Source organism: Ochotona curzoniae, unplaced genomic scaffold (genome assembly GCF_017591425.1).
Source record: "Ochotona curzoniae isolate NIBS_2020 unplaced genomic scaffold, NIBS_Ocur_1.0 contig_1274, whole genome shotgun sequence".
Lineage (NCBI taxonomy): Eukaryota > Metazoa > Chordata > Mammalia > Lagomorpha > Ochotonidae > Ochotona > Ochotona curzoniae.
This window is the reverse complement of record NW_024465023.1, coordinates 23,052,561-23,124,649: the sequence shown is the minus strand read 5'-3', so window position 1 is coordinate 23,124,649 and position 72,089 is coordinate 23,052,561.

The window sequence follows — 72,089 nt, the reverse complement described above, 5'->3', positions numbered from 1 at the left end:
TTATGGCTACAGCTCCCACCCATACCATCATATTTACCACAAAAGATCTGTGTATTTCTCTCTGTGCCCTGAGATACCCAGCCACCCACAGCACACCATTGTGTAGTCACAGGATTCCCATAGTCTTTGTGGACAAGACCCCCGTAGTCAGAGGGTCCTGAGGTTCTGCTCAGCCTCACAAGTGAGCCCAACTGCAGGGACAGCAGAGGCTTTCCCAGTGCCAGCCAGCTGTAATTGCTCTGCCCTGATAGTTTATATAGTGCCCCGGAGCCTGCAGAAGAGTAAGGATATGTGCACACCTCACAGCCCTAGATGAATTCACGAACCACTAACAGTCCACAGATCAAGACCAAGAAGTGTGGGCAACACGGATTTGACCTTTTGACGTTATCATTTGATTGCATCTACACAGGGCCATGCATGCACAACTGCTGCTGCAGCCATGACAACCTTTGCTAAGCTTACTCTGGTTGTCTCTGCTGGATGGCCCCTCCTGGATGGTGCAGGCCCCTTCAAAATTGCACCTTCTGCACACTGGTCTGGATGCTTTGTTGGGGGAAAGGAGGAAAGAAGTGTATTCCTTCCCTGCACTGATGCCACCAGAACCCTTCCCGCAACTCTGACTATAGTCTGTACCAAGATCAATGTGGTCTGCAAGATTCTGTGCCAAGCAAGGTGGCCGGTGACTCTGACTGCCACCATCTACACTCAATTTTTCTCTGGATTTGCCATCCTCTCCAGTCCTGGTAAGGTTGCTCTGCTTTGATTTTCAAAGGGACATGCTTTGATTTTCAGTGTGATAGATAAGCACATTTATATCTGTAATTTTATAAATTTGACCCCATGTGTACCCACCCTGTAAGTAAAATATAAAGCCTATAGCCAAATTCAAGATTGTGGAAAGCCAATTTAAACAACTGCATAGTTGTTTCCAGGTTTAAATTTTCAGTTTGTTTAGCTGAATAAATGTCAAATTTGATTTCACATCCAGATTCTTAATATTTAAGTTGACAGAAGTAATAAGACAAAGGAAAAGGCTTTAGGCTTCTGGGAGAGGCAAGCCATGGGAATGTTACAGTTTTAAGGGAAAATAATGGAATACAGTTTGTGCAGGTCTACCTTGGTGCCAACTTTCCATCATATTCATGGCTATAAGACTTCATGAGGAGAGGGGATTTATGACAGTCGTCATTTCTCAGAAGCTGTTCATCAGATAATGAAAGCTCCAGGAACTCTTCTTTGTGCATTGCTTAAATCTCAAATGGTGTTAGCAAAAATAATCCTAGTGCTAAAGCAGTGCAGTTTTGAGTGTTATCCTCTGGACCCCTTCTTCATCCAGACAAGACTGAATCCAGGAATGACCCTGAAGCACCTTGTCAAAGTTTTCTCCATAAGGAACAGAAATGTAGATCCAGTATATAGGTAAGGGCCCTAGCACATGCATGAAATTAAGGCCAGGTGCATATTGGCTGTCAAATTCAGTTAATTCTGGTCCTGGCACCGTAGCCTAGTGGCTGAAGTCCTTGCCTTGAATGTGCCAGGATCTCATTTGGGCACTGGTTTGTGTCCTGGCTGCCTCAGTCCCAATCCAGCTCCCTGCTTGTGGCCTAGGAAAGCTGTAGAGGATGGTCCTAAGCCTTGGGACCCTGCATCCATGTGGGAGAACCAAAAGAAGCTCCTCTCTCCTGGCTTTGGATTGATTCAGTTCCAGCTGTTTGGCTACTTGGGTAGTGAACCAGCAGATGGAAGATCTTTCTCTCTCTTTCTATAAATCTGACATTCCAATAAAAGTAAATAAATATTGTTAAATTCTTTTGGCATTAATTGTTCTAAATATTCCATATTATTTACCATTGTTGAAAGTCAGGCACTGAAGGCCAGTAAACCCAGGTTGTTTTGACATCCAGAGACATACCAGTAATTTCCAGTTTTCATTGAGTGATATTCTGCTCATAGTTGAAAATATCACAAAACAGTCAAAAAGCAGAAGTAACTCAGGTGTGTATTAACAGAGTGGATAGACTAACTGTGCTTTGTATAAGTAGGATAAATATTAGTCACCATTAAAAAGAGAGGGAATTCTTTTTTTTAAAACATTTTATTTTTATTGGAAAATCAGATATACAAAGACGAGGAGAGACAGAGAGGAAGATCTTCTGTCCAATGATTCATTCCCCAAGAGGCTGCAACAGCTGGAGCTCGGCCTATCCGAAACCAGGAACACGAAGCCTCTTCCAGGTCTCCCATGCACGTGCAGGGTCCCAAGGTTTTGTGCTGTCCTTGACTGCTTTCCCAGGCCACAAGCAAGGAGCCGGATGGGAGGCAGGGCTGCCGGGATTAGAATTGGTGCCCTTATGGGATCCTGGCATGTGTAAGGTGAGGACTAGCACTAGGCTACCATGCTGGGCCCATGGAATTCTAATACCTGCTGCAATATGGAAGAAATCTGTCCTTAAGGTTCATTATAGTTATTTAAATAAGCCAGGCACACACTGGCAAAAACTGCATTGGCTCTACTTAAATGGGTGGTCAGATTTACAGACTCAGAAAATAGTGTGGTGGTTGCTAGCTGTAAGTAATCAAGGGATAAGGGGTGATTATTTCAATAAGTATAGGTCTCAATTTTCCAAGATTTAAAAGATTTGGAGATTATTTAATAGTGCTATATGCTTAAATATGATTCTGTGGATACTTAAAATGATTAAGATACATTTTACTTTTAAAAATTAAGATTGTGGAGTTATAGGATGTTTATTTTGTCATGATTTTAACAAGTGTTACCAAAATGAAGTAACAAGAAAGCAATAACAAATATGTTCATATGTTACTTGGAGATACTTAAAAAGTGACAATTTCTAAATTATTTCTTTGAAATTTTTGAGGGAATAAAACTAATCATACATTTCCACATCTCAAGAAAGATCCCTTTAAATATATCATCTTTCTCTCTCCTCTGTGTCTCCTTCTCTCTGGAAAACTGCCCTTGCAATAAAAACAGATAAATTTTGAAACTTAATTAATTAATTAATTAATTAAAATAAATATATCATTTGTCACAATATCAGTTCTCTTCTTGATCGAGTGAGCTGGAAGAATATGTTTTAGTAAAAGTCTTAAATTCTTAGAAGGTTTATAAATAAATTGTTTCCAGTTTTTGGTCTTTTTTTTTTTTTTTTGTCCAAATGCGTGCATCAAAGATAGTGCTGGACAGAAAGGTGAACTCATGTTGAAATGAAAATCTGTTACCAAAAGTTTCAGGACTGAAAGAAATAGCCAAATTGATTTTAGATCGTGGAAAAATCTTAGAAACATCATTATTCATGCTTCAAATCTTATCAAACTTGTTTCCCATGTTACCATACTTTTTCTAAACGCATAATATTGCTTGTGTAGAAATGTGCTGAGAAGCAGCATTTATTAGAATGGAACTTATTCTTGAGGTTATTGTCAGTGCCTACCAACTAACATTTTATTTAATCAGATAATGTCACATCATGAGTTTCTAAATGTCACATTAAGAGAGAAAAACGCAAACACATTTAAAAACATTATACTTGCCTCAGAGCTACTAGTTGGCTTAACTCTGATGAGGTTAAAGTTTAGGCTGAAGGTAAGGGAAAGGCCAATCTAAGAAAATAATGTTTGAGAGAAGCAGAGCCATGGTAACATGTAATGTCCTGAGGTGAATTATGAATTTTAAAGGCAAAATGAAAAAAAATCACCCATCAGCACAAAAAAGCACCAACAACAAAATGATGTTGATATATTTACTTTGTTGTGGTTGAAAAAAAAGATTGGAATCCAAATATGATTTTAAATGAAATGTTTTTTATTACATTAAATTTTAAATACAATCAGAAAAATGAAATATGAATTTGTCCATAACAATGATACAGATTCCCAGGTTTTTTTTATTGATTACATTGCATTATGTGACACAGTTTCATAGGCTCTGGGATTCCCCCAACTCCTCCCCATGCCCTCCCCCCATGGTGGATTCCTCCCCCTTGTTGCTGTATTACAATTCAAATTCAGTCAAGATTCTTTCATTGCAAGCATAGAGTCCAGCATCTTATTGTCCAGATAAATTCAATGGTTTCTTGGGGAAACCATCTCTGGTCTGAAAGCAGAGCTGGCAGAATATCATCCCTATCAATTTAAAGCCACAACATAACATCATCAATTTACAACATTATGGAATTAATTGACATGGTATTGAGTAACAAAATATGTTAAAAAAAAATGCAAGTTCTTAGCCACATCCTGTGACTACTTCATTGACATTTCAATTTTAGTTTATACACAGAACCGGCTGCTATTCACCTTAAAATGGCTATTGGGTACTATTCAGCTGTCTCATGTCTATTTTCATTTTAGTAATTAGCAGTTTATAGTGTTGAAGCATAATTTTGCTGAACTTGGAAGATTTTAGGATAGTCTAAACTGGGTTATAACTCTAACAAGGCATATGTCAACAATTGAGGTGCAGAACAGTTTTAGGAGGGGTGTGCAGAGAAATCTTCAATACCTTAGTGAGGAGTAATTAATATTTGTGTCCTACCTAGAAAGGCATGTGTGAGTCCACACTGACCATTTCCTGTCTGGTTCCAAGCTTTCCTTGTTGTTCTCTATCTATTCCAATTTGTGTGCGTGTGTGTGTTTGTCTTGGGGGTGGGGGGCTCTGATGGTCATTGCAAGAGAGGGTGGGGGTCCAAAGTTGGAACTAAGTAAGGACCAGAGAAAGCTCCTCTCCCTAGTCCTGAAGGAAGTTTACTGTTCTGTTTCTGAGGACCGCTCAGGGCTCCTGCCTGTTGTTCCAATGACCTTGGATCCTGCAAGGAAGGGTTTGGGCTTCTTCCGTCCATTATGGGTGTACCAAATGGGGGTGGGTGACCTCAGAGTTCTTGGCCTCCGAAAGCATTCCAGTTCCCCGTGGTCTCCTTGGCAGTTGAGATTCCCAGGTTTTTTAATAAAATAATTTTATTAATGTATCTGAGTCCTATCCTTCATCCAGGTATAGAAAATCTTTTTTTTAAGTCTACATTGATTCTTTGATATATTCCAGATCCTTTGCAAGTAGTGAGAGCGGGGACGATAAGTGTGTTTATAAGATGCTGTTTATATAATAAGATGCTGTTGTCTATAATGATTTATATAAGGAAAGTGGTATCAAATGAAAAACAAATACTAACATTTATAAAGAGAGACATTATTAGGAAAAATACTTCAGTAGGGGGTTGCAAACTACACTAATACAGAGGAGACTCAGATCATAAGATCTTTAAACTTCTCCCAGGACAGAGCAGTATGATCTTTCTTTCTTTCCTTCTTTCTTTTCTTGTTTCTATCATTCGTTCTTTCTGTTTTTATTTGCAAGGCTTATTTTTATTGTAAAGTTTAATCATCTAATATAGATTGTATACCATATTCAAGGTTAACAGCATGATTTGATATACATAGATACTGTGCAGTGATGATCACAATTAATAACACATCTATAGACACTCATACTATTCTTGAAATATTTCAAATTTTTTATTCTTATGGCTGAAACCTCTTACCTAGGATAAATAGCTCCCTATTTTCCCTAACCCTTAGTTCCTGGCAAGCAAAGTTCTCTATTCCTCTTGTATAATATTAATATTATATTATATTTCCTGTTATATTCTGTACACTCATGTTCTTTGCATATATATTAGTTATGCATGTGTATATAAATGAAACCCTGAAATTTGTGAAATGTATGAAACCACAGTACATTGTGATAAGTTAAATAAAATCACATGAACAGAGAAATATTACATGATTTCATTTATGTGTACTCTCTGACTTATCTGCTTAGCATCTTCAGGCTCATAAGAGAGCATGAAACGTACTCAAGTCAATTACATAATTTTTATGAGGAGCACCTGAAAACTAAAGGAAATGCATTGTTGAAGCTAAAGTAGCTAATATTAAGTCATGCATGGGTCATATTTTTTAAGAGCAACTGCTTCATTGTATCATTCTGAAGGGAAGCATCAGTATTCCTTAGTTCAAACTCTATACTGCTGCTAGGAAGCCAAATCCATACTCTTGTGTACAACCAGTATTTGGGTTCAGAATTCTTACATAGTGACTGTGCAGGGAAACCTTTCTAGAACCATAAATTCTGACAGGACCAGTTTTATATATGCATTCATTTATGCAATTATCACATTTGCATTGTTTCTAAACAGAAAATCTATATATACAGGAGGAAAACAAGCATAGTGACTGGTTGGGGAAGAAATAGCAGTATTTTAAGTTTCACAGTGGGACCTCTCCACATATTGATTATGTAAAAAAAATTTTACATAGTATTTACAGAAAAACACATAGAAGGAAAAAGAACAGTGCCTTTAGAGATGAAAATATTGAAGGCTACGCTATAATTTAAAATGAGACTGACATAAAATTATGAAAGAAAAATTGTTTTCTCTACAGAATTACTGATATTTAAAAGTCAATAAGCTCAAAACCCTCTGAATACCATGAAAGTTTTTATTTCAGAGTAGTAATTATCATTTGGGTCTCTACCATCAGTGAACACCAATGTGCATTTTGAACTTATTTGTGGGGACCATAGTTCCTTGATGGAAAGGATTCATATACTAATAGGGGAGAGCTGGCTTTTCCTTCTTCAACTCATTGCAAAAAAAATGAGAAAGTATTTTTTGTACCTTACTGTGATTTTCTGTATACTCTGACCATTACAAAATGTATTAAAATGAATAAGAAGAAGAGTAGATGCCATCCAAACATTTCTCTTTGCTATCATGTACTCTTTCACTCAAGCAGCTGAAAATTTCTGGGAAAAATAAAATCCAAACAGCTTTTCTGACTATTCTCACTTTACATTCACAGTAAACATCCAAGAAAGGTCTGTAAACCCTCATGTATTTTCCCTTAAAATTTATTTTCCCCTCTTCCAAAATGGGCAGTTCATAGGCTTTCTCTATTCAGTATGCTTATCTCTTATCCGACTCATTCTCAGTTGCTAAGGTGGCCTACTACTTCATGCATGAAAGTAAAGCAATGACTTAGTTATCTCTGTCATGTTCCATGTTGTCCAACATTCTAAGAGCTTTACTCCTTTCATAAGGCAATGCTGTCTCTGACTCCATCAAAAGCCATCACCTCCAACTGAGCATCAAGTGATACCCTGTCTGTCTGTAAAAAGGCAAGTCTTCCACTTCTGCTGAGTCATCCCATCAATAGAAAATGTTCTTTAGAGGATAGGCATTTGGCACGACAATTAAAACACCGCTTTTAATACCCATATCTCTTTTTGGAGTGCCTAAATTCAAGTCCCAACTCCACTTTTTCCAGCTTCCACTCTTGCAAGTAGGTGATGACTCAGGTAGTTGTGTCCCTGCCATTCATGTGAAAAATCTGGATTCAGTTCCCAGCTCCCAGCTCCCAGCTCCCAGCTCCAGCATTCCCTAGCCATGCTGTCGCGCACATCTGGGTAATAAACCAGCAGTTGGGATTTCTCTCTCCCTCCCTTCCTCCCTCCCTCCATCCCTCCATCCCTCTCTCTCTCTCCTCCCTTCCCCCTCCCTCCCTGAAATAAATAAAATCTGAAAAAAAATGCACTTTTGTAGTCTTTGTTATAAAAGGAAGAATCCCCTCTTGTATATTTTCTTCCAACCATGCCCCTTTTATGTGCTCATCCTTACATAAGACTTTTGAAATCCACTATGTTTTGGAACTTCTCCTTTGTCACAATCCTTCCCACCAGTCATTTATTGCCTTACCCAAAACTATCGTTTTATTTGACTTTTTCACATTACTTTACGTTACAGTGAATTCTATTCATCCTAAAACAAGACTACCTTTCTTCAGCAATTTGCCACTGACCAGACCTACAATGTCATGACACACATAAATAGCAGAATGTTGGAATCATGACTGCAGCCAAAGGAGTATATTAGTGTAAAATACAGGGGGAATGTAAGGGGTGGTTAGGGAAGAAGGGGAAAGGAGGACAGGGAGGGATGGGGAAGCCATACACCTATAAAACTGTATGATGGATAATAATAATAAGTATTTCCCACTCTGGACTCTTTGTGTTTTGCTCTGTGCTCACTTCTCAGTCTCCTTTGGTAACCATCTGTTCTCCACTCTACATAATGAAATGACCCAGAGTCTAGTACTATCCATGCTCTCTTCATAAACTAATGGTTCTCAAGGCTGGTTGGCTGCGCTTTCAGATCACGAAGAATGTACTTTGTAAACATGAATACATAAACTAGCTTCTCAAACATTTTAATTTAATTGGTCTGGTACTGACCATGGGATTTCTATTGTTATAAAGCATTTTATAGTTTAAAACTTTATTCAACATTAAATAATATTGTTCTAGGACACATTCAGAGTTAGTGCTTTAAGTAGCAATTATGGATTGGTAATCTCAACTACATATCACCAGCAGGTTCTTTTCCCATTTGCATATTTATATGAACATTTTGATATCACATGTCCGAAAAGGAAACAAAGTGGAATTTGATGTCTTCCTCTTCTTCACTCCTGCTCAGCCAGTCTATCAAATATTATCGATTTCCTCTTAACATATCTGGAATGTATCCCTTTTTCTCATTTTCCACTATCACTTTCTACTTGAAGCTCTCTTGATTTCACTTTTAGAATGCAGAATTACTCTTCATCTAGTCTCTTTGCTGCCCTAGGTAATTTACCACTACTCTGCTTAAAACATGCGGTCTTTAGTGTAAATAAAAGCATCCCTCTTTTTAATGTCCTCAATTGTTTTTGCATTGTTCTTTTAAGAAGTGCAAACTCCTTGCCATTGTTTACAAGGCACTATATAATCTCTCCAATGTTTCTTCCCTGAGCAATTTTCTTATGACATTTTCAATTACTCACTATATTCCAAACATACTGCTTTCTGTTCCACAAACACATCCTGTTCTTTCTTGCCTCAAGGCTCTTGTACTTGCTGTTCCCTCTGCCAGTAGCTGGCCCTTCTCATACCTTGTGCTTCATCTGTCTGCTAGGAGGCTAAAAGTAATTTCCTCAAAAATAGCCAGTGGTTAAGACTGTTTCTGTGTCAGACTGCAAAGGTGCAAATCTCATCTTTGTTGTTTCTTAATAGTATGATCATGGAAGAACTAGGTAAATATATATTTACTCTTATCCATATATGTAAAGTTAATATAATAAAAATATCCACATTAAAAATATGCCAAAATAGCCTAATCAATCTACATGTGAAGGATAGAGGTTGTTGATGCATGTGTCCAGTAAACATTAATGATTATTTTAACTCCCTGGCTTTTGTCTATAATGCAAGGTATACGGCCTATACCCTTATTTTCATCTTTAAACATTTTTAAATTTTTTTATTTGCTTATTTAAATTAAATTTTAATTAATTTTATCTTCTGTCTTCTCAGGTCATACCCTTCACCACAACCCAGACTCTGATAGAATATAACTTCTGTGAGGGCAGGATCTTGTAGATCTTGTTCAGAACAGATTATTCGGAATATGGAATAGAACCTGTCATCGATTAGATGCTTAATAAATATGTAATAAACAAGTGGTGAATGATACAATTTTGAGCATATTTTTATGCATATTCTTTTTAATAGATTATGTAGGGTTAAATTCAGGAGATATCAATGAGTATAGACTTCCTGAAGATTAGTAGCTTTTTCTTGGACGTGAACCTGACTGTGTATCTTTCCAAAACAAAGCTTCCAAGTAGTCAGAAGTTAAAACAATGACATATTAACTCTATAGAAAAACAGTTTTTAACTTGCTGTGTAATTTCCACAGTTATGATAAATCACGTATATGCTTTTAACTGTATATATGTATATATATAAACACCATATACAAGTAAGTTCAATTTCTTACAGTCAAGAGTTAATGTTGTAAGGCATTATTATAATCTTAAAGATCAACTCACTTTTGGATGCAATTTTATCTCTGTGTTCAACCAGTCTAAAGTGAGCTCACTTTAAAAGGCAACATCACGACTTCTCTTCTTTACAATTTTAAGACAAATATAATCTTCAAATTCTTTGTAATGCATTTTAAAATGATGTGAATTTATCTTGATTCCTATACCTTCATCTTCTGAAACCATATTTTGTCTGCCTAGAAAAGAATATGAACAGAACAAGGCAAGTTCAAAGGCTCTCAGATGAATAGAGAATCAGTCATGCTGAAGGGACCTCACACTTCACAAATGAGTTTTCAAGAGACACCATATCCTTCATCATCTTCCACTGTTTAGTTTGAGTGGATTCTAAAATATCATATGGGAATTTCAAGGACAAGTGCACCTTTTATTACCTTGTAAAAACCCCATTGGTCCATTCCAAAACAAAATTCTATATTTTTATTGAACTTCAAAAATGAAGGTTTTTTTTTTCAAAAATGAAATGAAACAGCATAAAAATTTCTTTGTTGCAATGCTAATACTTAAAAATAGGGCTTATAGATTGTCACCATGGCTCAGTATTGAGCCCTAATGAATCTCTGCTCTCAAACATTCACTCTTTGTGTAACAGTGTTGAATGGACTAGTCTCAGATACTCATTTATTTGAATCACAATAGCTGCCTAAGAAAAATATTTTAAAAAGGTAAATTGATGATGGGTTTTCTGTTACTGTATTGTTTTCTTGGATTCCCAGTGCTCCCATGATTTTTATCAAGACGAAGACACACAAAGAGTTTGCATCACATTGCAGATTTAGTTTTACTCCAGGGACTTACCAACTCAATAAAAAGAATGCTGATCTAACTCAGCATTAATTCTGTATTTCTAATAAGTCTTGAAAGATGAGTTGTCTGTTATCTAATAAATTCATGTAATTTTTGTAAATTTGCTTTTAAGCACTTTTAGTAGCACCTACAATAACCAAAATTTACTGCATTGCATTGGTCAATTGGGAAGAGATTGGTTCCAACACTCATGATCCAATGTTATTTGGAGGGATTCCCATATTAGACTGACTTCAAGTGTGTTATTTTTTAAACACAGTTTTAAGAAGATAATAATGACTAAAACTTTAAAATTGTATAGAAAATATTTTCAGCAGAATCTATCCTTCACTTGATTCGAAAGAGTTAATTATCAGATCCCTTACCCAAAACTACTCCCATCTAGTGTTCAGTAAATGTATCCTGAATGTAAAGTATTAAGATGTAATAACATTTATTCATAGCTTGAGCAAATAAAGTAGAAAGATATAAAAAGAATAATCAAACATCAGTGCTTTTCCCCATTTTACCTCATCTGAAGCTCCAAAACTAGTCATCTCATTGGACACATCTCCAGAAGAATTTGTTTACACTGCCCCCTGAAATCACAAACATGAAATTTAACATGAGCACTTTTTTTTTCCAGATTACTCAGTAAATTAATCCAGACAGTATAAAAGAATAGAGAAGTTCCTGTTTTATTAGTCCTTTTGGGCTGCTATAATAAAATAATTATAAATTGAGTGGCTTACCAATGATAGGGAGTTATTTCTCATAGTTGTAGAGGATAGGAAATCCAAAGTCAATTTCCTGGGAGATCTGGCGTATTGGTGAGGGGCCAATTTCTAGATCCTCATGTGGCAGCTCAAGTGTGAGAGTTTTTTAATTGTAAGCTTAAATTGGCTCCTTTTGTGAGGGCCCTAATCTCACTCACACAAACTCCATTCTAATTACGTAAATATGTCCCAAAAGTAGCACCTGCAAATATCTCCTTGAAAGTTCAGATTTCATCACACTAATTTAAGAGGGGTACACACATTATTAGCGTGCATATGGAAAGCATGTCTGCTTGTGCCTGGCTCATTCACTGACTTTAAAATCCATGAAAGGAAAGCAGACAGGAATAGTCCAGACCATGCTAAGCTCTATTTGGAACGGTTTTTTGGAGCCTCTGCTGTGACCTAATTGGAGAGCTAATTGCTATACATGCAGTAGGAACAAAGGTGAGCCCAAGAAGCAAAAAAGAAAAAGTAGATGAGAAAACATTGGACAAGCGGAGGGAATAAAAGGAACCTAAAAATCTGTAGTAGTCTACAGAGGAGCGATTGAGTAGTATTTTGGGGCAACATTGAATTTCACCCACCCTCCCGATGAGTATCTGGCTATACATCTTTTGCTGAGGATATGAATTTTTTAGAGGAATAAAGCGATTAGAAAATTTGGGGTTTTTTTCATTTATTATTATTATTATCATTTTATGATACAGTTCCATAAGCTCCTGATATTTCTCTTATCCCCAACCCAATTTCCCCCCCCCACCTAGTTCCTCTATATTATTACTAATATATAGATCTTCATACACAGTCATATGTCCATCATTGTGGGCATGGACGATGGCACAGAGTCCAGAATCCTATTGTCAAGATATAGTAAACAGTTTCATTGGGAGTCCATCTTTGTTCTGGAAGTAGAAATGCATACCACACTGCATCCTCACATCTGGATATGTTGGTCTCCATTTCACAGCTACTGTACATCCCCACAAATGAAAAGTCATAACACAAAATCAACAATACAAAGAAAAACAGAAATGTATACTGCCATGAAGTTAAATAACATGTTACTAGATATGACAGTCTCCATTACACAGCTACTATACATCAACTTAAATGAAAAGCCATAAAACAAAATCAATATCAGGGAGAAAAAAATTAACAACACCATGAAGTTAAATAACATGCTACTAAATGACTAACGTGTAGCTGAAGAAATGAAAATCGAGAACCTTCTTGCAGAAAATGATGCTACTGTATTATCTATGAGTCATTGAAGAATTTAATCAGAAGAAAGTGTTTTGAAGAGATGAAACTAACAGAAAACATCAAAACCCATGCGATACAGTTTCTGCTGATTTTTGTTGGTGAAATGTGTCTCTTCTAGACAATAAACAGATGGGTTTTGTTTTTTAGTCCAATCTATTAATCTATGATGTTTGATTGAGCTTAAGCTATTTACATTCAGGGTTAATATGTATGGGTGGTACTTTGCTCCTGTCATTTTAGGAATGGGTTGTTCATTGATTTCTGTTGTCATTTTACTGGGAAGTTCTTCCTGTTTGCCTTTGGTTTTGTTTGGTGCTATTCCTCTTCTCTGTCAAGAGAACATCTTGAAGTATCATTTGTAGGGCAGGTTTGAAAGAGGCAAATTCTTTTAACTTTTCTTGACTGGAAGAAATTTATTTCATTTTCAAAGACGAAAGAAAGCTTTGCTGGGTATGTTATCCTAGGCCGACAATTTTTTTCTTTTAGAATCTGGAATGTGTCACTGCATTCTCTTCTTGCCTGTAGAGTTTCCTGTGAGAGATCTCCTGTGAGTTTAATTGGCATGCCTTTATATGTAAATTGTTTTTTTTTTCATGTGCACATTTAAGAATCTTTTCCTTATGTTGAATTGAAGAGAGCTTAATTATCATGTGTCTTGGTGAAGATCGCTTTTAATCAGGCCTGTTGGAAGTTCTGTGCCCCTCCTGGATGTTGTTTCCCAATTCTTTCTCTTGTTTAGGGAAAATTTCCTTTATTATTTCATTAAATACATTTGTAAAACCAGTTTCTATTTCTGCACCTTCTGGAGACTCCCATAACTCTTAAATTAGGCCTCTTAATAGTGTCTTTCAATTCTCGAATAAGTTTTATGGCCTGACCCAGCTCTGCTTCCAGCTTTTTGTTTGCTTCCCCTTGGTGACAGGAAATATCTTCCAAATCTGAGATTCTCTGTTCTGCCTCCTTCATTCTATTTTGGAGACTCTCCATTGTACTTTTAATTTGCTCTCCTGTGTTCTTAATTTCTGATATATCAACCTTGATTTGCTTTTTTGCTTCCTTAAATTCTTTGAACTCATGTATATGCTTCTCATTGTCCATCAGAAGCTTTAAAATGAGTTTTCTGAATTTTGTGTCCCCTATTTTCTCGATGTCTTCCTCAGTTAACTCTGAGGTTGGCATAGGGTTGTGCTCCTTGGCAGGGAAGTCTTCAGTAATATTCATTGTGCCTTTGTCTCTTCTTTTGCTCTTGGTCATTGAACTTCTGGTTAGCAGAGTCTTCTTGGGGCAGGTTTTTAAGCTCTGTAACCCACAGGTCTACAGTTTGATTTTACTTATTGCAATTGGTACACAACTCTTTGCTTGCAGCCACTTGTGCCACTCCCTTCAGCAAGTTCCAGATCTAGGTTCTTATGTTAGATTTCCACCAAGAACTCTGTAGCCCCAACTCCTGGTTCACCAGTCTCCACCTCCTGTGATACCATGCTGAGGCTGCACCATTGTCTGTATAACCTTTCTCCCACTTCTCAAATTCTAAGGCTAATATGTAATAGTGGAAGTAATTTTTGTAGGCTCCAAAAAAGAGGATCCCTACAGGAATATGACAAGAGTAAAATCTAAGAGGCAAGTGTTCGCCTTAACAGTTAACATGTTCTTTAAAATACCTATATCACATATGAGAGTACTTGGGTTCAGTTCCTGTCCCAGGTTCTTCATTCCTGGATCCTGCCCCTGCAAACTAGGGAAGCAGTGGTGATGACTCAAGTAATTGGGTTCTCACCAACATTGAGAGAGACTTAGATTATATTCTTGGCCCATGGTTCATCTTGGCCCAACCCCAGGTATTGCAAGCCTCTGCAAAGTGAACCAGAGAAAGGAAATCTGTCTACATTTTGTCTTTCAAGTAAATATTTTAGAGAGAGTTTTTGAAAGGTCAGGCTGATACATTTGAAGATATATAGTGGACTGCATATTATCACAGATGCTTTGTCTATAAGACCCAATAATATCTAGAACATCATTGTGTTTCCTACAATGGCTTAAAAATTGAATTACACTTCTGTTATGGGCTTAATTGTGTCCACTCATAAAAAGATACTTTGAATTTTGCAGTGCTGCTAAGTTGATCTTATATGGAAATAGGCCCATTGCATGCATAATTAGTTAATGTTCTACTGGAGTCTGGTTGGCTCCTAATCTCAGCAACTGATGTCCTTATTAGAAAACAGTCGTGTGAAGACAGAGACACATGATGAGAATTTCCTGCAACACCAAAGACAAAGGTTGAATTTGTACAGCTGCAAGACAAAGAATGTCAACAAATGCTGCTTGCCAGTGAAGCAGCAGAAGCTGAGAGGCAGAAAGCTGATCCCCTGATGGCTTCAGAGGAGCTTGGCACTACTGCCACACTAACTGCTCTTCTTTGCCTCCAGAACTGTGAGCGGATAAACTGTTATCATTTTAAAACACACCATTTGTGGTCTGTTGTTATGGCAGCCCTAGGGAAATACTACAGCCACTTATGCTAAAGAAGAGGCCTCCAGGTCCTCTGTTCCAAGAACCCAAGCCTTCCTGAAGCTTCCTGTTTGAGGCAATATACTGAATGGAAAACATACAGGAGTTATTTTCAAAAAGTCATCATTTTCTAGGTAAGCTTGCCAATTCTTCTGCTTTCTGAATTTAATCTAAAAATTCTTTCCTGTCTATTCCTAGATTCTGATCATGTGGTGTTCTTTCATACTTGATAATTATGTGTCTATTAAACTTTCAAAGTCAAGTGATTTTTTCATGCAATTGGGTCTCCCCTCCCAAATCCCATGTCCACCAGGTCATCTTCTAGTGATCATTATTGCTTCATATCATTTGTTCACCAAATAATGAGTACAATAAAAATTTATGAGACCTAGCCTTACCAGTGCAAATTTTCATTGTTGTGATGATATAATATAAAAATGCAATTAAAAATAGGTATTACATGTTGGAGAAAGAAAAAATAAGCATATGAAATTTCAAGTGACAATATTGACATGAATAACTAAGGATTAAAATAATTATAATTTTAATATTTATAATTCTGTATAATCATATTGAAAATCTAGAGGAATTGTATGATTTCTAATAGAATGCATAAAAGTTTAAATAAGTATCTTATTGTTAGCTCATTTAGAAATACTTAAAATTTACCATTTTAAGAAACATAAGTATATGTAGATTCACAATGTCAGAGGGATGGGGGGTAGAAGATTAATCTTCCATTTGCTGGTTCAACACCCAGATGCCTTCAAACACCGCTGTTATGTCAGAATGGAGCCAAGAGCCAGCAGTTCCATCCAGGTACCTAAGCACTTGGGCAACCTTGCTGCCTTTCCAGGTGCATTAGCAAGAAACTGGACTGAGGGCCCGGCGTGGTGGCGCAAGTGGTTAAAGTCCTCACCTTGCACGCCCAGGATCCCATATGGGCGCCGGTTCTATCCCGGCAGCCCCGCTTCCCTTCCAGCTCCCTGCCTGTGGCCTGGGAAAGCAGTCTAGGACGGCCCAAAGCTTTGGGACCCTGCACCCGCGTGGGAGACCCGGAAGAGGCTCCTGGCTTCGGATCGGCCATTGCTCTCACTTGGGGAGTGAATCATCGGACGGAAGATCCACCTCTCTGTATATCCGCCTTTCCAATAAAAAAAATAATAAAATAAACCTTAAAAAAAAAAAAGAAAAGAAAAGAAACTGGACTGGAAGCTCTGAGTAGCCAGACTCTAAACAGGAACTCACATGTGCGATTGGGATGTCACAAACAGTGGCCAGAGCCACTTGGCCACAGTGCTGATCCAAATAGAATCTTTTTTAAGGTTTATTTGTTTTTACTGGAAAGTCATATACAGAGAGAAGGAGAGACAGAGAGAAAGACCTTCCACCTGCTGGTTCACTCCCCAAATGGCTGCAGCTGCCAGAGCTGAGCCTATCCAAAGCCAGGAGCCAGGAGCTTCTTCTGGGTCTCTCTTATGGGTGCAGGTCTCAAGGCTTTAGGCCATCCTCCGCTGCTTCCCCAGGCCACAAGCAGGGAGCTGGATGGGAAGTGGAGTAGCCAGGACATGAACCAGAGCCCATGTGGGATCCCAGCACATGCAAGGCAAAGACATTAGCCACTAGGCTACTGCACCTGTCCCAAAAAACAGTCTTTTAAAAATGACACAGCAACAAAGAATTCACATGCCAAAATTGTAAAGAAAAGCATGATGTGTGGAATAAATCAGTCTATAAACTTAATCATATATTGTGGCTATGCAGAATCTTTTCCATGGACCTAATCATGCCGTATTACTACTTTGGTTATTATTGCTTCTGACTTAATAACTTAATATGATTTAATTTTCAAACAGGCAAAATTCATCCCCTTACATTCTTTCCTAAAAATACCTTTGATTACTCATAAACCTTTACGCTTCCATAAAAAATTGAAATCAGTTTATTGCTTTTCTTCAAATTTTCTACTGTATTTTGAATGGTATTTGATAAAATATAACTGCTAATTCATGCTTTACAATGCTGTTTTTATTTTTCAGTCTAGTATGTCTGCTCATTTATTCTTGGTTGCTTTCATGCTTTATTTATAGATGTCTAAAATTTCCTCTATAAATATCCTGTGCATTCTTGGTTAGATCAATTGCTAGTTAAATTTTCAGATCTTGTTGCTGATACAAACCAGAATTGATGTGTTTTCTAGTTGATGTTACTCATTTACATGAATACTTTATCAATATTAATGTTCTTGCTCCCTCTCCTCTTCTCTCTCCATCTTTAGTTTTGATGTATTGCATTGGCCAGAAACCCTAGATTAAAGTAAGCACACTATGTGGTGTCCTTTTCTTAATGACTACTATAGGGAGAATGGATCTTATCTTTTTCCATGAGTGTAAAATCAGCTGTGTGTCTGGGGGTAACTGTCCATTAGCTATTATCAAGTTTGGAAATACTCTTTAATTTCTTACTTTCTGGTTTTTAAATAAAAATACACTGAACTTACCAAATTTTCTGCCTATATATATTGAAAATAACTTTTTTTCCTTTAGTTCAAAAACTATTAAATTTCTTTGAAAGCATTTTTGATATTGAACCATCTCTTTGTGAAGAAAACAACCGCACTTAACCATGATGTATTTTTAAAATCATTGTTAGATGCAAGTGCCAATAGTCTGTTTCTGATTTTTTTAAATGTATGCGTAATACAATTGTTTAATAACTTTTTTTGTATTATGCATTTTCTGTGTATTGGTCAATGTTCTCTCTTTGTATTTCATGTAAGAGATTATTCATTGTAAGCTTAGAAAGATCTGAGGCTGTTGAATAAAATGAGTGTAAATAAATTTTAGGAGGTTGTAGGTAAATATCTGATTTGTTTTATAACATTTATTTTACTTGTTTGAAAGGCAGAGTTACATGGTGGGGTGGGGGGAGAGTGGGGGGGTTATCTTCTATCTCCTGTTTTACTCTGAATATCTGCAACAGCTAGGCCAGGGCCAGGACAAAGCCAGGAGCTAGGGCCAGGAGCTAGGGCCAGGAGCTTATTCCTGGTCTTCTGCAAGGATGCAGTGACCCAAGAGCCAGCACCGTGCTGTTTTTCCTGGTGCATTAGTGTGCAATTGGTTGGAAAGTGGAGCAGCCGGGACTCCAACCACTGCCCATCTGAGATGCTGGCGTTGCAAGCAGCAACTTAACCCAGTATATCACAGCACTGGCCCCAAATATTTGACTTTTTATAGAGGACTTTTTGTTTAGAAATATTTTGACAGTAACACTTTTCCAGGACAGTCACACTTCCCTCACTCCCCTGCTCCACCACAATCCTTATTCCTCCCTCCTATCTCCTCGTCAATTTTTGAAAGACATCATTTTCTTTACATTCAGAAACTTAATATATTCCTTATAATAATATTGAACAAGTTAAGTATAGGAAGAACACAAATCCACAGGAGTACAAACGAGGGTTAGAAACTACAATCCTGTCTCAAGGCGACCATTTGTTTGCCACAGTTTTTATATTCTGTCTTCACTGCCACATAGCAGAGAAAACATGATGTTTGTCTTTCTGAAATGGCGTATTTCCCTAAGCATAAGAGTAAAGAAATCCTGGGACCAAAATTTTTGAAGACTGAATTTTTGTTCCAGATTGTTTGAGAAATAAAATTTTTAAATCATGGTTTACAGACCGCAGTAAATCGTACTAACCTGTTTATCTAAAATCATATTGGTTTTAGCAGATGAAAGACCTCTCTGATTCTTCTCTCCCTGTAAAATCTTCCTTTCAAATTAAAATATCTTTTTAGAAAACTTTTTTTTTTACTTCCAAACCTGCTTTGAAGTCTTAGTAATAAGTGTTATAAGCATTTTATTTTTGAGAATTTTTTCCTGCTTTCTTGTTCATATGATAATTTTGGTGAATGCAAAATTTGGGCCTCTGATTCTTTTAGTCTTTCTTGATTTTTACTGATACTAATCAAATGTTGTGTATTTCATTGATAAAAATTCTAGGACAACCATCCATTCCTTCCTCAACCTCTCTTCTTTCTCCTTCCCTCCTTCCCCTCTTTCTTTCCTTCCTTCCCTCTTTCTTTCCTTCCAGCTTTGTCTCTTGTGTTTTGTTTTTTCAATAGCATTTTTCAAATCAAAATATTTTAGAATTAACAAGTAAATAGACTCAGGTTCTTTTTGAACTTTTCTCCTTTTACCTAGCATTTCTGTTGTGAATTTTGATATTGATGTATATCTAAATTTACAATGTGCACATACGGGCTGGAAATGTTAATAGTGTAATATTATGAGAAAACTCACATAGCATAAAAGATGGAAAAGATACACAGATTATTCCTAAGTTTATCTCTTTGGCTATATGAATCTAGTTTTGTTCCCAAATGTCTCTGGATTTTCTAGTTTTTAATGTACAATGGAGAGGTATTAGCTTTATTATCAGAAAATGCATATTTCTTAACAATCTTCCTGAAAATAACACAAAAATAGAAGAGGGAAAAGCTGCCTTCACATTTTCGGAAGCTACCATGATTCATATATTCTGTACTGGATTGTTTTAAAGTTTACATCATTTTGTTATCACATCAGCTGTGAAACTGACATGAAACTACAGCTTTATCATTTCCTACATTTGGGATTTTGTAGGGTCTGAGTCCAAAGTATGAATTTTTCCTTGCATCTGCAAAGTCAAATTAGCTAGAAATGTTTTTAAAACAATTGTTTTCAATCATAATTGCTGCCAACAGTAATAATTTTAGAGATTATAGTTCCTGTGATGAGTTTTTTCTTAATTTAATACTGGCTGTTTCAGATGAATCATGTTTACATGAATCATATAGATAAGCATACATACATATTTATATTTAAATACACTTATAGTTTATATATCCACAAAAGTGGCCATTTAAAAAAAACTTTGTGGGGCCCGGCGCGGTGGCGCAGTGGTTAAGGTCCTCACCTTGCACACCCAGGATCCCATATGGGTACCAGTTTCAATCCTGGCAACCCCTCTTCCCATCCAGCTCCCTGCCTGTGGCCTGGGAAAGCAGTTGAGGACGGCCCAAAGCTTTGGGACCCTGCACCCAGGTGGGAGACCCGGAAGAGGCTCCTGGCTTTGGATTGGCTCAGCTCCAGCCCTTGTGGCCACTTGGGGAGTGAATCATCGGATGGAAGATCTTGCTCTCTGTCTCTCCTCTCTCTATATCTGCCTTTCCAATAAAAATAAATCTTTAAAAAAAAACTTTGTGAATGTGAGGGATGTAACTTTTAAATACCATTGAGTCCTTAAAAGGTATAATTGTCATTATGTAAGTGAATGGAAAACTATTTCAATAATATCACAAATATAAATTGAATATATATCAAATTCTTTTTAAAATAACAGTGAGAACAGGGAAGGGGAAATATGTTTATGCTCCATATTTATGTTCACTTATACACAGGATCGTAAGACAGGTAAAGAGAAGTGATTATCACAGCAAAAGTATCACAAAGTCTTGGTACAAATGAAAGTAAGCTTTGCCTTTTAGCCATACTAAGATATAAGTAAAGGTGGTAGACTCCTGAAAAGCAATTTTTACATAATTAAGCAATAAAATATACAGAAGAGGAACAAAATTTTAAAATAAATTATTTCATTTAAGTAGAAATGTATATTGCACAGTAGCAAAGAAAGTAGAGGGAAAAGAATTATTTCTTCAAGTAAAATTGAGCAGCCTTAAATCCAGAGCTCATGTTCTATTCCTGCTAGGAACCTGAGTCATTGTTTTATCTCAGGCAAGTAAGTCATTTTGCTTCTTTCTGCCTCAAATTACTCATCTATAAAAAGCTATCCTTTCAGTATTCTTGTAAACTATTCCATCATGCTGCTTCTTTACTCACCAAGTGCCAGATATCAGCTCAGGAAGCAAATTTAGGAATTAATTCAGAAATAAAAGTTCCAACACCAGCAAATAAATAAAGATGGAACATTCTGAGCAATCCACTTTTGAACATCCTGAGCTGTATATTTCATCTTAGTTCTAGAATATGATCAACATAAGTTTTAAAAATATTATTTGATGCAGTTCAGATTTAATTTTACCTGTGCTAAAGTTAGATTATAGATGGAGTTCACATTGTGATGATACCCCTGGGAAAAGCCATATCTTCATGACTAATTGCAACTTTTTTGAGAAGTTGAATGATTTTGCTAAATTATTTTTATTATTATGTTACATAGTGAGTGCCATTCTAGTACATAAAACTTACTCTTTTTTGCCCAATGTGAGCTTCTTATAAATGAAAAACAAAAGATTCTGTATGTAATAGAAATAACTATTCATGAAAGACAATATAGTTAACATTTGAGGTCACTGCTTAGCAATTTCTGTATGTGGTCAATTTTAAACTAATCTGAATCTCATTCCATATGAATGAGATTATCGTGGTAATTAAAGAAAATGAAAATCGAAGAGATTAAATAACTTGCTCAATGTTAAAAAGTAAGTTTATGTTCTACTAAAAATTAAGTTCACATCCCTTAGACTTTGGTCCTTTCCTATTTGCTTTCTTTTCTGAACTCTTCTAACTCTAACTCAATTCAACATCGTTCAGGAAATATTTATTGAACAGTTACTGGATTCCAGGTACTATTCTAAAGTCATTGGAAACATATTACTTTACTTCACATATAAAAATCTCTGCTCTGTGGATTTTGCTCCCAACACTTAGTAACTGCGTGTTCCAGGATGGATTAGTTAACTTCTATAAGAAGTCAGTTTTGTATTGGCAAATTAGATGTAAAATATTTACCTATTTATCAGATAGAGCCATCATAAAGATCAAATGTGATTTGTGATACAAAAATACTTCATAAAACTCTAAAGAAAATACTACAGAAAGAGATAGCTTATTCAAAACTTGATTCTTATCTTTCCCCTAAAGGTTATATTTCAGCCAAAAGGACAAAATGAGATATAACATCAACAGAATAGTGAATACAGAGACTAATTTTAAAGATACAGAATTTTAGGAATATGTACAAATACCATTAATGTGACATTATATTTATGATTTACTTTAAAATGATTTATTATTTGAAAGTTAGAGTTACAAAGAGTTCTAAGGAAAAAAAGGAGAAGGGAGGAGTGAAGGAGGCTGGAGCCAGAAGCCAAAAGCCAGAAACTTCTTTTGGATCTCCTCCATGAGTGGCCGATGTCCAAACACTTCGGCAATCTTGTACTGCTTTTCCCAGGCCATTTGATGGGAGCTGGGTCGGTGGTAGACCTGCGGGGATTCAAACCATTGCCCACACGGAATGCTGATGTCGTAGACAGAAGCTTGATCCATTACACCAAGATACTGGTCCCAATAATTACGTTTTATAATGGTGCAGGAATCTATTTTAGTATTTCTTGGGAGGAAATTGCTATAGAAATGTCCTAGATATTCCCTGCCATGATGTCTAAAATATGTAGATATTTGAGAGTATATTTTGTTTTGTTTCTCAAACATCGAAAGATGTCTTGATGTTACATAAGTAAAACCTTTAGAACTATAACAAATAGTGAGCCTGAAATGGAAAGTATGAACAAGAATTAACATCCAGAGATAAAGATGAACTCATACTAACACTACAGTGATATGTAATCCATTTCTTGGATTCATAGTAATCAGTATATTGCTCATGATTTTAATAATGAGTAATTTTTTTTAAATTTGATTAGAATGCTTCTGTCATATTGATAATGTGTCAGGTGGAGAGGCTAGGACAGGGTTATCCACTCCCAAAATATTTATTCCCAAAATGTTTGTAGCTCCTGACTGCTCCTAGTTTTGTGTCTTGTTTTGTTTCCTTTTTTGGTTTTTTTTTTTTGTGGTTTTTTGGGGGGGATGGGAGGGTGGTTGGATTGTTTGTTTTGCTTCTTTGTAGCTTCTTGTAATCCAAGGGCTTTCTGTGTAGCTTGGGTTTCTTTCAACACTGGGGTCACAGAATTGTCATTCCTTGTTCATGTCAGACAGCAAATGTGAGCTCTGGGAGTTAGGTTCTTTCCGTCTATGTGGAGACCTGCATTGAGTTTCCAGCTTCTCGTCTCATGCTCCCTGGCCATTGCTGGCTCTGGAGAGTAAAAGCAGTTCATGAGAGCTTTCTCCCTCTACTCCTCCCATCTCTCTCTGATCATTCTCAGGTAAACAATTATGAAATAACTGTAAGTTTCCAGACCAGTTAGAAATGACATTTAGAACAGATAAAAAGTCACAATATTAAATCAAACCAGTATCCTCCCAGATTCACAAGGATAGAGAAACTGATCCCATATTTCAGTGGGAGGTATCTCATAGCCGAAGAGCTGGTGGGATGGAACGCATTGCTATGGCTATCTTTGGGAAAACTGTAGTACTTATTATGATATAAAAGATTTAGCATAACCTTGTACTTGTTCCTACTTGTGAAAAAAAAAAAAGTAAATCTTAGTAAAACCTTTCTTAAGTCACTCTCACTATAATCTCATTTTATTCCAAAAAAAATATTTCCTTTCTTTCAATACAAAGACTGCAATGACCTTTCTCCCTCTTTAATAAGACCCTGAAGAATTCTTCCCTCTACTTGAAACTCTTCCCGAGCTAGCCACGTGGATAACATCTTTTTATCTTTGATTTACATGTTTCAGGTTAAATTTTAATTCACCTATAAATGTTTTCCCTTACCACCTTCTCAACTAAGTTCAACTCTCTTGATATTTTGGGTATAACATCCAGCATGTTATAAATGTATGTAATTATAAATTTTCTGCTGTTCTGCTACTATCAGTAAACTTAAGAAACTTGAGCAATGAAATTATATCTGAGTTGCTCATTACAGACAAAATATTTGTTGAAAGCATAAAATCTGTTCTCTTTGTATTATTAAAAAATGGAAACAAAAGGCTAATAGATAAATTAAAAAAGGAAGCAGGGAATAAGAAGTTCTGAGTTTAGGGGATACTGAGTTTTGACCTAGGCAAAAAATGGTTCTTAAAAAGGACAATGTTTTTCTTGAGACAGTGTTAATTTTTCGAGTGTTGTCCAGCCTTCATGAATATGGGTCACAACGTTCGAAGGGAACTCCTGTTCATGGTATTTGTAATTTCTGTTTGTTTATAGTTATCATTTCTGTAGAAATTAAAATCAGGAAAAATGGCCAGTAGCACTTAGGTGCCTTTCTTTTGAAATAATTGTTAAGCTTGTAACTAAGAATGTAGCATTAATGCAAGATGGGTTGGGGGACAGGAATAGAAAATATTCAACAATTTACTGGCTTGAGCATTTTTTTTCCAGAGGATGTTCTAGAAAAGCTTGTAGTGCATCGTTATGTGGAGTGGAAAGGGAAGATCACCTCAATGAGGAAAAGCTGCTAGAAACTAATCTGAATCATGTTTTTGAACATATGCTGCATGAAGATAGGTGTTGGTTGAACAGGAAGGGCTCTCCCACCACCCTTTTTCTGCATCCTGGACACTCCTCCAATCCATGCTATAAAAGACCTAGCAAACTACTACTTGAGAAAGCAAATATCTCGAAAGAGCTGTAACTTCTTGCTATCTCCTCTATCTGTAATAAATAGATGAAGCTTTGTTTTGAATAACTCCTTAAGACTGATTATTTCGCCACAACCCAGCTGAACAGACGCTTTGTGTCTGCTGACAAGTTTACCAAAATTATATTTTTCTCTAATTAACAACTAGTGATTGCTTTTTTAACATTTGAAATAGACGTAATAAAACCAGCTGTTCCTTTTTATATTAGGGTATTTTTATTTTATGGGTAAATAGCTCTATCGAAGAGTAAGTGTGGACAGTGAAGGAAAATTTTAAGTATCCCAAAGCTTAGTTTCATGATGTATCTGCTTCTGAACGGTTATGAGATAGCTTTTCTCACATCTCGAGTCTTCTGTTTCCTTATCAGTACAATGGAAGTATTTGACAAGGTTGGTGCTTTGTAATTTGTGTTCAAAGTGAATCTAGAGTTTCACAGAATCTCCCTGGGACACCAGAAGGAGATAAGGTAGGAATTCTAAGGCTGCAAACAGATCAGCTTTTACTTGTCAAAGGTATGGGATTGGTGATCTGCTATTTTTAAATTCTGTAGCATATTACTCCTGAAAGGTAATTACTTCCAAGCGACTACGATTTAAAGTTACTAACATCTGGAAAACTAAAGATAACTCCAGTGATTCTGCTACTAAGAAGATGTTCAAAGATATTAAAATTACTACGTCAAAGACATTTTCATATTTATTGCAGCATTTTCCACATTAGCCAAGATATGGAAATATTCTGTTTCCATCAGCAAATAAATGGATAAAATTATATAGATATGAGCACATATGTATATGTACACATATACAGTGGAGTTTGTAGGCTTAATAATTATTTTAAATGAAAGATACTTAAATGCTATATACATACAATGGGATGTTATTCATCCTTGAAAAAGAATCCTGTAGTGTATAACAATATCCTCAATGAAATAAGCCAGGCACAGGGTGGAAAATATCATATGCCTTCACTAACACTTGTAATTGTAAAAAGTCAAAATCATAGGGGTAAATGGTAGAATGATGCTCACCAAATTCTAGAAGAGTAGAGTTAGGGACATGAGCAGTATAGAAAAGGCCTGATAATCAAAGGTCAGGTGGTGCATACGAGCATGGAAGCACACTACTCCAAGGGCCTGCTAGCAGCAAGCATGCCATCATGAAGGAAGCAGAACCAAGCACAAGCTCACACATATTGAAAGATGTTACTAAAGCACACATAATGCATGGAAAAATGTATATAGATCTTCATTATTTCGTGTCTTAAGTCCACATCACTTCTGCACTTCAGTTTTGTGGACAGCAAAAATTCTAATTTTCAAACTATTGCATTTGCTGCCAATTATAATCTAACTGAAACACATAGTTAATTGCTGTCACTCTACCTATGCCCAGTTGGCCATTCAACAGCAATGCAATCAACTTGGTTTACTTTTCTACATATGTTCATTTTTCTGTTGCTAATATGGCCTTCATATTCACATCTACTATATAGTATCATTAATTTCATTTTGATACCTTTTTACATTTATTTACATTTATTTATGCATTTATCTGAAAATCAAAGTGACATAGGAGCTAATAGTCCATTTGCTGGTTCACTTTCCAAATACCCACGAAAGTTGGAGTTGGGTGAAGTCAAAGTGTGGAAGCCAAAAGTCAATCTGCATTTCCTACATAGGTAGCAGAGATTCACGTATTTGGCCCATCATCTGTTGATTCATTGATACATTGGCAGGAAAATGACTCTGGAGCAGATAGTCTATGCAATGGCAGGTATTCAGACATGGCATATTGGTATCTCGAGTAGCTGTGCTACAATACCTATACATTGATTAATTTAAATATCCAACTGCAGATACTGGGAGGACGGCTGAGTATATAAGAGTGAAATTTAGAAATACTCTGGAAATAGAGAACTTTTTGGAATCTATATACAAATTACATTTAAAATAATGAGTTTGGATAAGATTACTTAATATGTGGGTGCAGAAAAAATTAAATGGTGACAATCATTTTTGCACTGCAATTAAGATGCTACTTGGGATGCCGATATGTCTTATTGGAATCACCTGGGTTTGGTTTATGGCAACACACCTGCTTATAGCATACTCCTAATGCACAGCTGGGAGGCAGGATGTGATGACTCAAGAAGCTGAGCCTCTGTCACCCACATGGAGACTTGGTTTGAGTTCCTGGATGTCAACTTTTGCCTGGGCTGGCCGTGGGTGCTGTGGGGATTTGGGTAGTAAATCTGTCTATGGCAGACTTCCTTCTGTTTCTGACAGTCAAAGAAAGAGAGAAGGAAAAAAGAGAGGAGAAAAAATAAAAGGAAAGGAGAGGGGATGGGACACAGGAAGGGGAACTGAGGGGATAGGCAGAGAAGGGAGGGGAGGGGAGGGGAGGGGAGGGAAGGCAAGGAGAGGGGAGATGAGGGGAGACGAGAGGAGAGGAGAGAAGAGGAGAGGAGAGGAGAGGAGAGGAGAGGAGAGGAGAGGAGAGGAGAGGAGAGGAGAGGAGAGGAGAGGAGAAAAATTCAGACATGCTTGCACTACACTTTCAGGGTAACGTGAAGCAATCTGTAAACACACACAGCAACGAGATTCTATCATGAGTCAAACTGAGTCCCTTACTAGATCCTTCCCCTGGGGAAAAAATGTATCACTCAGCTTTACTCTTTTTTGTTTTAAGATTTATTTTTATTACAAAGTCAGATATACAGAGAGGAGGAGAGACAGAGAGGAAGATCTTCCATCCAATGATTCACTCTCCAAGTGAGCGCTCGGCCGGTGCTGCACTGATCCAAAGCCAGGATCCAGGAACTTCTTCCAGGTCTCCCACATGGGTGCAGGTCCCAAGGCTTTGGGCCGTCCTTGACTGCTTTCCCAGGCCACAAGCAGGGAGCTGGATGGGAAGTGGGGCTGCCAGGATTAGAACCGGCGCCCATATGGTATCCTGGTGCGTTCAAGGTGAGGACTTTGGCCACTAGGCTACCATGCTGGGCCCACTCAGCTTTACTCTTAAGGAATAAAAAGAAGATCCTTTCCTTTTGACTCCAATAATAATCATGAAATAATTGAATAGATACTAAGTTAGCTTTTACTGTTTGTGGCATCTCTGACAATCATGGGACATTCAATAGATGAGAACAACAGATGAAAAAACTGACTAGTACTAAAGGCTGCTGATATTCCTGAAGGAACAAGGCCTTTCTCATCCTTAGTTGAATTTACTCCAAGTTGCTTTTTGGTAGCTGTTGCGTATGAGGCTCATCTTACAATTCCTTCTTTCAGTGACGTCGTCATTGATGTCTAAAAATGCTTGTTTTTGTGTGTGTTCATTTTGTATCCAACCATGTTACCAAAATCACTTTTCAGTTCTGGTAGCCTTGTGGTGGACCTTTTAGGCTTTTCTGTATATAGAATCATGTCATGTGCAAACACCATCACTTGACTTCTTCCTTTCCTATTTGTAAATGTTTTATTTTGTACCCTTCCCTAACTGTTCCTTCCAAAACTTCCAGTGCTGTATTGAATAAGAACATGAGAGTTAGAGGAAATGTTTCCAGCCTTTCTCCACTTGGAATGATGGGTTTGTCACATAACCTGGCTGTAGATTTGTCACACATAACCTTCATTATATAGAGATAACCATTTTTCTATAACTAATTTGTTGAGGGTTTGTATTTATCTTTACTATCTAATTAATCAAACATCTACATTTGTTAGTGTTACAAAGTGAATCAAGGTTGGAGAATTGGAGAAATAGCAAGCAGCCAGGGCAGACATATTAATGCACCAAGCCCTCTAGCGATCTTCAGTGCTCCCTTATTCTTGGGATGTCTAGGACCCAGTAGAGAAGAAATAATTAACATTGTTAAATAACTTTCTTTAGAACATTTCTCTTCATATGTTAAAAAAATGCTCAAAATAGGAATTTTTTTAAGTCGGGTTTATCATGTAAGAAACTTTAAAGAGGGTTTTAAAAAATAACATTCTCTTAGATGGTATTTAAATCTCCCGTTGCTGCCTACCTTTCCAAAGAAGCAGAATGGCATTTCAGAAGTGCAGCTGAATCTAGAAAGCAAGGGATCACAAAACAGGTTAGCAACAGCTAGAGTTCATGATTATTTTTCTAAAAATAACTACTTATAGTTTAGAAATACACAGAGGGTAATTTAAAAGGCTTTTTTAAATAATAAAATATATGTCAAGCCCACATTGCAAACCAGATTTAAACTTGGTGAAGTGATCTTTCATACATTATACAGTGACAATTACCATGTAAATAGATTTAAAATAAAGTGATGTATTATTTAAAACCTCAGTGTTATATAATGCTAGCATGGGGAAATGCCTGATACCTGTTTTATTTTCAAATCAGCAACTCCTTTACATGCAGAAAAAATACAATGATTGCACTAGGTATTCTTAATTATATTTCGCATATTAAATCACTATAGCCCTTTGTAACTATGTATTCTCCCAACATTTGTGGGAAACAGTAGGATATTTGCTATATAATATGTTTGACATTTGTCCCATTTGAAAACATTTTCCTTTCACAATTTTTTTAGTGCGAGCTCTTCAAGAATACATAAAATTTGGACTATTGTAAGTGATTGAAAACAATAAAAAAAATCATGATAATTGAACAGACATAAACTTCTGGTCTGTTCATTGAGCAAATAGTACTTCAATTTAACATTCTTAATGTGCACATAGGTCTCAGCTTCTCTGAGATTCAACTTCCCAATTTCTAAACAGGAGATGTGCCAATTCACTTTCATATTTAATGTTCCCTATGAACACCAGTTTTACTACTTTGAAGCCATGGCTGCCTGCCTTTTTCTTCCTACCAAGTATAATTTAAATATAATGAAAACTTCAAAACCAAGTTCAAGTATCATTCCCTTAGTAATCACAATATCAATAATAGATAATTCCCAGTGAAAGTTTTCTATGTAAAATCATGCATTTCTAATGCATTCTCTTATTTCATCTTCCTATCAACATTATGAGATAATTAAAATTGGAATCCCCATTATAAGTGAGGAGAAAGAGGATTATCCAACTTGAGAAGCTTGGCCACAGTGGCAAAACTAATACACAGTAGACTCAAGGGTCAAGTAAGGATAGATTCTACTGATTGAGGAGTCCATAGTTATTTTCTTGTCTTCTGGTTCACACTATGCTTTCTTACCTCTGGATTTCTGTAGCAAGGAATCTGATCCATTTCATCCTTTCACATAACCCCATGTAATAAGGCTTATTTCCTCAGAGTGACTGTCAGTTCTGAAAGGGACATGATTCTTTGCCTTGTATGGTTTGTTCCATGAATACACTGCTTCACTGCATGAAAATTAAAATAACCGGTAAACATACCTTGCCATTACTTTACAAGAAGAAAAAGATCACAATATCCATAATAAGTAATTACCACTCAAAGGGCAAATAATGCATAAAATAAGGAGTATTGAAACAAGGACACCTAACACCAAAATAATTCCAATAATTTAATTAGAATCCTAAGATTTTTAATTTTATTCTCCTTTGCTCATTTATGGTTTGGGATTTCTGCACACTTAAAAAACAGAATTCAGGGTGAGTAAGCTAATACTCTGCTAAAATATGTTTTCTTCGCTATTCTGGTATGTATAAGCAGTATATATCTTGCAGTGCTGGTAGTAGTCTACTTAATGCTAAAATCTTTTTTAGCGCCTTGCTAAAGTGATTGATATAAAATTGTACTTACCACATTAGTGATGTTATAACCTTCCAGTTTCTACTTCTGTTTGCCCTAAACTATATTGAAAAGTCAGGGTTTGTAGTGTGTGTGTGTGTGTGTGTGTGTGTGTGTGTGTGTGTGTGAGTGGGGAGGAGGAGGAGAGAGAGAGGGTGGGAGAGAGAATGCTCCATGTGGTGGTGTTAAAACTTGAGTTATTTATCACTGAAGAAAGGGCCTTTTGAGACTTCAAGGGAAAATATGTAAATAGCTTTCTTGATTTTTCTTCATTAACCCTGAGAAATTTAGGATGGGTCGCCTATTTGTTTGAACTGAACAATAAAATCTACAAAAGAGAAATTCTATACATTTATTTCCAAATTTTTGTGTTCTATTTACTTAGAGTTAATCTCATTGACGTTTTCTTCTGTGTTGATTCAGCGCAATCTAAGCATGGTAAAATAAATGAAACATCCAATTTTCCATAGTTAAACCTTCTTGAGTATCAAACTGACTTTAAAATGCAGTGATTAAATTCTGCCTTACAATATAGTAAGAGGAATCCAATGAAATAAGAAAACACAATGATTGACACCTGTTAGATTTTCAGTAAATGTTAGTTCTTTGTTTCTTTTTTTGTCCATTTTTATTATATTTTGACAATCTTTACATAGTTCATTAGGGTAAAAAGCTTCAAGGGCTACAGGAAAGTGGATAAGACTATTATTTTTTCCATATTGTTTCCTTCATGTTTAAAGGGGGGTATTAAGGGAGAAGGCCTTCGATGAGCTCTCCTTACCTTAATAAATATTTTAGAGAAACAGTCTCCCTTATTGAGATAAAGGACAATGGTGAAAATTGCAAAGAGATGATTGCTTCCTCATTTACAAAATGAAAAACAAGGGGAAAATGTGATAAGCCCGAGCATGACTTTTATCAGTGACCTTTCATGAACTGTAACTAACCTTAGCAATATAGAGAGCATTGACGATGTCTCTAGGGAACAAGTGTAAATGACAGTATTAATCCAGCAGCAGAAAAGCACAAGGCTGTGATCTTAGAGTCAGCACACACTCTCCATTCATTTTATCCCTTCCCCTTTGTCCCAATGTAAACTATGAGGAATAATTTCATGAACTGAAAGTCATAATTCCTTACACACATACATGTATAAAGATAAGCCTACATAAGTATTATAAACATCACTTTTTGGTTCCATATAATTGTCATGTTTTCTTGGGCCATAACCTATGACTAAGAAACCTGCATAAACAATCACATTAAGAACTAGCAAGGCTGGATAAATCTAAGAATTAATTGGAGTGAATTAAATCTCACAAATTTTCATTTGAAATAACACACATGAAGAAGGTGGTAGTAAAATATTCCATATGAGATTCAAAGAGAAACTGAAACATTGTTCCTCACTTCAAAATGGTCTTGGGCCCAAGTTTTTATTTTTGTATTTTTTAAGATTTGTTTATCTTTTCTTGGAAAGGCAGATTTACAGAAAGAAGGCAACACAGATAGAAAGACCTTTTGTCCACTGACTCACTCCCCAAATGACTGCAGCAACCAGAGCTGACCTGATCTGAAGCCAGGAGCCAGGAGCCCTTTTGGTCTCCCATGCAGATTTAGAGTGCCAAGGATTTGGACCATTCTCTGCTGCTTTTCCAGGTTACAAGCAGAGAGCTGGATGGGAAGTGGACCAATTGGGACATGAACCAGCACGCATATGGAATCCTGGCGCTTCCAAGATGAGGGTTTAGCCACTGAGCAATTGTACCAGCAATTTGACACAGTTTTAGGAATGTTGTTTGCCATAGCTCCTAAGTGTTACAGATTTGAAAAGAGAAGGTTATCACTGAGCCCAAATGGGATTCTTTAATATTTCATTAAGTCAATGAGAGTTTAGTATCATCTTAGGGGCTGGTATCATTTGAACAGATTAAACATGATAACTTATCATGGACAAATGAACATTTTTATGGTACCTTCTTAATTATTGATGATTCCATCCCAAAAGATCTTATGAGAATTCTTAGTTACTAGATAGAAGTGTTAACCGCAGGTTGGTTTGTTAACCTTTTCTAGTGGATGGATCTCACTGCCATTGTTCATGCAGAACTTCATTCATAACCTGCATTTAGACAAATCTGTTTCAGTGGAAGAAAAGTGGCTTTGCAAAGCAGTATCTGAACCCAGAGGTGATTTTATATCACAATATTTATAAGTTAATGTAGTCAATCGTATTTTATATTGTATTAACTTGCTTAAGATGCATTATATAATTTTAGGATATCACTACTTTCATAGATTACAAAAAAAGAGAAAATATTGTGTTATGGTTCATTGATTATATCCACACTTACCCCTATATAATCTTCTCAAGAGAAAAGTTTTTATTTCATTGGAAAGCATAGAGAAGATTTAAATGACCATAAAATATGAATTATATTTTTATTTCCTTATACTTATTTTTTTAACACAGAAGATTCTTAGCAAACCTTTCATTAGCAAATACATTAGAAGCCTAGGTAAAACAAACATGACAATATAATTGCGAACTCAAATTCCTTTTAGACATTTTTAATGTAGATCACCTAGGAGGTCACCTAGAGAGCTGTCAACCACTACAAAAGAGATGGTCTTGTGAAATAAATGAAGATTACCCTGGATGAGAACAAGGAAAAGGTGTTTGCTCAAGCTTGCGAGAGCACAGAGTCAGCCACCATACCTTGTATTAGACAAGTTTCAAGGCAAGCAGGACCATGGAAAATTGTATAATGGCATAAAAGAAAGTTCCTGATATGTCCACTCTGATGGGACAAGTGTCTTCATGAGGAAGTTGGGCTTAGTGGTTAGGGAGGCAAATTTAGCCTCCTCTGGTTAGTTCTGTGATGTAAATGGGAACAGAAATTTGAGAGTCTTATAGGTGTTGACCAGGTTCTGACCATCTGGTACAATCCCGACCGAGGTTGTGGTGTGCCCTCCTGCACTGGTGGTTGCAAAGGCTGTAGGTCAGAGGTTTTCTTGTTTTGTTTTGTTATATTTCCCATTCCTCATTGTGTATCCAGTTTCTCAGCTGTAAGTCTCAAACATGTGGGTGTGAGTGTCATAAATAAGTTCTTACTTGGGTGAAAAAAAAATACTGTGATATGTTCTTCATTATATGCTTTCTTTTGTTTACTAAATTTAACAGTTACAAACCCTTATTATGTGAAAGCTGGAACTTAAACAGTCACAAAACATTCCTCATACCTAAAACAATGAGGTGTCAGTGTTATGAAATATTACTTTATAGCAAGCCTACTGAAGCAAATAAAAACCTGACAACAATAATTTGTCCACTTAATTGAAAAAGTATGTTTATAAAGAAAAAACAATTGTTCAATCTTGCTTCAAATTCACCTCAGTATCATATAGTCCCTAATATGTATAATGTATAATATATTGATATGATAACATTTTAGTTAGTTTCAGTACCTGTTACATTTTTTTTAAAGATTTATTTTATTTTTGTTGTAAAGTCAGATATACAGAGAGAAGGAGAGAGAAAGAGGAAGATCTTTGTTCGATGGTTCACTCCCCAACTGACCAGAACAGCCGAAGCTGAGCCAATCCAAAGCCAGGAGCCAGGAGCCAGGAGCTTCTTCTGGGTCTCCCACACGGGTGCAGGGTCCCAAGGCTTTGGGCCGTCTCAACTGCTTTCGCAGGCCACAAGCAGGGAGCTGGATGGGAAGCAGGGCCGCCGGGATTAGAACCGGCGCCCATATAGGATCCTGGGTGTGTTCAAGGTGAGGACTTTAACCACTAGGCTACGTGCTGGGCCTACCCATTATATTTCTAAGAAGAAACAAAGAAATATCTAAGCAAAGAAATTGGGTTTCACAGATCAGCATAATTCTTTGTGAGTATTTTGATGAGATAAGTGGGAAAGGAAAGCTATGTTCATTGTAAAACATTTTAAAGCCGAGAAAACAAAATAGAAAATTGGTCTGCCGAAGATCTAGCAATGTTTTCTTTGCAATATGTACCTATTAATTGCCAAGGTGAATAAAATTTCACCAGGCCTGCATTAACTTCAAGCATGAAAGAAAACAATACCTAGTAAGGCAAACAAATAAAATGTTAATGAAATTATGCACAATAATTATATTTGCCCTGTCTTCTCCTGGGCCCAAGCACATCCATCCAATTCTGTAGTCCAACAGGATGAATAGAAGCGTATGTGTCAGCATTCCCTCAGGACAGACGAAGTAGTCATCTTGGCTACATAGAAAAGGAAGAAGGATTAACAAAAATAGGACAGTGACAAAATGAGGAAAGAGGAGTTTCAGAAGGAGTAAGTCCACAGCAATGAAACACAGGCAAAATTTTGCAGTAAGCTCTTCGTGGACGTTCTCTGTTTTCTCTATTCTGGAGAAGCTCTCTGTATCCTGGGGCGTAGGCCAAGAAAAACACAGAACACCTATATTTACCACAAAATAAGGAAGTTTTCAAAAAAGGATGAAGAAAGGTCAAATGGAAATAAAAGCTAGCTTAAATAGATTTCCAGTGGCCAAACATATAATAATGTGATGTTATCGTATAATATGAATCCTACCTATTGCAAAAATAAGAATTTATGAGGCATAATAACACAAGAGAGACACAGGGGTGGGGAGAGAATATGAATACCTTTGTAACAATATCAACTAAAGGATGTAGGAAGAACATTAGAATAAAAGTCACCGCTATGTGATTTATAATTAATGTGAGTTGTAATCATCAATGGATGGTGAAACAAAGGAATGGAATATGAGAGTGAACAGAATATTTCAACAACTTCAAACTATCTCCCATAAATTATTTATTAATTACAAAGAAGAAATAGTAAGTGTACCAAGAAACTTGATGGATATCATCACCACATCCGTGTGATCAAAGAAAACATCACCACTAATGAGACATGCTGTATTTCTTGACATGATGCACTAAGGAAAACATGTTGCATATAAGATATCCCTGCCAAAATCAGGTAACCTAAATTTTATAAAAAGGAAATGTCAGATGAACCATAAATGAAAAACATTCCACAAAATGACATGGTTTTTTTTTTAATGTATCCATTTATTTTGAAAGTGACAGCTACCAGAGAGAGTTAGGAAGACAGAGACAGAACTTCGACGTGTTGATTCGCTGTCCAGATGGCCACGATGGCCAGCCCTGGGGTAAAGCAAGGAGCCAGAAGCTTCAGCCAGGTCTGCCGTGCGGGTGCCAAGACTCCAAACACTTGGGTCATTTTCCTTTGCTTTTCCTAGGCTACTGGCAGGGAACTGGATCAGACATGGAGCTGCCAGGACAGGAACTGGTGCCCATATGAGATGCTCATACCGCAGGCCTGCTGCACTACCTGCTGCACCACAAAAACAGCTTCAAAATAAATTATTACAGATGCTCAAACTTTCAGTGTCATGAAAGAGAAATAAACACTTTAGAAACTTTTCTAATTATAGCAGTTCAACAAAAATGACAATAAAACAAAAGCATATCCTGGACAGAAAAAAAAATGAGTTTCTATAAAAGATATTATTACAACAGTTACAGTCATTTTAAAGAGAATGCAATTTAGAAGGTACTATCATATCTGTTAAATATCTTAATTTTGATGTTTAGACTGTTGTTAAAAGAGGACATTGCTCATTAAATACCCACACAATTAGATGTGCAATAATTGGAGGAAATCTGGAATGATCTTGACAACTTACAGGTAACTCATACAGAATACACACATACACACACGTGAGCACATGAGACTACTTCAAAAGTTCGTGGAAATGGAATTAAAATGTGAGTTTATTTTGGTGCAAAAAACTTTGAACTCCATAGATACTTGTACATTTGGGGGAAAGGAAACGACAGTGCTTAAGGGACGTTAAGAGTGAATACGCCTTGGTGGATGACAAGTAGAGATAATAGTTATTTGTACTACTTTTACAACTTTAGGATAGTTTGAAATTATTTTAAAATGTAAAAAAAAAATTAAAGTTGGTGTAACAAAAATTGAAAGCTGAAAACTTTTCCACAGCATAATAAGCCTTCTAGTAGATCTTGTGAAGCTTGTTAAGCTAAGTGTTTCCCCTTTTACAGCATTAAGATTCTCTGAGAACAGTCTTCCTTCCAGTGGCGGCTAGCCTGTGGATTCTGAAGAAGTGGAATAGACCTCTTGAACCTACAATGGCATAGATTGAAATATTTTTGAAAATCTGTGTTTGTAACATAAAGTAAAATATGACTTTCTTCTACCACAGGGATACAGCCTACAGTTACCCTAATGTGCCTCTTAGGATAGCTAACCGGCGTTAGAATTAGCCCATTTTCCTATCCATCCTACCACGCCTAAAACCTCTCAAGTAAACCTGGGACCCTTGTTTTCATATCTGCTTCTTTTATGCATATCAAATCTTGATCATTAACAGCTGATCATCATTTTCATCTCTTCCCAAGATATATTCCATTTAAAAAAAAATAAAATCCAAATTCAACCCAGTTATTCAGTAAATGTTGTAGTAGTCTATGAAATGTTGGTAGCACTATATCTCTCCCCTGCTAGTTCCACATCATGAGAGACCATGAAAGCAAGTCTCAAAACAAATATTCTTTGCACATGGGACAAATCCTATAGTTAAGAGAAATCTCTCTCGGCCCCAGCACCATAGCCTAGTGGCTGAATCTTCGCCTTATGTGTGCCTGGATCCCATATGGTACTCGTTAGTGTCCTGGCTGCTCTATTTCCATTTCAGTTCCCTGCTTGTGACCTGGAAAAGCAGTTGAGGGTGGTCCAAAGCCTTGGGACCCTGTTCCTACATGGGAGTCTAGGAAGACTCTCCTGGCTCCTGGTTTTTGCCTCCTGGCTTGGATCAGCTCAGCTCCGGCTGTTATGGCTACTTGGGAAGTGAAACAGCAGAGAAAAGATCTTTCTCTCTCTCTCCTTCTCTCAGTAATCTGACTTTCTGATAAAATTTTTTTAAATCTTTTAAAAGAGGGAGAGAAAAATTTACTTTTTGGCCAAAATCTCATGCTGACAACATTAGAATGTTGAACATACAATAACCTCATATTTTAGTAAAAGTGTATTAACCTGTGTGATATTGCTAACCACCAATCCCATGTTTTGGATTCTCTCTCTCTCTCACACACACACACACACACACACACACATAAGGAAGGTAGGGAATGCTTTCATAGATTTTTTCAAGATAGTTAGGTTAAAAAATTCACTCATTGCTCGTGGGTAGAAATTCCCTTGTATTACCTTGTGTGTGCTCAGCCCTGTACTTACAGACATGTTCTCTTAGAACAGGGCTCAGTAAACTTCTCTGTAAAGAATCATACAGTATGAATACTTAGGTTTTGCAGGTCACATGACTTCTGTTGAAACCGTTCAACACTGTTGTTGCAGTACAGAAGCAGCCATGGACAGTATGTCAAGGAAGGAGTGAGCTGCGTTACAGCAAACTGTATTTCTACAACAAGCAGCAGATCCCAGTTGGCTGGCACCTGTGACAGCATTGAAATAGACTCATCCTGTGAAGAGTTTAGTGATGGGTTCTGATAGGCTGGGTTTTTCTCCAAGTTTTTTTATTTTGTTTGGTTTTGCCTTGCTTTGCTTGTTGCCAGGTTCTTACTCCTTTCAGAACTTCATCCCATTGTGTTTTGCCTCTTCTTCATTCGTTGGTTTTGAAGATGCCATGCCCTTCTACTGCAATTGATCCACAACAGAAAATTTTTGAAAGTACAGAGCTGGACTGCAAAGTAGTCTATAAAAATGAATCTGCTTCCTTATTCTAGCCTGGTGGAAAATTCCATTCCCCCCTATGCTTTGCATCCTAGTTAACTTCTTCACCTGATCATCAGGATTAAGTAGGTTCTCTTTAAAGAATAGAAAATACCTTTCTTTGTAAGTTATTCACATCAGCGCTTTATTTTGCTAATAATTAGAACACTGTAAATATGTTTCAAAGCTTGCCAAGTTTCTCACACACACTGTAGCTTTGTAGATGAGAATGTTAGCATTGTTCTTAAAAGATTTTGAAACTGAGTCCCTGAGACATTCAAAACCTGAGGAAATCTCTAAAATTAGAAACCCGTCCAGTCTTCAGCTCTTTGCACTCTAACAAAGAATACTGCAGAACTCACTCTAGAGACTAAAGATAAGCTCAACCGAATTTCAAAAGTTTAGAATCTTTCATCTTCGAAAACTGTGATGAAATCAGAAGTCAGAAGAGAAAATGTCAAAGACTCAGTCTGGGAGTAGCAGAAGACACAAAGTCTGCTTGTTTCTCCTTATTTGCAAAAACACGACTGCCGTTCAGTCACTCATGGCGGTCTCCTTTGAGTTTTTCTCCTGGACAGGCTTTCCTTGTTAGAACAGGACATGATGCTCTGCAAATGAGAAGTCTCAAGCCTTAACTCTCCAAGGCAAGAGCTAATACAAGCAGGAATTCATCTCAAACCAAGAGGAAGAAAAGAATTAATGCAGTTCTAATGATAATAATGAAAGTAATACCAAAAAATTGGAAGAATAAAAAGAACCCTTTATATTTTTAATAAGGAAAACAGATGGAAAGGAAAATATTTTATAATTTGTTCAATAATGCAGTTTTATTACCCCAAAATTATAGAGGTTGAACTGTTTTCTTAGTAAAATGCCCATAAAGTGAATAAATAAGGTAATACACAGAAATATATTTTTATATGTCTCTTATGATCCAAAGTGACTCATGCCAATAAATCCCATATTTAGAACTCATTAAGAAAATCTCAAATTTTGTTTAGCATTCATTAAGGAAAGTCTCTTTTCATCCATTTTTTTTTTGTTCAAACAATTGAATTGCAAATGCTATGTAAAAGGTTATGCTGTATTCATCCAGAAAGATGTTACCCTTTCATAGAATCTCATGTACTAACTGTAACAAATATCTTTAGATAACTGTTTGCCTTATATAATTACTCATGTCAATCAAAAATTAACAACTATTGCTTAGATATTCTGGCAGCTGTAAGTATCATTTATCTCACACTAAATTTGATGATTTCCTTTCATTGTATTAGCAGCTTTCTTGAGAACTTTTTATTATACATTTTGGGTATATTTGTGCTGTTTTCCTATAACACAGCTTCAAATCTATGGCCAACATTATTATTTGGCTCATTGATGACACACGGTGTTGCTGGAGTTCATAATTTTGTTAACACACAGATATCTGGCTGCTGGCTGGGTATTCTGATACAGTGATAACCCCCACACCCCCATGGAAAGAAACACTGGGCTTGGATTAAGTCTCCTAAATGAACAAATACAATAAAACCTGTAAGCAGTAAAAATGCTACCCATGCACTTTTTGTTAGTCCTCTTGGTTCTTGACTTCAATAAAAGGTTTTTTAAACAAAAGAGAGACAGAAAAGTAGATCTCCACATGAGAAAAAAATTAACTGGTTAAACAACTGTTTCCAGGGCTTGGACCTTGGCATCTTAGGTTAAGCGCCTGTAGTGCCAACATCCAATATGGCTGTCAATTTGAGTCCTGGTGACTCCACTCCCAGTCCAGCTCCCAGATAATGTGTCCTGGAAAGGAGCAGAAGATGACCCAGATTCTTTGGCTCCTACTACCAGTATGGAAGACCCAATGAAACACCTGGCTTCTGGCTTTGGACTGGCCCAGCTCTGGCCATTGCAGCCATCTGGGGGGTGAAGTGGCAAATGGATAATTTTTCTCTGTTTCTATCACTCTCACTCTAAAGATGATAGTTATACAACATGTTTATCTATTGGTGTGACTGTGATTTTATTCAAATATTCTACGGTCTTATTCTTTATAACTGCCTTCAACTATACTTTTGCATTTTCCTTCTGCAATAACCCTGCATTTTCTTCCTATTCCTTTGCCAAATAAGAAACTGAGGCTCAGAAAGACTTTTTTTTCAATCTCTGATAGAAGTCACAGAGTTAGTAACATGCTGAGCTGGGACTGGAGGGTGGATGACCCACTTAGCTTGAGTTGGGTGGTTAAATTGAACATGAAAAATGTCAGGCATATTAAAGCTGCTTCAAAACCAAGCATAATAAACAGGTTAATTCTTATGTGATACCTCTGATTGAATCCTAATGACTCCTGAGACCAGTGGGTGTCAAAACAAACGCCCATAGGCCAGCTGTCTGATTTTGCAAGTAATATTACACAGCCACGCCCATTTATTCATATAACATCTGTCTACTTATGTGCTACAAATTTTTACAACCAAAGTAGTTACAAATAGACCTTGTGTGGTCCACAAGCATTTATTTACTATCTGTCCAATAGTAAAGACTGTTGATTCCCAATCACTAAGTTAGGAGATTCTGAGATTCAACTTAGCTTTAATGACTGGTTGATGAGCACTGTGAACTTGTACATAAGCAAAAAGGAAAATTATCTGTTACGTTTATGCTGCCAAAGATAAAATGTCAGACTTATTAGGTTGATTATGATTGTCTGAATCTTCTCTCTCTGATCCAGTGTTAGGGCCACAGGTTTCCATGTTGAGAAACTCGGTTTATTAGGTTTCCACTCAGTAGCAATGTGGTCAGGTAATCTGATTCATGCTAACTCATCAAAGATCTATTTACTTTTACATTGAAGGACATAATTATGGAGAGAGAAGGAGAAATAAAGATTTTCCATCTGCTAATTTATTCCCCAAATGGTTGCAACTGCTGGAACTGTGCCAATCTGAAGCCAGGAATTCCTCCAGTCTCCAACATGAGTGCAGGGTCACAAGCACTTGGACCATCCTCCACTGCTTTCTGAGGTCATTATCAGGGAGTGGAATCAGAAAAGGAGCTGCCGGAAATCGAACCATTAGCCGTATAGGATATTCTTACCACAAGCATAGGTTTAACTTGCTATGCTGCATCACCGGCCCCAGTGCCGCATTTTAGGAAGGATTAAGTATTACCAAGGCTTTCTGCATATCCCAATTATAGGATGCTCATATGTCTTTACCTGTAGTGCAGTTGATTACATTTTTGTTCAGAATTATACACTTGTTATTTTTTCTCAAAGGGAGGAAGAGAATTTTCCTGCTAATCCATGGATTTACCATACTAAGAACCCAGTTTTCACATATTTTAATATGCTGGAATAGAACCAGACCCAGTATTCTCAGACATTTCATAAAAATACACTGATATAGCTTCCTAAACAAGAAGGCAAGACATCATTGAGTGAACTAAAACCCAAGACCCACTTTAGCAAAGACCTTTCAATTAAGCAATCAGAAATGAAGCATTCACTAGTGGTGATTTAAAGACGCTATGCTTGAGAATCAAGTTTTTATTTGTACTTCTATTCATAAAACTAGTTTTTCTTGTGCATCAAATGTACAGTAGATGTTTGGAATTCACTGCTTTTTTTCTCTGTGGTCTAGCAGCATAATAACACTGCCTTGAATGATAATCACAACTTTCTACTGATGTGTTTAAGGCCTTTGCAGAGTTGGCTACCTATTTTATCAGCCACACCATCCTCCTAAGTTAAGGTAGGAAAAGATATTATTCGTCTATTGTAACAGATTGAGAGACTGAGACATGCAATTTTTTCAAAACTTATTTTTTCAGATATTTCCATCGAAGTAATTATTTTTGCAATATAGATTTAACCATATTTGTATTGTTAGTATAACCTATCTGTAACCTCACCAATTGTTTGGACTGAACTGAATATATAATATATTTCTTGAACTGGAAATAGGAAAATGTGAGGTATTTCTAATGTATATTTTAATTCATATATGTTATTATATATATGAATATACTCAAATGCTTTTTGTCTATTGCTTTATTTTCTCAAATTAAGACGTTTTATCAAATATTCCTTCACACATTCCTATTAGTGTTGAGTTTTGTTTTCTCAACTAAATAGAAAATTACAAAATGAAATATCATAAAGGCCACAAATTATGATTACCAAAAGTAACTAAGATTTTTCACTTTGAAAAAATGTGAAGGGGCTCGGCATGATAGCCTAGTGGCTACTAAATTCCTTGCCTTGGACGCACTGGGATCCCATATAGGCCCCGCTTTCCATCCAGCTCCCTGTCTGTGCCTGAGAGAGCTGTCAATGATGGTCCAAAGCCTTGGGACCCTGCACCCACGCTGGAGAACCAAAAGAGGCTATGGGTCCCTGGCTTCAGATCAGCTCAACTCCAGCTGCTGTGGCTGCTTAGGGAGTGAATCATCGGACGGAAAATCTTCCTCTCTGTCTCTCCTCCTCTCTGTATATCTGACTTTCTAATAAAAATAAATCTTTTTTTAAAAAAGATTTAAAAATTGTGCAGATGCTTTCTATAAACTCTCCATATGTTTCAGATACTGCAACTTAAAGTTGACATCCTTAATTTATGATTTTGTCTGGAAGAAGAGGTTCTAACTATAGACTTATATGTCTTTTAAATATACATTATAATTCCTGTAACCCGGATATGCCATGGTATACAGAATACAAAGACAAAGGGGAATAGATTACTGGAGCTGAAATGGAAACAAATATCAAATTCCCTCTTCCTAAAGATGAGTTTCATATGACCAGCACTGTGACATAGCGGATTAACCAGATGCTTATGAATTTAGCATCCAATAACGGATGCTGGTTTGAGTCCTGGCCACTCCACTTCTGTTCTACCTCCTGCTAATAAGGTTTGGAAAGCATCAGAACATAGCCCAAATGCTTGGGCCCATGCACCACCCATGTAGGAGACCTAGAAGAAGCTTCCAGCCTGGCAGACCCCAACCTTGGCCTGGCAGACAAACCCCCTGCACCACCATTGGGACCATTAGGGTGGTGAATCAGCAGGAAGTTCTCTCTGTAACTCTTCCTTTCAAATAAAGAAATAAACCCTTAGTAATATACATATTACTACTTTGGGATATATCCAAAGAAGCCAACATGTATGAGAAATATCCAGGCAGTTATGTTACAGGAAGTTATCATGTCCTAACTCAGCTAGGGCATGGATGGATGGATGGATGGATGGATGAATGGATGGATGGATGGATGGATGGAAATTCTAAATATCAGCAGCACCAGGAAGAAACAAAACCTTAGGGAAATGCTCTGATAGGAGACAGAATGGAATCAAATCCCAACTTGTTGATAAATAGCTACTCTCCACATATCTCAAATCTTTTCACCTGTGAATTGTTAAATATTCTACCAGAGTTTTTCCTGTAGGATTCATGTGTAAGAATGTGAATCTGAGTCAGCTCCTGCTCCATAAATCTGGAATCAACCCCTTCCCCTTTACAATGACACTCATATCTGCCTGGGTCTTCTTTTGTTAAAATATATCTGTGTCTACTTGACAGGCAGGAAATGAGAATGAAGATCCAATACAAGCATATATTAACAAAATTGCTGTTCTGGGCAACTAGGTCTGCATTGTACCAGAATCTAAGAAACATGTAAAATGCTGCATCAAACAGTCCACTAAGAGTAGAGTGAGAGACTAGAACATTTACTTACCAGATACCATCCATCACTGATATTTAGTCTCACTCCCTACATGCCTGTGAAAGCTAGAACAGTCCCCTAGCAAACCCAGGAACCAGGAGGCAGGAACTCCATCTGGGTCTCCCATATAGGTGTCAGGGGCCCAAGCATTAGATGGAAGCTGCATGGGAAGCAGAGTAGTCAGTAGTTCCACCAGCATTTCAATATGGGATGCATTTTGTGTGTGTCCCAAGCACTAGCTTAACCTGCTGCAACCCAAAGCTGGCTACCTTGGGCTTTTCTTTTGTCAACTTTGTGACATTTGCCAAAATAATGTAAAAAGTTCATGTTCTACTACCAGCTGAAATTGTGAGACTTCAAAGACAGGCACATAGGAATTCTGACATTAAATGATCTAGATATGAAATGAATCAGTCTTCCCCCTTTCTTGCTTGCTTTTTTCCTTTAATTTTTGCACTAACATGATTTCAATTTGCTTTATAATCACAAGCTTAAGGCACCACTAACCATGATGTTCAGCAAGTAAACAGTGGCAAGATCACTTTCTGTATGCTTTTTATTTGTATTTCCCTCATACTTGGTGATCCTCAGCATTTTCTCATAAATCTAGTAAATGTTTGCATTTCTTCCTTTGAAAAATGTTAGGGCTGGCATTGTGGCACCTCTGGTGCCTTCAATGCTGGCATCCCATATGGACTGATTCATGTCCTAGCTGTCCCATGCACAATCCAGCTCCCTGCCAACATGTCTGGGAAGGCAGCAGAACATGGTCCAAGTGCATTCGGACCCTGCCACCCACATGGGAAACCTAGAAGAAGCTTCTGGCTCTTGGCTTCAACATGGCCTACTGCTATCCTTTATAGCCATTTGGAGAGTGAACCAGCAGAAAAGTATCTCTGTCTATGTCTTTCCCTCTATTTCTGTACTTCTACTTTAAATAATTTTTTAAAGGAAGTATGTATATTCATATCTTTTGCCTGTTTCTTAACTGGATTGTTTGTTTTATTGTTGAGTTTCTTGAGCTCCGTATATTTTCTGGGTATTATCCTTTTCTTTTTTTTTTTTTAAGATTTATTTTTATTATTTTTTCATTGGAAAGGCAGATATACAGAGAGGAGAGACAGAGATGAAGATCTTCCGTCCGATGATTCACTCCCCAAGTGAGCGCAAAGGCCGATACTATGCCGATCTGAAGCCAGAAGCCTCTTCTGGGTCTCCCACGCGGGTGCATGGTCCCAAAGCTTTGGGCTGTCCTCGACTGCTTTCCCAGGCCACAGGCAGGGAGCTGGAAGGGAAGCGGGGCTGCAGGGATTAGAACCGGCGCCCATATGGGATCCCTTTAACCACTTGCGCCACCGCGCCGGGCCCGGTATTATCCTTTTCAAAGATGTACAGTTTGTAAATAGTTTCTCCCATTCTATCAGTTGCTTTATACTTCGCTAATTCTTTGCTTTGCAGTGCAGTATTTCCTTAGCCTGATTATAATTCCTTTTGTCTATTTCTGTTTCTATGCCTGTGCTTTTGGTGCTTCCCCAAAAAGTTTTTGCTTAAGCCAATTTTTCACAGAGGGTTTTTTTTTTTTCTATTTTCCTCCAATAGTCTGAGACTTTGAGTCTTTATGGTTAGATCTTCACTGCACTTTGAGTTAATTTTTGTGTACCATGTAAGGTAGGGGTCTAGTATGAAATGTGTGCATGTGGAAATCCAGTTTTCTTACCAGTGTTTGTTGAAGAGACTTCCTTTCTGCAAGGAATTTTTTGCTTTTAGCATGTTTGTCAAGGATTGATTGTACATGGGTGGATTTATTTTGTGGGTTCCATTTTGTTCTGTTGCTCCACATGTCATTTTTTTTTTTATGGCAGGACAATGTTGTTTTGATTATGAAATCCCCATAGCATGTGTTGAAATCAGGTAATGTGTTGCTTCCAGTTCTGTTTCCATTCTTCAAGGTTGGTTACTCAGGATCTGTTGCGTTTCTGTGTGAATTTGGGATCTTTTTTCTGTAGCTTTCTGAAAAATGTCCTTAAAATTTTTATTGTGTGCGTGGTGCGGTAACCTAGAGGCTATATCATTGTCTTGCATGTGGCAGGATCCCATATGGGTACTAATTCGTGTCCCAACAGCTCCACTTCCCAACCAACTCCTTGCTCGTGCCTTGGGAAAGCGGTCAAGCAGGGCCCAAAGCCTTGGGACCCTGCACCCAAGTGGGAGTCCTGGAACACTCTCCTGGCTCTTGGCTTCATATCAGCTCAGCTCTAGCCATTGAGACCACATGAGGAAGGAGCCATCAGATGGAAGATCTTTCTCTCTATATCTACTTCTCTCTTTTAATGTGGCTTTCCAACCAAAAAAAAAATGTTAAAAAAAATTTTTTTGACTGAGATTGCATTGAAACTGTAAATAGCTTTGGGTAGTATGAGCATTTTGATATTTATTCTAATCTGTGAACATGGAAGATTTTCCGTTTTGGATGCCTTCTCATTCTTTTATTAATATTTTGCAGTTTTCATTATAGAGCTCTTTCGCAGCCTGTCTTAAATTTATCCCAAGATATTTAAATTTGTGCAGATATTATGTGTGATATTTTTAACTTGTGTCTCAGCCAGTTCATTTTCGGTGTATAGAAATGTTGTTTATGTGTTGATTTTCTATCATTTAAATTTTCAAAATTCTCTTTAAAGTTTGTACTGTCTCTTAGAGTAGTCGTTTGATGCACCTTTTGTTTTTATTCTTTATGGAATCATGTTACCTTGAAATAGGGATGATTTGACTTTTTTCTTTCTAATTTATGTCCCCTAGATTTCTTTTTCTTGCCTAATTTCTCTGCTATATTCGTCATGGATATTCTTTTATGATGCTGATTGTCCTGTTTAGTCTCTGTATGTAATAAATCCTTAAGTATCATTTGTGAGGCTGGGTACAAGATGATGTATTCTTTCAATTTTTGCTTGTCTTAGAAAATCTTTATTTGGCTATCAGTATGAACAAAAGCTTCACTGAATAAAGTATCCTGAATTAGAAGGGTTTGTTTTATTTTTGTTTTAGAACTTCAGTTATATCTCTCCATTCTCTCCTGGCCTGTTGTGTTTCCATGACAAATCTGGCATTCTAATGGGAAGTCCTTTAAAAGTGACCTGAAAATTCTCTCTTTTAAGTTTTAGTGTCCCCTACATTTTACTTTTGAGAGTTTGATTATAATGTGTCATGGTGAAGATCAATTCTGATCATGATTATTTGATGTTTTATGAACTCCCTTTATTTGCATATCTGAATCTTTACCAAAATTGGGGAAATTTTCTGCTACTGTGCTGAATATGTTTTATTATTTTATCCATTCACTCAGGAATTTCCAAGGTTTATACATTGGAGTTTTTGATGATATTACTAATTTTAACAGTATTTTCATTCTTTCTCATTTGCTCTTCATTATTTTGCTTGTTTGAGATATTTCAAAAACCTGTCTTCTAGACCAGAGTATTCTTCTTACCATTCTGTTCTTAAGGCTTTCCACTGTAGTTTTTATATTTTTATGACATTCTTCATTTCTAATATTTTTTGTTTGTTTTTTTCACAATCCCTTTCTCATTGCTGAATTTCACATCCATGTAATGTAAAGATTTACTAACTTAATTTGTCCATATGTATCCCCTGGTATCTCTGAGTACGATTATGATCATTCTTTTAAACCGTTTCTCAGACATTTCATCACTCTCAGTTTCTCCACAGTCTGACACCATTGCACTATTTTATTATTTTGCAGAAAGTGTATTGTCTTTTCTAGTTATATTTCTTGTGTTAATACTTTGATTTTTGTATTGTATCTGTGGTATCAGCTATGTACTTCTGGGTATCTGTAGATAACTATAGCTTTAATTCTAGTTAGTTTTTTTAAGAATTTTTTTGAAAGTTTTAAGATTTGTTTTATTTAAAAGGCAAAATCAGAGAGAGAGATCTTCAATGGCCAGACTGGGTCAGACTGAAGTCAGGAGTTAGGAGCTTCAGCCATGTCTCCAACATAAATACAGGGACCTAAGGGCTTGGACGATCTTCCACTGCTTTCCCTGATGCAAGGAGTTGGAGCAGGAGTAAGGCAGCCAATGCTCAAATTGGTTCCCATATGGAATATTGGTTAGCATTGAAGGCAGAAGCTTTACATGTTATGCCATAATACCGTTCTCTTCCAGTTTGATTTTTTATGCTGTCCCTATGCCTTTGTTTTCTGTAGATGATAGAAGCTGTAATGGGGATGCAAGTTGTTTCTTCAGCTGGCAGTGGTGATTGAGGTATCTGTTATGCTGGCCTGCAGCCATTATGCAAGGGAGGGCCTGGCGTAGAGAGCCTCTTTTTTCTTGCAAGAGCACTTGAGTGGTGCTGTGCGTATATGTAGCACAGAGTTTCTTGAGTAATATCCACATCAGGTGTCACAGATTCAAGATCAGTGCTGATTCCAGGAATCAGGTGGTCTTAGGGACTGCTAGCCACTGCCCAGATCCATATTCATGCCAGTGCTTATGCTGACAGGTAATGGCTCAAGTAGTTGTAACATTACTACCTTTGCTGAAGAACTAGATTACACTCCTGGCTTCTAGGTTCAGCCCAGCCCAGCCCTGGCTGCTATAGGCATCTGAGATATTAAGCACAAAATTAGAGGTTGATCTGTGTTTATGTATCTCTCTTTGTTTCTTCCTCTCTGCTCCTCACTGTATCAAATTAAATGAAAATCTAATACTTTTATTTACAGCAGTAACTTCCTCTCAAAAATATCCACAGTAGGGCTTGAGGCAGTAGCCTAGTGGCCAATTGCTGCCCTTGTATGCACCGGGATCCCATGTAGGTGCTGGTTAGTGTCCTGGCTGCTCCACTTCCCATTCAGCTCCCTGCTTGTGGCCTGGGAAAGCAGTCAAGGACGGCCCAAAGCCTTGGGACCCTGCACCCACATGGGAGGCCAAGAATAAGGTCCTGGCTTTGGATCGGTTCAGTTCAGGCCATTATAGCCAAAGGGGAGTGAACCAGCGGATGCAAGATCGATCTATCTCTCCTTCTGTCTGTAAATCTGATTTCTGATATATATAAATAAATAGATAATTTTTTTTAAAATCCACACTATATATGTCAATTCAAATAGCAATTAATTTTAAAATAGATTATATATCTACAGGAGGTTCTCTTTCTAACATGACATAAGTAATTGGGTGACAAAGAAAGGAATTACTTTCAATATCTGACAAAGACTCACTATGCTATTTGGGGAAGATGGTAATTTTTTTAAATGCCCTACCACAATGAGAAGTTTGAGAAACTGCATTTACAAAATGATCACACATTAAAAAAAGAATGAAATAATAAATAGGTTCCAATTGGAATGCATGGTCCTAAACAAATGAATCTGACATCTTACAGCATTGTCTTTAGTTATTGTAGTACTATAAGTTCTTAAGGAACAAAGGTTATATCTTGATGCTCTTTGTTTTCTAGTAAACTCAATTTACAGAGCAGTAAGTATATCTACAGATATTACCTAGATATTTCCTGTATTACACTAATATACTCACTTATTGTAACCAGGAAAGAGATCACATTTCCCCTCTGCTACCTTAAGGCATTAAATAAACACTTTTAAATCTAAAGTGGATTGAACTGGGGATACATCATCCATCATTTTCTAAAATACTAAAATATGATTGGGTTTCTATACTCAGCAAATATTCAACCTATTCCATGAAATATTGCTCTCTTGGTTCAAATTCATGCTTGCCTTCTCTGTCTGAATTATTTTATGGAGTCCATTATAATATACTTTAAATAATTTATATGCGTATTCTCTCACTTGCTGAATTAAAGGATATTACTGTCACTCAATAGGCTCAAGAATTGGGTCTACTATACTATGAGACTTTGCAAACCCAAGCACACTATTTGCAAACATAATTCATTTGCCTAATGAAAGAATGAATGCCCAGAGCAGCATAGATTAGTCTAGACAACATGAGTCTGAATCCTGAAAAAGATAAAAAAAAAATTCTGTGATACTTAATTTAAACCTACACAATGTTTTTAATAAGTAAAATATTTAATGATTTGGTAGCATATTTTTTCATAATTGCATGAATTTTCACATCTTTATAATGCTGTTAAGTTTTTAAAAATATATTTGGTATCACTAAGAAAATGTCATAAAATGAAAATTGTTATTGCCTCCCACACCTATAATTTCTAAACATGATTAAAATTATAGTAACTGGATTTTCACTGAAAATAGATCATATTCTCTAACAATTAAAATGTCATTTTTATCATAAAATGGATTGCATACCTGGAGCTAAATACTCTGTAAGCATTACTCTTTGCTATTATAGAAATAGTGAAAGTTTTAAACTGTTATTTGTCATTTGATAACTATCTGATCACAAATCAGCTTGAGTCATCCTAGCAACATGAAGGGCAACAAAGATATTAATTACCTAACTCTTGCCTAATATTTGACAAGATTCCCTGTGCTAATGTTAGGAGAAGATGTAGGAACAGAGCCTGGCTCTAAACACAGGTGATGTTTTTAGTGTTTGAATAACAATCTAAATAATAATTCCTGCATTAGTCACAATTAGGAATTTCTGATAGCTATGTATTCAATTCTGCTTTATCAGTGGACAGAATGATTACATAAATAGAATGTATATTGGCTTCCAGATTACATTGTCAAATATATTTAAATAAAAATAGGCTTTCAAATATTTTTATAGCACTAGAAAAATAATCAGAAATCAAGATGATATACATTTATGTATTTTTTATTTTGAATTTTTGAATTATGTGGTATAATTTTGTATAGACTGGGATTTCTCCCCAAACTCCCACCCCCCAGCAGATTTTCCTCATTTTACTACAGTGGTAAGGAATCATAATTCCATCAGTCTCTTATTGAAGTGTACCCCAGTTTGCTGGTATAGACAATGTCAGACAGCCCAGCATCCCATTGTCTACACATGTCCAACAGTTTCATTGGGAGCCCACTCTTCGCCTGGAAGCAGGGATGCATGTTGCATTGTACCCCCACATCTGGATATGGTAGACCCCAGTACTCTATCACTATACAGTTCCATAATTGAGAAGCCATGAAACAAGGTCAACAACTGATTTAAGACAACAGCCTCAACAACAACAACAACAAATTACAACACCATGAGAAAACGTGCCACTGAGTAAGCAACACATGGGTGACAAAAAGGAAACACAAAAGTCTCTTGGGAAAAATGATGCCACCGTGTAATCCATGAGCCAGCAATGAATTCGACAAGAGAAAGTATTTGGAATAAATATAACTGAGTTAAAGAAACATCAAAACACATGGGATGCAGCCAAAAAAAAAAAAAAAAAACCCAGTATGAATCGGATTGTTGAAGTTACACTCTCCATGCTGGTTTCCTTATATAAGAGAGAACGTATGGTATTTGTTCTTTTGTGATTGACTCATTTCACTTAGCATAATGGTCTCTAGTTGGGACCACCTGGTTGCAAATGGTGTAATTTCATTCTTCTTAATAGCTGAATAATATTCCATGGAGTAGATGTGCCACAGTTTTTTTAACTACTCTTCTTTGGATGCACATCTGCATTGTTTTCATGTCTTTGCTATTGTGGATTGTGCTGCTGCAAATGTAGGATTACAGATCTCCTTCTCATATGCAGATTTCATTTCTATTGGGTATATTTCTAGGAGCTTCTTAAAGATTTATTTATATGAAAGACAAAGTTACAGATAGAGGGAGAGATAGAGAAAAATCTTGACTTCACTGGTTCACTCCCCACAATGACTGCAGCAGATGGAGCTGGTCCAGATAGAAACCAGAAGCACATCAGCCGGGATGTGGATCAGAAGTGTAGCAGTCAGGAGTCAAACCTGTGGTCTTATGAGGTGCCAATGTTGTAGGCAGTGGTTTAACCCACTATAAAATAATGCCAGCACCAAGAAGGCACAATTTATACTACACAGTTGAGAAATTCCCTCTTGGTGTGTAGGTCAAGGAGGTGACATTGCTACAACTTCAATATAAAGTAGTGTGGAAGGGCTGCAATGAGAACTCTATCAAAATACTCATTTGTTCCCCACACACTGCTGCCTTTATGAACTTGGATTAGTGCTTAACTCCCTCGATGGCATCTGTACAATGGAGAAAGCAATGTCTGCTTCAGTGGGGTTCTCAGAAGAACAGAATAAGTAGTGTAACAACATTGGTGAGCATTCATCAATGTCACAATAATTGTTGCTGAAATGAAAAATAAAAATCTGTCTAAATACAACTACAAGTTTTTAAAGCCAAGTTCAAAGAAAGTGATTATGGTGGTATGAACACATCCAAATATCATTCCCTATTTAAGACACATTTCATATGGAACACTGGAGAATATACAGAGAAAATCTGGAGAAATTCATATGTATATATAAGTAATTTTAAGGATATTATATATTTTTATCATGAGAGTAAAGCTGAAAGATGCATGATAGATGTCTCCAGCTATTTTAAAGTACTATGTCATGGAGAAAGTGATATTTTTAGTCTGGGAGGTGAAATAATGATCAATAGTTGGAAGTTTTAGGAAAATGAGTTTTGTTATGATGTGAGGACTTCTTTTTTACCCATGGAGCATGCTGCTTCAGAAATCATCATGCTCCCATCTCTGAAATACAATGGAATTTTAAAATCAAATTCCCTGTACAGCTGAGAAAGCATTTTTGATGTGTTTATATCACTTAAGATCTTAGTCCTATAAGTCATATGTCATCATTCTTATCCCTATTTTTTGGATGACAGACTACGTCTGACTTCTTCCAAATCCAACTGATAATAACTGTCAGGTTCACATTCTTAGAGAACAAAATCTGTGCTTATTTCAGCATGTAACATTGGCTTAGGGATTCATAAACTGGGTGTGAGTTTGTGCAAGAAGATCCCTGTAGTGTCTCAGGGATCATACATTAGTAATCAGCATAGTTAAGTTTTCAGCCCACATCCAATCTCATCTCACTAGAGTCCACAAACAGCTCTCTCTTCATGTATACTATATGCCAGGCATGGAACATTCATTATTTCTTTTGATTTGTACAGCAATCCTGTGAGGCAAGAGGGCAGATATATTTCTTGTTTTATGTATACGGAAGCTGAAATTGTGAGAAGCTAAATGATTTAACCAAGGTCACAGAGCTAGATAATGACAAAGACAGGGGCAGAAATCAGAAATGATGACTGCATGTGTTGTGCTTTTCACTGTACTTGGCACAGTAAAATTAGTTAAACATCTACATAATGACTAGTATGTGCAAGTACAGATAATTGTTACCCAAAAAACTATAAAACAATGAAAACCTTCACCTAAAATTATTCTTGTCAACAGATTCTTTATATGCAGCATGCTTGATTAAGTTCCAAATTTATAGAGCTTAGAGGCAATTTCTCAATAAAATGGAAAGCTATATAAATGTTTCTTTAAATTTTATTAGATGCAACAATGTATCTTAATAACATATTCAGTATCTCACATCTCTCAGAGTCAGGCAATGATTCCTAATTTATGACCTAAATTCCTGCTGCTCCAGTTTCTACCACATTCCCTGATGTCCTGCTCTCGATGGAAAAAAGAAACAAACAAAAAAGCTTATTGTACATTTCCTTTCATCTATATAATCATCACTAAATTATTGAATGAAAGCTTCACTCTCACTTTTATATTCTGACATTGTCACCTTTTTGGATTAGATACCTGTTTATAAAAATGATACCTGTCTTTGTTTATAACATTCTTCTATTACCTGAAAGTCAAGGTCACTTAAGCAAGATATTTAATTACTTATCTACCTTCTCTTAGGCACATCACCAACTGGTAATAATGTTATAATAATTTCAGCTTCAAAGTATAGCTGTGAACATTTTGGTAATGAGAAGAGCATTTAGAAAGATCCTTTATTGCAATTGAGAAATATAGTAAGTTAACTTTCACTTCTTGTCTCAACTACAGATGCCTGAAAGTTACAAGTTGTTTAAGAACTGTATTTCCAGTGATGGACATTTGGCCCAGTTGTTAGGATGCCTGCATCCCATGTAGGAGTTCCTAAATTCAAGTCCTGGTTATTCCACACCCAACGTTCTTGCTAAAGCACACTGTGCAAAGTAATGACTGAAGTATTTCAACCCTAGGACTAGGAGTTCCTTTCTCCTGGCTTACTCGTCAAGGTGTTTGAGGAGTGAGCCAGTGAATAGCATATCTCTGTATGCCTCTCCTTGTTTCTTTGTGCCTGCCTTTCAATAAATAAAATTTTTAAGTTAAATTTATAACATTTTAGAGCTGTATTTCAATTACTATGATTGTATGACAAATGACCTCAAAGCAGAGTGAGGTGAAACAATAATTTATAGTCCTGAAGAGTTGTATGGGTCAGAAATTAGGATTAGAAATTCCCCTCTGTTTGAGAATCCACAACCTAGGAGCAAGTTATCTTTTGCCACTACACCCAAAATTCAGTGATTGATTAAGTATAGAATAATCATCACAGAACCTTCAGGTCATAAACAGAGATATTAGAAGTCCACAAGAGTGATTGCTGTATTTCAGTTCTGAAATCTAGCCAGGCACGTGCTGCTAATTCCCTGATTAATGATCAATCCTACTGCCTGGGGTTGGTTCTTGGCTCCACCCCTGGGTTCTGGGTTCCATCATCTGTCATCCTTTCTTAACTATTAAAAAACTGCCCTCTGTTTACACCATGGGAGATTTTGCATCTTGTTTTGTGCATATAGATATTTGAGCATCAAATACCCTCTTTTCATTTTGTATTCTCTGTCCCTTTCAGTCCAAGGTGATAATCATTCCTTCAAAATCATTGAGAATTTGCTTTAGTTTTTGTTTTTCATGATACAGCTCCATAGGCTCAGAGATTTCCCCTTCAACCCACCCTTTTTCCCCTCTCCACCACTCTTTCCCCCTATATTATTGCAATAGAATGGTCATTCCGCAAGTTGCTAGCCCACCATTCTCCTATTAAGTGTATCATGACATTGTAGGTATACACAATGGTAAAACGTGCAGCATCCTATTATCAATATGTATTTAGCAGTTTCCTTGGGAGTCCATCTTTAATTTGGGAGTAGAGATGCATACTGCAGAGTATCTTCACTTCTTGTTATGATAGTCTCCATTATAAAGTTCCTCTAGATGAATATATGTATATATATGTTTACCTCTATATCTATTGATCTTGTATTTTGCATGAAGGTTGTCTTGTATCAGAGAGAGCATATGGTATTTTTCCTTTGGAGATTGGCTTATTTCACAGTTATGGGGCCAGTGCGGTAGCTCAACAAGCTAATCCTCTACATCCAAGTGCCATATGGGGACTGGTTTATATCCCAGCTGTTCCACTTCTGATCCACCTACCTGATTATGGCCTGGAAAAGAAGCAAAGGATTGCCCAAGTGCTTGGGACCCTGTACCCATGTGGGAGACCCAGAAGAGACTCACCTCCAGCCATTGAAGACATTTGGGGAGTAAACCAGCAGATGGGAGATTTTTCTGCCTTGCCATCTCTCTTTGAATCTGCCTTTCATATGAAAATGAATAAATCTTTTTAAAAAGTTATGATTTACTCCAACTATGTGAGACTCCGAAATCTCTACAAAGTGAGCCCTTCTCTATGTTGGATTGAAACAATTCCCTAAAGATGCTTAGGCTTGTATTCCTATTGTTTATCAGTGAGACTGGTTATTTCCCTCAAAGTCTTACTGGCAGCCTTCTTGGGTCCTCATGTTTCTGTTAACAATCTGTTTCAAACAGCTGCCCAGTCTTGTTCACTAACATTTCCAGGCACCAAGGCCTATTGTAATTGTCTAATGGTACAATACAAATAACTAAAAAAACTTAATGGTATAAAATAAATATTTATTATGCTCATAGATTCTATATATAGGTCAAGAACATGATCAGGCCTCTCATTGCCTTTCTTTTCAAGATTCCTTTCATGATTAAATACTGAGTGGAGCTGTAGCCATCAGAAAACTCAAATGAAACTGCAATGTCTACTTCCTAAGAAGTCTCACATTACTGGCAACTTGGTGCTTACTATCTGAGAAGAATAGGGGCAGTTCTCTACTTGAGGCTGTTTGGCGCTTGTCACACCATGGCAGTTGACTTCCACTGAGCTAGGGATGGAAGAGGCCAAATCAAAGCCTGCAATGATGTTTGTTATCTGACCTTGAGGTCAATATCATCCATATTCTATTTGTCATATGAAAACCTGCCCTGATTCATTAGGGGAGGGGACCAGACAAAGACCTGTCAACAGAATTATGGGTCACTTTGTATATTCTTGGAGGTTGGCTACCACAAATAAATATCTTAACATGTTCAGACATAGCTTTAGATTATTTTTGTGGTGACAATACTTACATTCATTCTGTTACCATTTTTTCAGCAATGCAATAACTACTTAACTAATTGTTTAACAGATTCATTCTGTTAGCATTTTTCAGGAATATAATAACCATTTAGGTATAGTAACCATGTTGTTTATTAGTTCTCTGTATTTAATCGAAATTTTATAATCTGTGATCAAGATTTCCCTAAGCTCCCTCCTTCAGGCATCCAAGCTCCTGATAACTATAATATACTCTCATATAAAATAAACTTTTTTTAGACTCCACATGTTGACCTATGTTTCTTGGAATGCCTCATTTATTTTCTTTAACATAATGTCCTCCAGATATATCCATGTTGTTACAAAAGACAAAATTTCTTCTTTCATGTGATTGAATTGGTTTCCATTCTACATGTATATGTATCACATGTTCTTTATTGATTCATCTACTAATGGACATTTAAATTGATTCCATATTTTGACTTTGTGAATAATGCTACAGTGAGCATGGAAATGCAGACATTTCTTCAACTAAGTAATTTCAAATACCCAGGAGATTACTGCATCATATGACACTTCTATTTTCAGTTTTATTTAAGGAAACTCCATATTGTTTTCCATTATAATTTTCTAATTTATTTCTCAACCAATAGTCTATTAGGATGCCCTTTCTCCACATTGCCAAAACATGTTCCACCTTCCGTATAATAACCATTGTATCAAACATGAGATATGTCATTGTGACTTTAATTTGAATGTCCCACTTTGAGTCGCTTTTGTAAATACTTTAAAGTTCTAATTTCATTTTTTTCTGCAGGTGCATATCCAGTATTTTCAACATCGCTTATTTAAAGGGACTATTGTTTCCCCATTGTTTGTTCTTGGCACCTTTGTAAGACATCGATTAACTGTAAGTTCATAGATTTATTTCTGGGATTTCTATTCTATATAATTTCCTGTCTTTTTTATATAGCTTTGTAATATAATTTGAAATCAGAAAGTGTGATGCTTATAGTTGCTTAGTTCTTGTTCATATTGTTTTGCTATTTGGGGTCTTCTGTGATTTCATACGAATTTTAGGATTTTTTTATTCCTATGAGAAATATCATTGAAACTTTGATAGAAATTGTATTGCACCTATAGATTGCTTGGGGTATTATGTGTATTTTAATGATATTAATCGTTCTGATTCATGAACTGTAATATCTTTCCATTTATTTGTGTCTTCCTCGATTTCCAGTAACAATTTTTTTTAGTTTCCAGTGAGAGATCTTTTGGTTAATTTGTAAATATATCCCTACACATTTACCCTTTTTAAAAAGATTGATTGATTTGAAAGACTGAGTTTACAGATAAAGATGAGTAGAAGGGTTGGACTAAGGCAAAGCCAAAACTAGGAGTTTCTTCTGTGTCTTCCATATGATTATCAGGGGACCAAGCCCTTGGGCCACTTAGAGTTGTTTTTCAGGGTGTTAGCAGGGAGTTGGATCAGAAGTGGAGCAGCCAAGACACAAAGAGGCAGCCATTTGGGTTTCAGATGTCATAGGCAGAGGTTTTAACATACTGTTTCACATTTGATCTTTTTTACTTACTGTCAGTGGGATTATGTTTTGTTTTTATTTTCTGATTACTGTTACTGTATAGTCTCTTTTAATTTTACTGGTTTGGTCTTCTTCAGTTTATTCCTTCTGCTAACATGGAACTTAGTTTGTATTTGCTTTTCTAGTTTCTCTAATTGCAATTTTAGAGGGTATGAGCTCCTTTATTGTTTGTTGTTTAAGGTAGGCATTTAATGTTATAAACTTCTGTCTTAGAGCCGCTTTTGATGGATCCCTTAGAACTTGGTATGCTGCCTTTTTATTTTGTTTGTCTTAGAAAACTTCTAATATCCTGTACAATTTATACATTAGGCCAGTGATTAAGAGGTATATTTGATTTCCATGTATTTGATAATTTTCCAACTTTTTCCTGTTAATAATTTCTTTATACCATTGCTTAAGTTCAAGAATTGTTATCATTTTTCTTGATCTTGGAACATCTAATACTGAGTTGATATAATCAAAGTCTTAATCAAAATTAACTCTTAATTCTTTCATTTTGTTCCTGATATGGTTGTATAATCCACATCACACGAGTTCTACTTTTGTTTTGGATTGAAATATAAAGTTGGGCTTTTAAAACCTTTTTATGTACTTTACATTTTGTGCAGTTTTTACTCTAAGAGATTGTGCTTTTAAAAATGTTGACAATGACAAAAAAAAACAAGCAATAAAAACGAATGATGGGAATGTCTACCTAGCTTATATTGAATGTAACAATAAGAGCTGCCATTTAGCATTTGGGAAAGATAAAATGCCAAGTTTTGGTTCATCCCACTTGAAATTCCAGAAATATTGAGTTGCAGGCCCACTTGTGATGAATTTTAAACTGGAACTCTTTGGCTTTACTAGATATAATGACAGAAATGGCATACAACAGAGGGATTGTTCTGGATTCTGAACGGCCTATGCAGAGTTACCTGGTAATTACATAATATGAATAAGATCAATGCCAGAGCCATAATCAAGATCAGTTATATCACCATTTTTGAGTGGTGGTACCCAAGTAGGAGTAGTCTGTAACTGCCCCAGTTCATTATAATGACAGTCACAGTTGATACCCTTGTCTAGAAGAAAGCTTTTCATCCTCTACTAGTACTGTCTTTCTTTTGATTGTAACAATAAACCTCATTGGCTTAGTAAAACTGACTCTAATTATTAACTGCGAAGTATAAGTATTGCATAAGGTGGGTTTTGAACCTCAATATCACCTAAGAAATGATGGATCATTGTCAAGGAGCTCCATGTCTTCCTTTTGGGCAGAAATAGAAGGAAACAAAATAAATATCCATATCAAAATTATTATACTCTTAACATATTTCACTGCAAAAATTATGCTTTGGGGGCAAGTGCAATATCTCAATTAGCTAATTCTCAGTGCAAGCATCCCATATGAGTGCCTATCTGTATCCTGACTGCTCCACTTCCCATCCAGCTCCCTGCTTGTGGCCTGGGAAAGCAGTAGAGGATGGCCCAAAGCTTTGGGACCCTGTACCCACATGGGAGACCTGGAGGAAGTTCCTGGATCCTGGCTTCACATAGGCTCATCTCTGGCCACTGCTGCTGTTTAGGGAGTGGGCCATCAGGTAGAAGATCTTTCTATCTCTCCTCTGTAAATTTGCCTTTTCAATAAAAATAAAGCTTTTTTGAAAAAAAGAAAATGGTGCTTTTATGTTGGATCTCCTCTGCTGTTTCCTTGACTTTAGGAAGGTCATTTAATTTCTCTGTGCTTCAATTTGTACATCTGCAATATGAGAGATTGGGTCTGGTCTAGCTACAATTTGCTTTATAAGCAAAATCTAACTGAAGTAAGAGTAGGTAAAGGTTACTAAAATTTACGGCTCTGTAGAGTATTACAAAGATGGTTTAAGTACACAGCTTCATTTTGTCCTACTGGAATTATTTAAGAGGAGCATAAATGTTTACAAATAAGAACTATGAGGCAAAGAACAATTAATATATTTGTCTATATTCATAGAGCCAGGAAATGTCACGGAAACCTTTCTCCAGGGTCTATTTAGAGCAAATACATATTTACATGGTTTATTGATCACTGATAATACATTGGTTTGGAAAACACTGCTTCAATTCTTTCCCTAATCCAGACATCTATGTTTTGTGCCATGGTCTGGAAGGAGTTTCTTCAGAACCCTATAATACAGCTTAGCTTAACAAGCAACAGAAATTCACTGGAGTTGATATTTGTCAGGCAAATGTTTCAGAAACATGTTTCCTTGCACTCTGCTGGAAATCTGTTCTGGTTCCATCTTTCATGGCAATCAGGCTCCTTGCTTCAAACCAGCCGTTTCCTGTGCTAATCTGAGTTTGGCAAATTTCTCCGTTAGAAAATTGTCTCTTTCTTCTTTCCTAAATGCTGTTCTGCGTAAATGGAAATAAAGGAAGAGGCAACTTAAACCACAGAGTAAATCTTGTTAGCATCATCACTAAGTTTCCCCTCGTGAGGGATATAGTACCATCACTTAGCTTAACAAACACAGATTACCAAATTATATATAAGCATGATACATAAAAATATTTTTTGAGCAGACATGCATTTGGCATAGCATTAAGTCACCACTGCTATGACTTCACCCCACTTCAGAATGCCCCTCGGGTAGCATACTTTCAGTGGTATTGGCTTCTTAATTCCACTCAGGTATTACCATTTGACATCTGTTCTTCACACCCATGCCACTGCCAGCGACCTAAGTCTTCTTTCGCCACTGTAGCAAACTTCCACCCAGTTAGTAGCTTAAAACAACATGAGTGAATTATATTATAAATCTTGAGGTCAGAAATCTGAAATGAGTTTTAGGAGGCTAAATTCAGGGTGTCAGCAGGACTATGTTACTACTGGAGACTGTAGGAGATCATTTGTGCCTTTGTCTTTTTCCGCTCCAGGAAGTGCATTTCATGCCTTGGTTCAGAGTTCCTCCCTCTTCAAAGTCAGCAGTTTTGTAGCTTCCAATCTTTCCCTGGTTTCATTGCTTTTGCCGCCTTCTTACAGTAACCCCTGTAAATAAATTTAGGACCTACCCAAATTTATGAAATATTCAGATTTCAAGGTGTTAATCATACAGTATCTTTTCCCATGTCACACAACATATTCACAGACTTGGTGGGCTAATTTATGGGCATCCTTCAGGAGACATGATTCTGCCTACCACATTAGCCCGGTATTGACCCCCCCAACTTGTCTCGTTTTAGAATACTACCTGGAAGTTTAGGATGTTATATTCTTACTCAGTTCCTTACTGCTATTTCTACCCTAGTCTTAACAAAATGTAGTGTGGTCACTGTCACACTTTTTTAGAGAACTTCTGTATTACTCAGCTTGGGGAGTAACACTAGAGTAAAATAGGTTAAAACTGTTCTGGATCTTTGACATTGCCACAATAAGGGAAAAGAAAGCAAAAAAAAAAGAGAATATTCATAGGAAAACACCATCAGAACACAGCATATTTTTTTTAGCTAGTTCTATGTCCAGTGCTGTTTCTCCTTTCTTTGTTTCTTCCCACTGTCCACCATTCTGACTCTCATCCTTCTAAGAGATCACACTCCTTGAACAAGAATTTCTCATTCCAATACTGAGCAATCAAAAATATATTGTGCTACAAACTTCCTTAATATGGAGTCAAATAATACCTTTTATGCCCTCCCAAAAATCCATTCAGTCACACACACCCCAAACAAGTGCAAAAGCAGTGTAATCCATAAATATATTGAGAATGAGAAACATTTCTTTAAATTCAGTATTTTTTTAAAGATTTGTTTATTTTTATTACAGACCAGATATACAGAGAGGAGGAGAGACAAAGAGGAAGATCTTCTGTTGGATGGTTCACTTCCCAAGTGACTGGAACGGCAGGTGCTGTGCCAATCCGAAGCCAGGAACCAGGAACATCTTCCAGGGTTCCCACACGGGTGCAGGGTCCCAAGAATCTGGGCTGTCCTCGACTGCTTTCCCAGGCCAAAAGCAGGGAGCTGGATGGGAAGTGGAGCTGCCACGATTAGAACCAGCGCCCATATGGGATCCCAGCATGTTCAAGGCGAGGACTTTAGCCACTAGGCCATGCTGCCGGGCCCCTAAATTCAGTATTTATTATAGTAAGCCCAATTCCCCATTGTCCATTCTTTCTCCTAAAACTTTGCTAGTATAGTAAACAACCTAGTCATGTACTTTTTAAAGATTTAATTTATTTCAGGAGCCCGGCGCTGTGGCCTAGCAGCTAAAATCCTCGCCTTGAACGCTCCAGGATCCCATATGGGCTCCGGTTCTAAACCCAGCAGCCCCACTTCCCATCCAGCTCCCTGCCTGTGGCCTGGGAAAGCAGTCAAGGATGGCCCAAAGCCTTGGGACCCTGCACCCATGTGTGAGACCTGGAAGAAGTTCCTGGCTTTTGGCTTTGGATCGGGGCAGCTCTAGCCGTTGTGCTCACTTGGGGAGTGAATCATCAGATGGAAGATCTTCCTCTCTGTCTCTCCTCTCTGTATATCTGCCTTTCCAATAAAAAAAAATCTTTGAAACAAATATTTAATTTATTTTTAAGGTAGAGTTGAAGGAAAGAGAGGGAGACGGAGGTAGGGGAGAGAAATCTTCCATACTCTAGTTCATTTCACAAATCGCCACAACAGCTGGAGCTGAATCAGGCCAACATCAAGGGCCATGAGCATCTTCTTCTGGGTTTCCCCCATGAGTAAAAATACCCACATGCTTGGGCCAGCCTCTGCTGCTTTCCCAGGTGCATTAGCGGGGAGCAGGATAAAGTGGAGCAGCTGATACGCAAATCAGTGGCCATGAACTTTGGATTGCTAATTTATGGATACACAGATACAAGCAAGGTTATGAAGTGATTATATCCTATAAAGTCAAGTGGATGTCTCAGTCAGATGTCACCTATGGCAGACAGGATTAAACTCTAGTGTCCTTCATTGCAGGGTCAGTATCGGGAAGCTCCTGGCCAGCTACATATGTGACATTAAGCAGACAGACAACTTAATATCACTGAAAATTCAGAAATAAGGAAAATGAAAAAGCAAAGTTTAATACAATTCTTATTAGCAGGAGTTATAGGGAACACTTTCTTACTCAAGTGGAAATAGATGCCATAAATAGAAATAAATTAGACAAGCCATTTTTATATTAAAAGCAATATGGTCTTAAAAGATTTTCTCTGAATCAAATGATTATTTTAAAATAATAATCCCATGATAACAAAATACATCAGGAACCTGTGTTTTAGTTGAAGAACTTCACAGATTTTTCCTGTTTTCATGAATTAGTTTTTTATTTATGAACCCTGTTTGTGGAAATGAGAGCTGCTGTTGAGAACATAATTGCTAATGGCTTGGTATGTCTCCACCTAATTCAGGAAAGTTTTGTGTATTGATGGGACCTGAGTAGAGCAGAATAAAAAGGCTACCAAGGAACTCAAAACATACTTCCTGTATCCTGGAAACACACTCTGAAGCGAGGTAGTCGCTATAAGGAGTCCAGCTGCTTTGACAATGCCAGGTGGTGAAGTGCACAGCATGGGAAAAGGCAATGACAGGTGAGGTTACTCTGCAGAGAGAATGGCAGTGAGCTTCAATGCTCTAAGTATGTGAATGACTAACACATCCTGTGAAAAATCTCCTCAGCTAAAACATAATCCCCAAATCCTACCAGTCATCACTTGTACCTTCTGACCCTTGAAACAGCGGCTAAATAATTGTTTTAAACCACTAAGCAAGGAGTAGTTTGTTACATAGAAGGGAATGAGATATGCTCAACTGCTTTCTGTTGCCTAGCAGAGAGCTGAGGAAGTACCTGTTCAGTTTGGATGTAACAAGATGTTCCGGCTCTTCCTGGTGTCAGTACCTTTGTAGGTATCTGCAACATTGTAACTCAGAAAACAGAGGTTGGTGTGTGGGATTATAGTTTTGGTTGCTGCTATTCTTTGGGGGAGTCGCCTCAGTTTTCCTTGATCAAATTACTTTCAAAAAACCCAGTTCCCAGCCTTTTGTCTAAACCACACTCATTCATGCAGTGACAGTACAGATATCCCAGTTATTTGCAGACATTATATGCTATGATGGAAGTAATGGCTAATGCTAATAATTATTCATATTTACAAAGTGCTTATAAGTGCCTGGCAGTATGCTGAATGTTTTGCATTTATTGCTTCTCTGCAAATACTACGTGTGATGAGTTCTGCTTGTTACCTACTGTATGGATAAGGAAACTAAAGTTGAAAGAGGAATAAAGATACATACAAAACAAATGAACTATTTATTGGTAAATGTGAGATTTAAATTTTGGATGGTAGATTCTAGAGCAGATAATGCGTCTTTGGATAGCTGCCATTCATTTATTAGTTAGCTATATAATCTGTAAGAAATAGAATTTGCCAACCTATGTTCTCCCTATGTTAGGTAGACAAAATTCATAATGAGAATTCTGGATAAATGCACAATGCTAGACATTTACCTAAGCTATAACAATTTTCTGAGTATATTTCCTTTACTTTCACCCGAATTACTTAAAGTTTTGTCTCCACTCTAATTTATCAAGAGGTTATTAGCTGTATTTGATTGTACAAATACTCACCTCTAAACATGGATATTAGTAGCTGGCTGTGTGGATGTTAATTTCAATCAATTTACAGTAAGTCAGGCTGCCAAGTTCACCAGTAAAAGGCAATGCATCTGCAAAATAAATGCTGCTTTAGGGAAGCTTTTCTGTCAGTCATTCTGTTCTTCACAGAATTTTAAATGAAGAAGCACGATTCACAGAAAATTGCCCCGTCAGATACATCAAGTAGATCCTTCCACATTTGTAAGCTAGTCAATTAATTCAAAACGTTATTAGCTTAGTCAAGAACTACAGTTAGAAATAATGATTGTTTCAAGTTAACATAGGAAAGCTGTGCAGCTGAGTTCACAAATAATTGCCCAATGGAAGGATCTTTAAGCATTCATAATAAGCATGTGATTGGAACAAAAAGAATGATAACGAAGTTGAATCACGATCTTTTCCAAAAGCCAAGCATCACACTGCAGTGTCACCACTTTAAACTAATTGCTGGGGGACAGGGGGACATGATCTCAACATGAAGAAAATGTAGGTTCCTAATGATGATTTTATCATTAACTGTGGCATTTTATGTTTCGGGGATTATATGAAACAAATTATATGAAAGAGATCATCTTAGCTCGGCCTTTTGGCTAAGATCAAGTGTAGAAATATTTATTCTTACTGGACTAAGTGTAAGCTCTCTGCGGTTAAGACTTATTTTATATTCATTTCTGTATCCCTCAGAGCGCACCAAACATGGCACTTGATAAATTTGCTCAAGAATATCAGAGTTAAGAAGAGTTCAATTTGGAATCTCTTTTTGCTTTAAATAAACACTTTTGTGTAACACAAAGACACACAGACATTCAAAAATGTATAACCTAGTCTATTATATAAATAGCACATTTACTTTTTTTAAAGAGTTATTTATTTTTATTGGAAAGACAGAATACAGAGAAGAGGGGAGACAGAGAGGAAGATCTTAGGTCCAATGATTCACTCCCCAAGTGACCCCAATGGCCAGAGCTGAGACTATCCTGAAGCCAGGAGCCAAGAGCTTCTTCCAGGTCTCCCACGCAGGTGCAGGGTCCCAAGGCTTTGGGCCGTCCTTGACTGCTTTCCCAGGCCACAAGCAGGGAGCTGGATGGGAAGTGGAGCTGCCAGAATTAGAACCGGCGCCCATATGGGATCCTGGCACATTCAAGGTGAGGACTCTAGTGGATAGGCTATCGCGCCAGGCCCGAACATTTACTTCTTTTATTTTAAAAGCTTTATTGAAACATAATTTATACATCATAAAGTTTATTTTTTTTAATTTATGTTTTGATTTATCACAAAGGTGCTGAAGTTACAGACCCATGTGGGCCTCCAATTCTAATGAGGATGCAGAGGGTCTCAGGGCCGGACAGGGTGAGGGGAGAGATGGTGGATGAGCTAAATGTTTCAGTTTTCCTTCCTATGTTCAGGAAGTTTAACTATTTAAAATATAAATTTCATAGTCAGTATATTCACAAAGTTGTACAAATATCACCACAGTCAATTTCAAATAATTTTTATCACCCTTGAAAAAAGCTCAATACCATTAACAATCACTGACTATTCTGTCTACCTCTGAACCCTAAAAACAGCACATTCACATTTTTTTTTTAATTGGAAAGGCGGATATACAGAGAGCAGAGACAGAGAGGAAGATCTTCCGTTCGATGATTCACTCCCCAAGTGAGCACAACGGCCGATGCTATGCCGATCCGAGGCCAGGAGCCTCTTCCGGGTCTCCCACGCGGGTGTAGGTTCCCAAAGCTTTGGGCCGTCCTCCACTGCTTTCCCAGGCCACAGGCAGGGAGCTGGAAGGGAAGCGGGGCTGCTGGGATAGAACGAGCGCCCATATGGAATCCCGGGCGTGCAAGGCGAGGACCTTAACCACTTGCGCCACCACGCCCCTATTCTAGAATTTTATATCAATGGAATTATATAATGTGTAGCATTGTGTGCCTGACTTCTTTAGTTTTATCATGATTTTTTTTTTAGATTCATCTACACGGTAATTTGAACAGTGCTCACTACTTTAATGGCTAAATGATATCCCATTATATGAACATATTAATTTTATTTACCCATTGATCTACTAATGAGTATTTGGATTGCTTCCACTTTTTACAAAGATTTATTTATGTATTTACGTATTCACTTGCAAGAGAGACAGAGAGGAATACTATTTAACCTCCTAAATGGCCACAATAGCCTGAGCAAAGCCAACTAACAGCCAGGAGCCAGGGACTGCATCCGGGTCTCCCCATGTGGAAAGCAGGGGCCCAAGCACCTGAGCCTCCAATCCGATGCCTTCCCAGGTGCAGTAGTAGGAAGCCGGACAGAAAGCAGAGCAGCCAGGACTTGAAGAAGCACTCCACTATGGTTTACTGGTATCACAAAGGGTGCTTTAACCTGCCGTACCACAATGCCAATCTCTGCCCCCACTTTTTGATCAGTACAAGCAATGCTGCTGTCAACATTCACTTACAAGTGTTTGTGTAGGTTGAAGTTTTCATTTCTGTTTGGCATACACCAGCAGTTAAACTGCTGAGTCCTGTAACTCTATGTTCAACATTTAGATGAACTGAAAAACTGTTTGCCAAAGCAGTCATACCACTTTACATTATCACCGGCATGTAAGACAGTCCTCACAAACATTAATATTGTCTTTTTCATAATTGTGTTAATATTAAAAGAGTGGTGCATTCCATAGGTACAATTAACAGGAAGATGCCCACACTTTGCCAACTTCCCTGCCCCTTCTCAAAACCTCTCCTAACCTCCCCACTATCAGTTACTGCAAAGGCATTGTTTTAATCCATTCAATAGTCACAGATTTGATCCACACTATTTGTAACATTCAGCAAGTAAAAAGTAGGAAGACCAGAATTATAGGGGAGAATAAACATGACCTAAAAATGGCAGTCATATCCCAAAGTGACCATTCCATTCCTAATTTTTTCTGTATTCTTTATTAGCTGTATATGATATTTATCTTTTTGGGACTGGCTTATTTCACAAATCATAATGACTTCTATTTACATCTATTTTTTTCCAAAAGACAGGATTTCATTCTTTTTATAGATGACTAGTGATCCATAACGTGTGTGTGTGTGTGTGTGTGTGTGTGTGTGTGTGTGTGTATCTCACATTTTCTTTATTCAGTCATTCATTGATGGATTTCTGGGTTGATTCTATATCTTACATATTGTGATTTGAGCTGCTGTAAACATGGTGGTTTGAATAATTCCCTCACCTGCTGAGTTTATTTCCTTTGCATGAATTCCCAGGAGTGGGTTGACTGGATAATACAGTAGATCTATTTTCAGATCTCTGAAGAATCTCCAAACTGTCCTCCATGATGGTTTTGGTACTTTACATATCCACAACAGTGGATTAGAAGACCTTTCCCCCCACATCCTTGCCAGCATTTACTGTCTTTGATTTTTGAATGATAGCCATTCTAACTGGGGTGAGGTGAAACTTGATTGTGGCGTTTATTTGCATCTCCTTGATGGTTAGCTATCCTAAGCAGTTTTGTGTTTTGGCCCTTTGTGTTTCATTCTTTGAAGACCCCCTGTTCATGTGCTTTGCCCGTTGCTTCACTGGATTGTTTTATTGTTGAGATTCTTGAGCTCTTTATGGATCTCGAATGTTAATCATCTATCAGTTGTGTAATGTAGAAATATTTTCTCACATTTTATTGGTCACCTCTTCATTTTATCACTGGTTTCCTTAGTGCTGCAGTAGCTCCTTAGTTTGATGTAATCCCATTTGTCTATTTTTCCTATTTTTTTTTTTTTTTGCCAGTGCTTCCTAAGGTCTTTCCCAAGATGTCTTTGCTTATGCCAATGTCTTGGAATTTCCCCAATGTATTCTTCCAGTACTTAGTATCAGGTCAAAGACTTAAAACCTTGATAATTGTTTAGTTGATTTTTGTATAAAATGTAAACTGTGGGGGGGGGGGTCTCATGTCATACATCTGCACATGGCATTTTCCCAACACTACTAATTGAATAGACTATGCTTTGGCCCTGGATTATTTCAGTGTGCTTGTCATATATTAGTTGGCTGTAGACATGTGGGGTAATTTCTGGGATTTATATTCTATTCCATTGACCTGTATGTATGTCTATTTTTGTGGTAATATAAGCTGTTTTGATTACAACTGCCCTATAGTGCACCTTGAAGTCTGGCATTGTGAAGCCAGACCCCATAATTGCCCAGAGACCCAATTACAGCCCAGACCCTATCATTCAGTCACAAAAGTCCTACAGTACAACCTGTAAGCTTCCCACAGTCGTGGAATGCAGTGGGTACACTCAGACCCTGGAGCCTGTCTCACCCACAGAGAAAGCAAAGATATTCGCACAGTCAGTTGCCCATGGGCCCATGGGTGCTCCAACTTGGGCAATTTGATCCTCAGAGCATATAATAGGGTATGGGAATTCCTTACAGTCCCAAGTGGGTCCCCAGCCACCTGCCAACCCACCAATCAGACCCAGAGTCATTGGGGAATGTCTGTGGATCTGTCTCATTAAATCTTCTGGTTGCACACTCATGAAGAGCCACTAGAGACTCTATTGATGTCAAGATAGTGTCTTCTTCGTGCTGGTCGCCACGCACCCTCATGCAGAGTTGGGGGGGGGGGGGAGGAAATGTGCTTTTCTTTTCTGGAGTTAGGTTGTATACCCTGCCCCCAGCTACGGTTCCAGACCCGATTCAAAGTCAGTGTAATCCACAGATTTCTCCCTCAGGCAGCTTCCCTAGCAGCACAGGCTGCCGGATCCTGCTCTCCCCTGGCTCTCAGAAGCAGGCCTCTGCTCCAGCCCTGGCTGTGGGAGTCACAGGTGGTGTAGCCGCTTGCTGCTATGCAGTCTGACTGCCCATGCTGCTCCAGCGTACCTCTACTCCTTGTGTAGAATTTCCATCTCTCCCCTGAGGGTGCACCTCCCCTCACTTTGTTCTGTTACCTTCTGATCAAAATCAGTGTGCCTTTTTCTATTCCTATCTTCGAATCCATTTTTTTTTTTTAATTTCAATCATCCTATGGGGTAAGAAGTAGTATCTCATTGTGAATTTGATTTGTATTTGCCTAATGATTTCAATATTTATAAAATTTTTGAGTGCTTAGTGGAACTTTCTGAAGTTAAATTTACAAAATTGTTGTCCCTCTATTTTTGCCTTATGCTTTTGATACCAGGTCTAAGAGTCCATTATGTAATCCATGGTCTATACTGATGCTAATACTGTAGTATTTTTGTTGTTATAAATTTGTCTTAAATTTGAGCTTTATGTTTTTTGTATGTCCCTTTTAACTTTATTTAGCTATGATCCATTTTTTTTTTTAAAGATTCACTTATTTGAAAGAGTTACAGAGAGAGGAAGAGACAGACAGGGAGAGACATACAATCTTCCATCCTCTGATTCATTCCCCAAAGGGTCACAGTGCTCAGACCTGCACCAGGTCCAAGCTAAGAACCAGGAGCTTCGTCTAAGTGTCCTATGTGAATTTCAAAGGCAAAGACACTTGGGCTGTCTTTTGCTTTCTCAGGCCATTAGCTGGGTGCTGTGTCAGAAGTGGAGTAGGCGGCACTTGCACTAGTGCCCATATCAGATACCAGCATTGTAAGCTGCAGCTTGACCTTCTATTGCCATAACAGCAGCCATTACGTGACACATTTTGTTGCTGTGTTTTCATTTTTGATGAGTTAAATGTGTTCTTAAAATTTTGAGAGTTCCTCTTTGATTCATACATGAATACTTTTCCTAAGCATAAAATTTGAGATTGATAATTATCTCCTTACACTATTGAAAAAGATTGCATTGAGTCTTCTGAATTTCATGGTTTAGCTGAAAACATGCATTATAATTTGAAGTGCTGTTCTACTTGAAGAAATACAGTGTTTCTGCCGACTTTCAAGGCTTTTAATTTGCACTTGCTTTTGTTGTATCTTGGCATAAATTTCCTTGGGGCTGTCCTACCTGGGTTTCCCTCAGATTCTAGAATTTACAGAATCAAGTCTTTCACTGAATTTGGGGGTTTTCAACTATTATTTTTCAAATATTTCTTTATCATCTATTTTTTAGGCGCTGATAATAAAAATATTAGAATTTTATTAAAGCCTTCAAGTTCCCCAATATTTTAACTTTGTTTCCAGTTTCTCTCCAGAGTTAAGTAAAACCCAGATTGAGGAAATTATGTTCAAATGTTCTGCAGGTCACTGACTCTAGTCTCTGATCGCCAGTCCACATTGAATGTTTTATTTTGATTTTTGAATACTTCAGTTCTGTTACTTCCATTTTGTTCTCCTTAAATCTGTTTTCTTCATTGATATTTTCTATTTTTCCCTGCTTAAAGTATATGTGTGTATATATGTATGTATTTGCTTATTGACGTATTTTCATGATGACTACATTAAAAACTTTGTCAGATAATGCCAAAACCAAATGCATCGTGATGTTCTCGTCCGTAGATTGGCTTTCTTCTCATTCATGCTGTGATTTTCCTTGATGCCCGTACAAGTGATTTTCTATTGTATTCTGGACATCTTAGATATTTTATAATGAGGCCACAAATTTTATTTGATTTTTTTTTTCCGGTCAATCACCTGTTACAGTATACGTAAGGATAGTATGCTCTTCATGTTTGGTTTCACATGACCCTCATAATAGTATACATGGGGCAGCACCACACAATACTGTTATAGGATTTTTGATTCCGAGTATGGCAGCAACCTCAAATTCTTGTCTCGCAAGAAAGAAGAATTTTCGTGCGGACACAGTTCAGTTTTAAAGCAAGATTTATTAGAAAAGCTGAGAAGAGAAACTTCCTATCCTAGCGACGGGAGGGGGTTTTGAGATAGAAAGGACCCTTACCCCCTGCCATAGTGGCAGGAGGAAGAGTGAAAAGAAGACCCTAGTGCTCTGCCATAGTGGCAGGAGGAAAATAAGAACCCTAGTGCTCTGCCATAGTGGCAGGAGGACAAGAAGCCGAACCCTCTGCCATAGTGGCAGGAAGAGAAGAAGAACCCTAGTGCTCTGCCATTGCGGCAGGAGGACAAGAAGCAAAACCCGTATCAATGGTGGGGAATGCACCTTTTAAAGGTTTCCTTCAAAGATGTTTCTCCATGAACAAAGAAAATTCCTGGTTTCCATGGTACCTGGCCTTGGGACAAAAGGCCACAGAGGTGCCAGACATAGGACATTCCAGGCCTTAGGCAGATGTGTATTACTTCTTCCTGCTGTCCTTTGAATGATAAAGAGATCAACCTGAGGCCCTCCCACAATGGCCAGAGGGGATGGCCGATACTTCAGGTGGGGAATTGATATGCTAATAGCATCCTTGTCCCTTGGAAGAGACCTGAATCCAAGACATGGTG